The 72,089-nt window shown below is 43.7% G+C and overlaps 1 protein-coding gene across 1 annotated transcript; it reads left to right on the plus strand.

Annotated features, from left to right (window-relative positions):
• The first annotated feature begins 9,009 nt into the window (after positions 1 to 9,009).
• On the plus strand, positions 9,010 to 55,901 carry VDAC2 (voltage dependent anion channel 2). Its single transcript, XM_068255393.1, has 9 exons — positions 9,010 to 9,125; positions 28,515 to 28,586; positions 31,519 to 31,568; positions 44,028 to 44,180; positions 46,099 to 46,151; positions 46,307 to 46,534; positions 49,664 to 49,814; positions 53,304 to 53,361; positions 55,294 to 55,901. Exons 2-9 carry the CDS (start codon positions 28,520 to 28,522, stop codon positions 55,383 to 55,385), a joined length of 852 nt encoding a protein of 283 aa, XP_068111494.1. The 5' UTR covers positions 9,010 to 9,125; positions 28,515 to 28,519; the 3' UTR covers positions 55,386 to 55,901.
• The last annotated feature ends 16,188 nt before the right edge of the window (positions 55,902 to 72,089 follow it).

The following is a 72,089-nucleotide window of genomic DNA, read 5'->3' on the forward strand; positions in this document are numbered from 1 at the left end:
TGGAGTGCTGCCAGACTGACTGTGGCACATCAACTGATTAAAGAGGAGTGCTTCATGGCAATTTATTAATATTTATTAATAGCATAACTCGTGGTACACAGTGCCAGTACTAAAGGTAATATTGCAGTGCGATGTCTGTGGAAAACCAGTATTACCGCACATTTGGGCATCAACTCCATAGTGTGAAAGAAACCTAAACCGACTTTCAATTTATCAGGGATTGTTTGCCCAGCAAGATGAGTGATTTATTTCTGTTTACGTTTCAGGAGGGCAGGGTTGATTTTAACATCATCTTTTTCAGAAGATGTATGGAGAGATCGACCAAGAGACAGATCTATCAGCTGCCCATACACCACAGGCCAATTCCTGATCGATTTCAGGTAAAGTACTATGGTAAAGTATACTGCACCAAGAACCGAGGGGAATAGCATGCGCGTCACATTTTAAATTATTTCCCCTTTTCTCTAGCCTCAATTTTTAGTTGTCGCCACTGCGGTGCTTAACAACCGCGTGACGCTGCTCTTTCGCATATGACTACCAGCCACGCATGATGTAGGGACGCCACTCTCTCTCTTCTGGCACTGACCTTGAGGAGAGGCTGTGCCTACGCCGAACGATCAAGCTCGCTAGCAGTTACACTGTGGATCATCCCAGCCAGCGGTCCGAGAGCCCAGCCTGCCTGCAGCCCCCAATGGATACTGCACCAATGTCTTGGTTAGATCGAGAGCCCGGTCCATGGCCGTAAAAGGGACGAATGCTGAGAGAGGCTGCCTTTGACAGCCTCTTTTAACCAGGTGAGACCTGTCTGGGACAGGGTGACGTCTTTATATATTTTACTGACACTTGGAGCGCTCTCTCCTTTGAGTGTTTTTACCCCCAAAACACACACACACTAACCCACACAAGAAAATATAAAACTTGTGCATAATACAGGGAGTCCCTGAGATACAAACAACCCACCAATCCTCTTGCATTTTGTTGCACACCCCCTTCCTGCACTCCCCCATCCCAATGTGTAAATACAGAGTATAGCGCAGCAGAAGCTGTGCTCTCACCTCTCCACTGGAGTCCAGTGCTGTGCTTCCACCTGTCCACTCACCACTTGCCCTAGTGCCCAGCATCTCCTACCACATGAGGGAGCAGAAAACAGAAAGGATGGTCGCACAGCAGCAGAGGGAAGCATAAAGGGGGGACAGAAGGAGGCACAGTGAGACAGAGGGAGAGACGGATCATCCACAAAGCAACTTAGGCAGGTGCCCAGGGCCTGGAGAGAGTCTTGGGGTTCAGTTTATGCTTTCCTTCAACAATGCTTGCCTACGCCACCATTTAACCTTAATCCATCTCTGGACGCACAGGGGACAGAAGGAGGCACAGGGTGACATAGGGAAACACAGGGAGCAAAGGTGGACTGAAGGTGGCGCAAGGAGAGAACAGGAGGCATAAGGGGACAGAAAGAGACACAAACACCCATGGGGACATGGCTTCATTTGGGAGGTGTAGTTTAGTTCTGGAGTGGGGCTTAGTTTGGGGGCAGAGCTTAACCACTTAAGGACCACGGGCTTAAACCCCCTAGTGACCAGGCCACTGCAGCTTTAAGGCCTCGCACACAAGTGATCCAACCCCCCCTTTCTGCCCACCAACAGATATTTCTGTCGGTGAGCTCTGATTGCTGCTGGGGTGTTTGTTTATTGTTTTATAAATCTTTGTTTTATAAATAAATTTTGCTATTTTTTTTACATTTTCTATCCCTTCCTCACCCCGCCAGCCAATTACAGCGATCGGCTGTCATAGGCTTCAGCTTATGAGAGCCGATCGCTCTCCTGCCTCCCAGGGGGACAGTCGTGTCACACGGCTGTCCCCAGTACAGCACTGCCATGGATCGCAGCACTGTACCATGTAAATAGACAGCGGTTTCCCTGTCTAATAGTCTCCTATCGGCAATCGCCGCTGGGAGACTGATGGCAGAGCGGAGCTCCGTCATTAAAGCGGAGATGCGCACGATCTCCTGCAAGACCTTGCCCTAGGACTTAACGCCAATTGGCGTTGAGCGGTCCTGGGGCTGCCGCCGCATCCACGACAACTGGCGTGGAGCGGTCATAAACTAGTTAAAACTAGCTTGGAATGCTTGTGCCTAAAAACGCCCCTGGTCCACTGTTTCTCATCCGATCCGATTATAAAAAATTGGATGGTCGTTTTGACCGACCATTTAAAAAACAAAAAATCCAGGCTCCTCACTTTGAGCTAGGACATTTAAACAGTTTCAGATTTAGTGGAGAGGTGCTAGAAGGGGAGGTGCTAGAAGGGGTGAGGCAAGCAAAACAGCAAATTCAAAATGAACTTCCGCACACTCCTGCAAATCCTCATCTGAATCCATTCATAAAACTCATGCAGCAATCAATGCTGTCCCTACAGCTGGGATCTTCGTTACAAGAATAAAGTCTCTTGCGTAGTCACATACCCTGCGTAGAGGTAGCCCAGTGTCGTATGTGTCCTTACTCTGGCTCTGTAACATGCATAGCACAAACATGCACGCATTCAGCGCATCAAAATCTATCTAAGGAATAGATATCCTTACCGTCCTCCCTGGGCCTGATAGTGCATCTAACTAATCCTGCTAGGGAGATGCTAGTACCTACATATGTGCCATGCGAACACACCAGCAAGCTGTGTGTGTGTTAAAATCACTAATAGGGGAAGAGACAGAGCACTAGATAAAATCCTAGCTTTTCCCCTATTAGTGATCTTAACACACACAGCTTGCTGGTGTGTTCGCATGGTATATATGTAGGTCTGACGAAGAAACAGTTGTTTCGAAATGCATGAGACCAGCGCAGGCAGCCGGCGGATCATTTGTGTGCTTAGAGTGGGTAAGAGGACTTGTTTATCTTATCAGCCATTGCTCTCCGGTACTGCACTTGCCTCTTTGCCTCCACTACCTGTCACTTTTTATTGCTATATTTTGTATACTCGGGGCTTGCTATGGAGTCATTGATTAACTTTTCAATGCATTTGACACTAAGCGCTTATACAGTGTACCACTTAGATATCATAGTATAGTATTAATTTGGTATCCTGTTGGCTACCTCTTGCTTTTTAATTGTTTTTAATTGTTTTGGGATAAGTCCCTAATAAAACTGTGATTTGTTTGGACAATAAGTATATTGTTTGGATTATTAATTGATACCTATGGATACTTTTTCTTATAGTTTGTGATTCAATTCAGTACTTCCATGGCTTAAAGGACCACTGTTGCAAAAATCTTAAAATGTTAAACATATGTAAACATATACAGATAAGAAGTATGTTTCTTCCAAAGTAAAACGAGCCATAAATTACAATTCTCCTATGTTGCTGTCACATACAGCAGGTAGTAGAAAATCTTACAGAACCGACAGGTTTTGGACTAGCCCATCTCCTCATGGGGGGTTCTCTGGGTTTTCTTTATTTTCAAAAGCCCTTACTTAATGGCAATTGCTCCTTTCAACTGCCATAAAAGTGTATATCATTTTTTTTTACAGGGAGTGTCTTTATAAAGAATAAAGGTCATGCTGAGAATCCCCAGTGGAGAGATGGACTAGCCCAAAACCTGTCGGTAATGTCAGATTTCTACTAGGTGTAAAACAGAGCAGGGCAGTCCATTCCCTGGCTCCCCCACCCAAATGAGTTGTAACTCACGTGGCCGCTGCAGATATGAGCCAACTGTTCTCGCTCATATTATGCACGGCCCCGGCCAATAGTAGGAAAGAAGAGCAAGAGTGCCTTTTCCTTCTCTTGCTCCTGTCCTGTACTTCCATATGCGCACAGTTTCCTGCCACATCGGTGGATGTTTGCCATTGAGGCAAAGGAGGGCAGAAGCGTTCCATTCTGGCAGAGCGAAGTGAAAACAAATGTATTTACATGGCTCTGCTAGAATGGAACACTTCCACCCTCCTTTGCCTCAACGGCAAACATCCACCGGTGCAGAAACTATCATGGATACTGTTCATCTATAGGGAATAAGTAACAGTTTTATTTGGATGAAGTCGCCCATACGCGCCCCTGCCGTGCATGCTGCGTGTCATCATGCGCAGCCGGTGGAAGACTCCTGTGCGTGTGTGGTTCAGACTTAAAGCAGCAGCGCGCACGGTCGACTTTAGCTGAAGTCGCCGGATTACAGGAGCCAAGACCAGGACCATGTAAGGGAGCAGGAGGACGCTGAGGGACCTCGTGGGAAACGGGGGGGGTTGGAGGAAGCCTCAGGTAACTCCAAATTAAATTTTTAATCACAGCTCAGGGTCCCTTTAAAACGCTAAATAAACAAACATTCTGCAGAGATCACCTGCCAGTACTAAATAATTTTATTAAACAGTTTAAACATTTTTTTCGTAGCTGCTGATGCTATTTTGCTTGGTAGCATTAATACTTTTTTTTCTCATTACTGCCTCATTACTGCAGGATTAAGCCCTTTGCAAAATGTATTTTCTGTAATGGAATTACTGTACATTATACCAACAATGGATATCAATATAGCAACCATGTGTTATCCCATGGTAAGTGCCATAGAAACTACTGGTAGGTTCTCAACATGTGGTACACTTACCCCAGAGGTACTTCTAATGGGTCCAGGTGGTACTTGGGCTCAATATTGTTAATTAAGTATAACAAAACTGAGAGTTTTATAAAATGATAAACTCTATATATACAACACCAGCAAATAATTACAAGCAATAGCAAACACTTAAAAAAAAATATTTAGACACAATTACCATGTACTATTATTAATGTGTACCTGAGACGGAGTAAAGTGAAGAATCAATACTTATCTGGGGCTTCCTCCAGCCCCATGAACTCTGTTGCCTCCTTCGCCATCCTCCACGGTGGCTCCGTTCCTTTGTAAGGGCCAATTCAAACCTGCTTAAAATAACGTACCCGTTAGGGAATTTTTTTAAGCTATGCTTAAACGCAGGAAGCAGATCCTAGGTTAAAAATAGGATCCGCTTCCACTTGTTAAAAAACACGGATCAGTTTGCGACAGAGAGCGAGGCGAAATGCAGAGTCCCAACCTGGCACATTTTCCAGGACTGGATGGGAAAATGTGTCCAAATGAAAGCCTATGAGAATGGACACTGTCCATTCTCACTAGGCTAGTCACCACATCTGTCACGGAACAGCCGTGAGAAACGCAGGTGAATCTAGAGAATTCAGTCGATTTCCTGATCGCTCCCTGTCGGATCTGTGTAGTCGTGCAAGCGATCAGAAAACGACTTCTTTGTGTTTTTTAAAACCAGAGATCTGTTCCCCTGTGAGCAAAGCATTCTCCTCAGGAATGCCTCCCCCCATCCCCAGGAATGTCACACCTGGCAGATTCCCTGCAGGGACCAGCTCATTCTCCCTACAGCAAATGGCTCCATGAAAAGGGCTAGGAAGCTGGCTCCCAAGGGGGGCCCTGAGGAAGCCAGACTGTCTGGCACCGACCAGGGCAGACCTGAAGTTATGTGATGTATGGTTTCTTGTTGATAATATGGCGACTGTACATCGCACAGCTATAAAATTCATATAGTCTTATTCGGTAAAATCTGGCCATCGTGCTGACATGAAATTCATCGCGATAACCCGTCTGGTTATTGAGGTATGACCCTTCTCAAGAACGGAGTCAGCTGTATTGGCCATGTCTGATGTCATATTAATCTTTATTTTCCGACAAGTATGAATCTGTTATTCCCCTAAATATGACGTGTATCGTTTGTGAGTTACGGCAGTTTGTAAGTTTAAAACCTAAAATCTCTCAGAGGAAATGAACTGTCATTGGTTAGTAATTCAGAGGGGGCCGGCATTGCCACACCCCCAAACCAGCTTCATCAAAAGTATCTGCGAGGGGCCCTTGCCTCATTCCTCCATTTTCCACCTTCATGAACGCACGGCCACCGTGAGGAACAAGTGGTGGCAATTTTGCTTGGACTTGAAATTGAGCTAAACAAAGGACTTTATGATTCTTCCCACAAAAGGACATTTTCCATGAGACTAAGTATTTTTTCTCCCTTTCTTTTATTTTTCATACTGGCCATTAATGTTTCAATAATTGTTGATTTTAATAATTGTCTGTATATATTAATTATTTATATTGCCCGTGAATAAAGACTTTATCAAAGTCATTCACTGTTCCGCTATCCTGCTTCTCAGCCGCACAAACTGAACCAGACTTCTGAAGAGACGCTACTGTTGTTACTAGCCAGACAGAATAGAGTGTGTTTAACCGTTTTTATTTGCAGGTCGAGAAATAGTCAGTCAGTCGGGTCCACTGGCCCATACCAGTGGTGGTGGCAGATACCCTGAGATAGGGTGTAAGTTGTAACTACCGTAACCTCACAGGCTCCCTTCTGGTCGGGCTGCTGCGCAAATTTCTGTCGGTTCTGCACAGAGATAGCGACCGCAGCTTGCATGGTCTGTGTGCTGAAACCGATTGGAAGGCAATTTGCGGTCTGACCACTAGGGCTCCTGTGACAACATCCATGTCGCTTGTTTCGATTGCCGCCATGACGTGATACATTTCCCGCCGCCCATCGCCAATGCTCGGTCCCTTCTAAACAGCCCGGTGGCCAGTATTAACATGGGAATTGCCATTGGGCTGCAAAAGACCAATGGGAATTATCAGCCACAGGGATAATTCTCACTGGTTCATGATGGACCAATAAAAATTCTCCCTCTTGGTAGGGAGAATTGGCCTCCTGCGGCCTATGCTTCTGCTGGCCTCTGGGCTGTTTAGAGTGGGCCTAGCGGCGGTGGAACAGGTGAGCGGTGATGCATGAACAACACAGGAGTGGACGTGCGGATGGGGTACAGACGAGTTTAATTGTTGCATGCAGATGCAAAACGGATGGAACACATTCACCTCGTGGATGTGTTTACCGTTTCCATTCTGCATCTGCTCAAGTGTGAACCGGTCCTAATTGCCCAAGGTAATAGGGCTCCAGTTGTGCCATTCTGCTCATGTGTGGCATGGCTGCATGCCCCTGTCGTCGGAAGCGTTCTGTGCCTTCGGTGAGGGAAGCAACAGCGTTCATGGGGCTGGAGGAAACCCCAGGTAAGTATCGATTTTTTTTTTTAACTTTACTTCGTTTCAGGTACACTTTAATTTGTACATCCATGCCCTGGGAGCAATTTAGCCTAGGAACTTCCTTGGTAAGTGTACAGCATGTATAAGTCTACAATATTAACTACAATCAGAGAAAGAACATGTGTGCATCAACCAAGTGAACCTGACAAATCTGGCTTTGCAAATTTGGCCTATTGGCTAATCACGAGACATTGCTCATGCAAATAAGCATTTGCTTTCGCATGCCTAAATATGCAGGGTCAAAACCAAAAACCGCAAAACAATCGCCCTGCGGGAATTAGTTCATGCTATACAGCACTATCCAGGGGCGCCACGAGGAGGCTTCATTATTATAGTTATAAGTCTACAATATACAGGTAAATTTACAGTGCATGCGTTGCACTGTTTGATGGAGTGGAACGCTAAGGGACACCGATCGACTGCCATTCCTGCCTCACCGTGAACAACTCAAATCTTCCATCCTGTCAATAATCAGTCTGACTTTTTATGACATAAATTCCCAGCAAATTCGATTCTGGATAGTTTCCCCAACTGTTTTAAATGATTGAATTAAATGTATCTGTGTGGCTAGCTAGCATTATTAACTAACTGTATTGCTCGCAGAGCTTTATTGATGACTGACACAATTTATCGCAAACACGGCTATTAATATACTCTGCATTATACTGAAAGAAGTAGCTTCTAAAGCAGACAATGGGCTCTATTCTCAAAGACTTCCCGTATGCGGTAAAGTACATGCGGGAAGTTTGCGACCAAAACACCGTCAAGTTCACATTCTCAAAATGTTGCGCATGTTTTTTTCCGCATGCGGAAAAAGTGCGGTAAAAGTGCTGGATTTATGCGGAAAAATTTCCGCAAAAGTCGGTATTTTCCGCAATAAAAAAAATCAATTCTCAAAACTGTTCATTTTGTCGTTTTTTAACGATTTTTTTTATCACCTACAAGTAGTAGGTGATATATTCCGCATCCCATTGACTATAATGAAGTCTGGAGGCTAAATGCCCATACACACGGGGTACGGCCGTCGCCGCAACCACGTGGCACGCACGTGTTGCGGCGACAGGTCGCCCATGTGTATGACGCGCGCGCCCCGAACCGTCGCCCGTCGGAGCTGTCGCCAGGCGATTGACATGTTCAATTGCCGGCTACAGCTGTTGCCGCAACTTCGCCGGAACTGTCGCTAGTCCCGCGTGAGTACGCGGGCTAGCGACAGGAGACCTACGTGAGTGAATGGAGCATCCGGCCGGGGGATGCTCCATTCAGAAACCGCTTCCTGAGCCCTCTTCCTCTCAGTGCCATTATCTCCTGTTTGCCGTGGACATATCAATAGAGCAATTCAATGTATTTTACCACTGCACTTCCCAGTAGCACTTCTCATTGACTGGTAAATTAAAAAATACGGCAATATATGTATACAGAATAGCAGGTATAACTCTACAAACTAGAGTAGTTCACTACCATCGTAATGACGGTGGTTTAGTATCTCTATAAGGTAAATTTCCATAACACCATTTAAAAGACGTGATATATAAGAAAGTATAAACTAATATTTGCAGTTGCTCTTTAATTTCTATACTATTAAAAAAATATATACTGGCTGGCCGGGGTCTCCTACATGAGAATTATTCTTCTAGAATACTAAAGACATAGCGCCACCTACTGGAGATTTTGCTTTAGTACACTAAGGTCTTTTAGCGCTTGCGCTATCTACATTTCCCGCCCTCGGAAGGACCTCGCTGGTAGAGAGGCCACGCAGGGTTCTGCCAGACGAAAAGCTCTATTTGCCAACCTTGCAGGCTGTAGTGACCGCTGCGACACATGAGGATCTCACACTGCAGAAGGACCTGAAACTGCAGGACACGACATCTTGCGGGATGGACGCAGTTTCCTTGCGTTCAGGCGTGCCAGGGACAGCCGGGGGCGGAATTGGGCGGGGCTCTGTAGGCGGGACTGGCTAGTGACAGGCTCTGTGTCTCCTTCACTTCGCCCTCCAGTTGCACGCACCGGCTAGGCCGCACAGCCCTGTACAGAGGTGAGCGGGGAGATGGGATATCGGCTCTCAGGCACCGGCCTAGGGGTGGCAGGAGACAGCAGGGAAGCGGGTGGCGGGCATTAGTGCCAGCAATAGCGGCTGGCAGTGTATGAGGACAGGAAATAAGGTGGAGGCCTATGCTGCTGGCAGGGCTGCACCTGAGCTGATAAAGGGCTATTGCTCTGCCTGTTTATAGTAACCACATTTACAGCCATGACCTTATCTTTTCATTGCAGTGCACAGACTCCAGAGTTTCCACACGCAGTACATATAGAACATATGCTAACTGCTTTCTCCTTGTAAAAGATCTTCCTGTTTTACTTGTGCAGTATTTTAGCATTCTCTGATCTTATAAGTAGTGCATTTTATCATATTTGAATTTAAGGTGCCAGAGGATGGTAGACGTATGTAGTATTTTAGCAGCAGCCTCCAGTTGATAAAAGCTTCTGTACTGTAAAATACTCCATCGCTTTTCTCTTACGTCTATACTTCTAGGTTCCTAGTGTCAAAGTGTAAACATTCCCACTGGTAGGAAGACATTAGAATGAACCGGTTTTCTGGTCCTTGTATTGAAATTAATTGCTTGGCTGTTTATATCTCATTTGCCGAGCTATTTGACGTGTTTTAAACATGACTTTTATCTTTTCATTTTACAATAAAAATGAAAATCCAGCCCTGGCTTTGACGTTTTGTGTTAATCCCTGCATGTGTAATCTGCAATTTTGTAGTTTTACAAACCAAAAGATTGGTGCATTTTGTTCTGGCTTAGGACTTCTATGAGGAAGTAGTCTCATTTTTAATGAAAGAGCTGAGCATGAGCATGCTTGCAAGATGGCTGCCCCCTGCTCACTGCTGCGTGTGTAGCAGTTACTATATATAGGATACGTGTGTGACTTGAATTCTATTTTGACCTTAGCTGCTTGTATCTTAGTGTCCCTCTTAACCTTTACTGACTTCCTTTGTCTCCATGTACGTCATGTTTATAGTTTTATGGCTGCCTTTAAATTTCTTCAAAAACCACAGCTACCTGGCGTCACTAGTATTCTATAATTATCTATCAGAACCCTGTTTTCAAACTGTGCAATTAACAAATATAGCATGTTAGTAATCTTCACACTAAAACTGTATCAAATACAGCAGAACACTGTAAATACATGTACTGTATTTTTAAATGTGGCAATGTGCCTCTCATACTTGTCAATTGTGGGAGGAGGAATAAAGTACACCAATCATAGACCTCTGCAATCTAAAATGAAGAGGAAACGAAACATCAGTGCTTACCAGCAGTTTTCAGACCTTTTTAAAATGAGCAGTTCTTGATTTCAAAAGTAATATGCAAATCCTTTTTTTTTTTTTTTTTTTTTAATAGATATTGTTTATATAGCACTTTACAGCCTATGTAGCCATGTCAGCACCTTAATTCCTACCATAGTACAGTATTCTAATGTCTCTGTGATAGCCTAAGGTCAGTATTGGGGTGATGTAAAACAATTATTTGTATGTTTTTAGGGTATGGTCATAAAGCCCACAAAAACACAAGTACATACAGACTTCATGCGGACAGTTGCTTTTTTCCTCCCAATTGTTCCAATTGGTTAATGTGAATATCACAGATCAATTCGAAATTTTTTTTTTTTTTTTTTTGCATACACTATGTGGCTGTGGAAACAGACAATATCTATCACCTTGCAACAGTTCTCCCTTGGATATTAGATTGGATTTCAGCAGAGATCATGGCCATCTGCCGCAGCATGCCTAGTACTGCCACAAAACGTCCCAATAAATGTTAGATTGACAAAACCATCAAACTGATAAAGGCCATTTTTAAAATGTCAGTACAGAATGACTTTAGATGACCGTTGCCATGTGATCCTCTTTTTCAGGATGTACAACACATATGGTGTGAAAGTAGCATTCAAGTTCTAAAGTGCTAGTTTTACTTATCTTAATGCATGTTTAACCTCCCTAGCGGTATTGATGGATATACATGTCAATACAAAACCTGCTGTGAGCAGTATTGCTGTGCATACACGTCAATACTCTCCTGCACTGTATGCTAGACCCTTGCTTGACACATTTTGGCAAGTTACAGGAAAAAAAGGTTATGAAAATTCATTGGATCACTTTTTGCACAGAAATCCTGGCGAAATTGAACACCAGGGAGGTTAATATAACTTAAAGGACAACTGAAATGAGAGATATATGGAGGCTGCCACATTTGTTTCCTTTTAAATATCAGTTGCCTAGCAGCCCTGTTGATCTATTTGGCTGCATTAGTGTTCGAATAACACCAGATACAAGCATGTGTCTAATCTTGTCAGATCTGATGATGTCAGAAACACCTGATCTGCTGCATGCTTGTTCAGGGTCTATGGCTAAAAGTATTAAAGGCAGAGAATCAGCAGGACAGCCAGGCAACTAGTATTGCATAAAAGGAAGTTTAAAGGACAACTGAAGTGAGAGGTATATGGAGACGGTCATGTTAACTTCATTTTAAATAGTGTCTGAAGTGTTATTTTTCTTTTTTTTCTTTCATTAAAGCGGATCCGAGATTAAAAACCTAACTATAACAAGTAACTTATCTATATATCTTATCTAAAGTTTAGATAGTTTACACAGCAAATCTAGCTGCAAACAGCTTTAATAGAATATGATTATTTAATCCTGTGATACAATGACAGCAGCCATGTTGTTTGTAAACATTACACAGAGGCAGGCTTATCTGCATCTTGAGCAAAAAAACCTAATCCCCCTCCCTCCTCCCCTCTGCCTCTGAAATCTCTGGCTAGTAATACCTCCACCTCCTCCTGCCCAGACTGAGCTCTCATGAGCCCTTGCTATTGTCTTCAAGTGCCTTGGCTCTGAAAACCTGTGGGCGTGGCTTGTTTAGTTTATAGGGAATTAGAGTATTAAAACAAAAACAAAAGTATTTGGCTTGAGGAATGCTCTATAAACAATAGGAAAGGAACACAATTATGCAATGTGTAAAAGTTCATCTCGGATCCACTTTAAACAATCATCTTCAGCATTAAGATGCAAGCTGATTCGCCAAATGCCCATGGCAAAACAAGGTATTTATCCCCCTGAAATACCGGGGCAAAATTCCACGACTTTTGAAATCGCAGATTTTGCTGCCCAGGAGAGGCAAAACTGTGTTGCAGTAGCTCTGCCTTATATACAGTCAATCTCCGCTGATCTCTGCCTCTCCCCGCCCCCTCTCAGTGAAAGAAGACTGAGAGGGGCGGGAAGAGGCGGAGATTGACTGGAGAAGAGGCAGAGCTACTGCAAACGGCTCTGCCTCTTTCAGGAAGCAAAATTATACAATTGCATATTTGGGTATTACAGGGGGATAAATGCCTTGTTCTGCCACGCGGATGCGGCGAATCAGCTTATATCTTAAAGAGACTCCGTAACAAAAATTGCATCCTGTTTTTTATCATCCTACAAGTTCCAAAAGCTATTCTAATGTGTTCTGGCTAACTGCAGCAATTTATACTATCTTTGTCTCTGTAATAAATCAATGTATCTTTCCCCTGTCAGACTTGTCGGCCTGTGTCTGGAAGGCTGCCAAGTTCTTCAGTGTTGTGGTTCTGCTATGAACTCACCCCCAGGCCCCTCTCTGCACACTGCCTGTGTATTATTTAGATTAGAGCAGCTTCTCTCTTCTCTCTTATCTTTTACAAGCTGGATAAATCGTCCTCTGAGCTGGCTGGGCTTTCACATACTGAGGAATTACAAACAAGGGCAAAGCTGTTTGCAGAAAGAAAAGAGCAGCCTGAAACTTCAGTGCATGGGGGAAAGAAACACACAAATGATCTCTTGAGATTCAAAAGGAATGCTGTATACAGCCTGCTTGTGTATGGATGTATTTTTCTATGTGTGGACATACTGTACATCAACCTACTTCCTGTTTTGGTGGCCATTTTGTTTGTTTACAAACAAACTTTTTAAAACTGTTTTTAACCACTTTTAATGCGGCGAGGAGCGGCGAAATTGTGACAGAGGGTAATAGGAGATATCCCCTAACGCACTGGTATGTTTACTTTTGAGTGATTTTAACAATACAGATTCTCTTTAAAGGGAACCTTAACTCTAAAAAAAAAAAAAAACATGAGTGTTACTTACCTGGGGCATCTACCAGCCCCCTGCAGCCATCCTGTGCCCTCGCAGTCACTCATGGCTCCTCTGGTACCCCGTTGCCATGCGTAAGTTTTTACGCATTCCTGCTGGTGCTATTGCAGACACCAACAAGTACATTTTTACGCCTTACGGGTGTAATGCATACAATTTTACGCATTACACAGGTAACGCGTAAAAATGTACTTGATGTCTGCAATAGCTTCCTGCATCAGCAGGAATGCGTAAAAACTTTCACATGGCCGGCCAACTCCTAGTCAGCAAAAACGAAACTAGCTGGCAGTGGGGGACTAGAGGAGCCATGAGTGACTACGAGGGCACAGGATGGCTGCAGGGGGCTGGTAGATGCCCCAGGTAAGTAACTCGTTTTTTGTTGTTGCTGAAGATGACTGCTTAAAGAGACTCCGTAACAAAAATTGCATCCTGTTTTTTATCATCCTACAAGTTCCAAAAGCTATTCTAATGTGTTCTGGCTTACTGCAACACTTTCTGCTATCAGTCTCTGTAATAAATCAACTAATCTCTCACTTGTCAGACTTGTCAGCCTGTGTCTGGAAGGCTGCCAAGTTCTTCAGTGTTGTGGTTCTGTGATGCATCTCCCCCCTCCTGGCCCCTCTCTGCACACTGCTGTGTGTTATTTAGATTAGAGCAGCTTCTCTCTTCTCTCTTATCTTTTACAAGCTGGATAAATCGTCCTCTGAGCTGGGTGGGCTTTCACATAGTGAGGAATTACAGACAAGGGCAAAGCTGTTTGCAGGAAGAAAAGAGCAGCCTGAAACTTCAGTGCATGAGAGATGCAGGGGGAAAGAAACACACAAATGATCTCTTGAGATTCAAAAGGAATGCTGTATACAGCCTGCTTGTGTATGGTTGTATTTTCTATGTGTGGACATACTGTACATCAACCTACTTCCTGTTTTGGTGGCCATTTTGTTTGTTTATAAACAAACTTTTTAAAACTGTTTTTAACCACTTTAAATGCGGCGGGGAGCGGCGAAATTGTGACAGAGGGTAATAGATGTCCCCTAACGCACTGGTATGTTTACTTTTGTGTGATTTTAACAATACAGATTCTCTTTAATAAAAAAAGAGGAAAAATAACCCTTCAGACACTCTTTAACCTCCTTGCCGGTCTAAAAAATCCGGCAAGGAGGCAGCGCCGCACTTTTTTTTTTTATTTATTTTTTTAAATCATGTAGCGAGCCCAGGGCTTGCTACATGATAGCCGCTGAGCGGCGGCATCCCCCCACCCACTCCGATCACCTTTGGCGATCAGAGTATGCAGGAAATCCCGTTGAGAACGGGATTTCCTGCAGGGCTTCCCCGGTCGCCATGGCGACGGGGCGGGATAACGTCATGGGCGTCGGGACGTCACAGGGAATCCCGAACCGCCCCTCAGCGCTGCCTGGCACTGATTGGCCGGGCTGCGCAGGGGTCTGGGGCGGGGGAGGGGCAACGCGGCGGGTAGCGGTGAGCGGCGGCGAGCGCATACTACACGCAGCTAGCAAAGTGCTAGCTGCGTGTAGGAAAAAAAATTATGCAAATCGACCCAGCGGGGCCTGAGAAATCCTCCTGCGCAGGTTACCCTGAGCTGAGCTCGGGATAACCGGCAAGGAGGTTAAAGGGGAACTGAAGAGGTATACGGAGGCTGCCATATTTATTTCTTTTTAATCAATACCAGTTGCCTGGCAGCCCTGCTGGTCTATTTCTCTGCAGTAGTATCTGAATAACACCAGAAACAAGCATGCAGCTAGTCTTGTCAGATCTGACTTTAAAGTCTGAAACACCTGATCTGCTGCATGCTTGTTCAGGGGCTATGGCTAATAGTATTAGAGGCAGAGGATCAGCAGGGCTGCCAGGCACCTGGTATTGAGTAAAAGGAAATAAATATGGCAGCCTCCGTATACCTCTTACTTCAGTTCCCCTTTAAGCAATACCAGTTGTCGCGTTATCCTGCTGATCCTGTCTCTAATCCTTTTAGCCATAGACCCTGAACAAGCATGCAGCAGATCAGGTGGTTTTTGACTTTTTTTTTTTTTTTTTAAAGAAATCTGACAATATTTACTGCATGCTTGTTTTTGGTGTGATGCAAACACTTCTGAAACCAAATAGACCAGCAGGGCTGCCAAGGAACTGATTTTGCTTAAAGGATAACCGAACTGACATGTGACATGATGAGATAGACATTTGTATGTACAGTGCCTTGCACACAAATAACTATGCTTTGTTCCTTTTTTTTCTTTCTCTGCCTGAAAGAGTTAAATATCAGGTATGTAAGTGGCTGACTCAGTCCTGACTCAGACAGAAAGTGACTACAGTGTGACCGAGTCAGGAACTTACATACCTGATATTTAACTCTTTCAGACAGAGAAAGGAAAAAAGGAACACAGCATAGCTATTTGTGAGCCTGGTGCTGTACATACCCATGTCTATCTCATCATGTCACATGTCACTTTGGGTATCCTTTAAAAGGAAATATGGCTGCCTCCATATACCTCTCACTTCAGTTGTTTTTTAAAGTAAAGCAAGCACCTATTTTACCCAAAATATAGAAGTACCAACCTCACCCTAAGGGCCCGTTTCCACTTTGGCAGATTCACGTGCGTTAGCCGCACGCAAATGTCGTCGTCCCCCACACCCTGCAGGCAACAAAAACAAAACAGTAACTCTTAACAATTTTCCGCATAGTTTCACAGGTTTTTTTTTACGTGTCTTCACATGCAAGTTTTTGTGAGTTTTCGCATGCGTATGTCAATAGTGACGGGGCTGGGGGGGGGGGATAATTTGCTTACGCATGCGAATTTACATGCTAAAACGTCCACAAAAATGCAAATTTGCATGCTTGTAGTGGAATGAGCCCTAAGGGAGGTTTGTAAATAGGGAAGGGGGAGACAGGCATTTCTTTCCTTTGGAGATTTCTTATCTTTGTGTCTGAATGCGTACCTACTAGAACACTTCTAAAATTTACTTGTGCTGCTCTGAGATACTGTTGGGGAACAGCCTCAAATATGTCTTGTGATTGCTTATGTAGAGACTAATAATTAGGGCATAAGTCACAAAAGGAGATGTGTAATGAACGTTCATTTCAAGCATCCATTGAAACATGGAGGTTTGTTTTGTATCTCGCCTCTTCCTCCAGAGTATGAGAACAAGGATTACCTAGGCAGTAAAAGCGTGATGTCAATATATAATTTCCCCAAGCGTTGAACCTAGATTTAGTCAGTTTGAGGGAAGTGCATTTGGGCCAATTCCAAGCTGCCTGCAATTTGACCATTTCTTGTTCCTGGTAAGACTGTTGCCTATGTTGTGTGATTTAAAGGACTTACGAGGCGAAACGCCGAAAAAAAGTTAATCACTTGCCTCATCTGTTAAGGCACAGAGGACGCTGTCCGCGCCCTCCGTGCCGATCCGCCGGGTCCCCCCGCTTATTAGCCCCCCGGGCCGGCTGCCGACCCCACGGCCCGGGTCGGGCTCTCTCGCCTCTCCCAAGATGGCCGCATCCTTTGCCCGCGGCTGCGCAGTCCGCATAGCCGCGAGTGCGGCTGCGCAGCTCTTGGGCCAACCCCTCCGTTCCACGCTACGTAGCGTAGATCGGAGGGGTTGGCCCTAGAGCTGCGCAGCCGCACTCGCGGCTATGCGGACTGCGCAGCCGCGGGCAAAGGATGCGGCCATCTTGGGAGAGGCGAGAGAGCTCGACCCGGGCCGTGGGGTCGGCAGCCGGCCTGGGGGGCTAATAAGCGGGGGGACCCGGCGGATCGGCACGGAGGGCGCGGACGGCGTCTTCCGTGCCTTAACAGATGAGGCAAGTGATTAACTTTTTTCCGGCGTTTCGCCTCGTAAGTCCTTTAAGTCTTTAACCGAATTGCGGCTCAAGCAGTGGGTAAAACAGTAGGGAGTCTTTGGGCAAGGCTCCCTAATGATTCTGGTCACCTGTGGAGCATGCCCAAAGTGGCTGCAGCTCTGGCACTTTAAGTCCGCCAGAAGAAAAGCATGATCTAAATGTTCTGTGTCTTGACCTATTCAGAAATGGGCACAGACTATCTGCATAGAAGCAGTCCTGATGAGGGTTCACGGATTTCCACTTGGTTGCCGTAAAATACTTGGGTTTGGAAGAGTGCCCTGTCTCAAGGCAGATGGGCACTTTATAGTGATGGCAGGTGGCAACATGGGTGGGTAAGCTTTATTCTCTTATGTAGGGACATAGTGAGAGGTGACATTTCCTGGAAATATCACTTTAAACTTAGCTAGTCCCTATTGCACATCTCCTTTTGCCTCAATTTCTCCTTCGTCATGGAAGATACTATTAGGGTTTGGTTTATGCTGACCAGTGCATAGAGAACTGGATCTATAGCTGAGGAGTTCTCCAGAAAACCAGTCAAAATCTTGGTTTCACATATGTGATGAACCCACATTTAATGTTTTTGTCTTCTGTTCTGCTGTTAGTTCCTCTGTATCTGTGATAATTGCCACCATTTTCTAGTTGCTGGTAGTGGTGGAGTTTGTTACTGTCACCTTTGAGTCATCAATATGGAATGCATTCTTTTGCCTACTTCTGCTGTTACTGGGTGTTGCATCAGTGTTGGGCTGAAAGAGCATTCTCAATCTAACATTTATAATATTTAGATGAGCGGCACCTATTCTACAGTATGCGGAAGAGCCTTTTAAAACTGGCTGAAATAAACTTGTGTGGAATATCTTTAACTTTTTTCTGTACACCAGAAACTTGTGGAAGAAAATATGTAATTAGCCATAACGGTCATTCTTAAAGTGAACCTAAGGTGGAAATAAACTGATGAGATAAACTATTTTATTTATCCTCCTCCTAAAGATAAATCCCAGGGTTTCTTTTATATTTAAACATTTACAAAATTAGGTTGAATGGTTTACTGTCTCTAATCAGTGGCAGCCTATTAAGTTTCCCAGCGTTTGAAAAAGGTTCAATAGTTCATGTTATCTCTCCCTGCCCTCAGTTGTATTCTGACAGGAAAACTTTTATAGCTGTAAAGGGGGCCATACATTAGAACGATTATGGGCAGATTCGACCAAAAGACAAATTTTATCTCTAATCGAATTTGATTAGAGATAAATTTGTCTCTAGTTGAATCTGGCCATACACTACAGGCCGATTCCTGTCCGCTTTCAGCATGAAATCATCAGGGAATCGGCTGAGCCGCCGCGTCCGCCCCGCCACTGCCACCAAAATGTATAAATGTATGTAGTGCATTTAGACATTACCTGTCCTGTAGCAGCATCCCCACGGTGTCTGTCCATCTCGCCGGGTAACAGCCTCATACACGCTAGCGACGCATAGCGTCAGACGCTATGTGCCGCCGGAGTGTATGCGGAACCCGGCGAGATGGACTGAAACCACATGGAGGTTGACACCCGACAGGTAATGTATAAATACACTACATACATTTATACATTGTGGTGGCGGGGGTTTTGTGGTCTCGTCGCTCGTTTGCAATTTGGCCGCAGTACCGCCGCGCACATGACCAACCAACTTGGGCCCGACATCTTCCAGCATGCGCGATCGACTGTGCGGCCAATTTCTGTCCCGAAATTGATCGCTTTGTCGGTCGGGAATGCAGTTGGCAGCAATTTTCATCCAATTTGTTTATAATAATTGAATTGGATGGTCGATTGGTTGGTTGGCTGGCTAGTGTATGGGCCCTCTTAATTTGCTTTTCAGTGATGTTTACTATATTCCCGACAAACTACTGACAAGACAGAAGCCATTCACTTTCATGACTAGAAATTAACTCTTTCAGGAAGCAAAATAAAATATGAAAAACAGCCTGGTTATTAATGTTTTGTAGTTTACATACACTTCTATCTCATCATGTCACATGTCGTCTTGGGTACATCTTAAATCTCAACTAAAGTGAGAGGGATATGGGGGTTGCCATATTTATTTTTTTAAAGAGACACTGAAGCGAAAAAAAAATATGATATTATGATTTGTATGTGTAGTACAGCTAAGAAAGAAAACATTAAGATCAGACATCAGTCTAATTGTTTTTAGTACAGGAAGAGTTAGGAAACTCCAGTTGTTATCTCTATGCAAAAAAGCCATTAAGCTCTACGACTTTCAAAGTCGTGGAGAGGGCTGTTATCTGACTTTTATTATCTCAACTGTTTTCTTTTTCTCTGCCAGAGGAGAGGTCATTAGTGCACAGACTGCTCTGAAAGAATCATTTTAAATACTGAGTGTTGTGTAATCTGCACATATTAGAGAATGATGCAATGTTAGAAAAAACACTATATACCTGAAAATAAAAATGAGAATATTTTCTTTGCTGCTAATCTTCTAGTAATTATTCATAGTACACAACCAATTCATTAGATCATATTTTTTTTTCGCTTCAGTGTCTCTTTAAGCAATACCAGTTTGCCTGGCTGTTATGCTGATGCTCTGCCTCTAATACTTTTAGCCATCGACCCCCGAACAAGTATGCAGCATATCAGGTGTTTTTGACATTGTCAGGTCTCACAAGTTCGGCTGGACGCTTGTTCCTGACGTTCCGACACTACTGCAGCAAAATAGATCAGCTGGGCTGCCAAGCAATCTGGTATACAAGCGACACCCATGCTAACCTAGAAATAAAAAACACATATATAAGTAGATAAATACTACTTCTGCTTACATAACTGATGTATTGTGCTATCCATGTAATGATTCGTGTGAATTTTATAAAGGAAAAGCAGAAAATCCTATTCTAGGCAGTGGCCAGTTTGCCAAGCTAATGCTGACATCATATCCTCCCTGACTCTTGTCCTCCCCCCTCCCCCCCCCTTTCTCTTGCTTATTGTGTGTTCTTTAGCTGCCCTTCTCCCGGAGTCTTCAGACACTCCCACTGGGGTGTATACTAGGAACTGCACTCTTTTTTTTTTTTTTTTTTTTCAATCGCCAAGTCACCTCAGCCTTGCTTGTAAACACAAGTGATCAGCGGGTGTTTCTGATAAGCAGCTAGGCAGGGAAATAAATGGAAGAGGAGGAATATATTATAGATAAAAAGTCCCAGCATTCAACTGTTTAGGAGCACTGGCCTTTTAGTAGTCAGTGCCAAAGTATGTGATAACTCTAAACCATAACAGAAAACGTTTTGAAAGCAGGATTAGCATCTTTATCACTTAATACACTCAGACTAGTTGCTGTTGAAATTTGATTTTTATGGTGACAATACCGCTTTAAAAGGAAATGCATATGGCAGGCTCCCTATTCTTCTCACTTCAGTTGCCCTTTAAGACTACCTGCCTGGCACCTCCTGTCATTCTGATTTCTTGGCTTCAATGCTTTGTGTTGGGGACTTGAGGCAAATTATCAGGTACTGTAACTTGCAGGTTTACATCTTCCAGTATTGTTTTCTTTAGGTGATGTTTACCTTTATCAATTCAAGTTCTGAGCTTTTCAAACAAATCCTATTTAAAGGGTACCTAAAGCAAAAAATATATGGAGGCTGCTGTATACATTTGTTTAAACAATACCATTTGCCTGGCAGTCAAACACCTCTGCATAGGTGCACCTAACCTGTGGTCTACTGGGTTACCAGCTAACCTGCTAGAACTTGACCCAAGCTTTGGGTTACCAACACAATGCGAGTGGGCATTGCAAACAGACACTAATATTTTGTGAAAGGTCACTCCAGTACCTAAATGCAAATTCACAGCACACACCAGTGTTCTCCCCAGAATTCTTTCCCTGCCGGGTGGCAGGAAAAAAATATCCGGGTAGCGTGAAAAAGTAGCCGGGATTGGTCGTCCAGGACGAGCAGCATTAATTAAAATGTTTTCAATGGGCAGACTCCTGTATCTGTTGCAGACTCTGCCGTTGCTTCTCAAACACAAAGATATTCAAGCCCTAAACTCGGCCTTTAATAAATTTCTTTGGAACAAGAAAAAGCCGCGGATTTCTCTGTCCAAATTGTTTCTATCTAGAGGCCTGGGAGGTCTCAAAATTCCAGACATTAGAAGCTATAACTTAGCCACAATATTGAGGCACATTCCAGATTGGATACTAGGGACAAGCAGATTTTCTAATTCTGAACTGGAGGCAGAAGTAGCACAGCCATGGTCATTATTGGGGTTATTACTAGGGATGCTCGCTGAATTCCGCAGAATTCTTAATTTCGCAATTCCGGCCGGAATTAGGTAAATTCCGATTCCGGCGGTCGGAACGGAATTGCTAAACCTAATAAATGGAAAGCCACGGAATTTTCCGGAATTGAGAAAAATTCTCTCCTCCTCTTTTTCCCCGGCGGAATTTCGTACGAATACGGCGGAACGGTATTGGTGGTTCCTATCATCCCTAGTTATTACATTCTAAATTAAACTACCATTAAGGCTTAAAAGCAATGTTATTTTCAGGGACACTATTGCCACATGGAAGGCTGTAATGCTGCATACACACTTGAGATAAGTCTCTGGAAAAGGCAAGATCACAGACCAATTTTACCCCATTCCATGTAGTATGAGAGCCATACTCTACACAGTCTTTTCTATGGAGCTGCACTCCCCATCAGATAAAATCTTTGCAAGATGCTGCACACAAAGATGCCCTTACACATTCAACAGATCATTATCTACAAAAGATCTCTTCCTGCAATAGATCCATTCCTTCAAAATGCATTCACAGTCTATGAGATCTGCAGATCCTCATACACACCTTGTTTAACAGACTTCATCTGCATATCTGGCAATCATCTGCAGATCTGAAAATCCATCCTGGTGGATCTGATCTGCAGATGATTGCCTGCTAAACAAGGTGTGTATGATGATCTGCAGATCTCATAGACTATGAATGCATTTTGAAGGAATGGATCTATTGCAGGAAGAGATCTTTTGCAGATACTGATCTTTTGAATGTGTACAGGCATCTTTGTGTGCAGCATCTTGCAAAGATTTTATCTGATGGGGAGTGCAGCTCCATAGAATAGACTGTGTAGAGTATGGCTCTCATACTACATGGAATGGGGTATAATTGGTCTGTGATCTTGCCTTTTCCAGAGACTTTTATCTCAAGTGTGTATGCAGCATAAGGAAAAAATTGGGATTGCCAACACTAATCTCCAAGTATATGCCTATATAGGGCAACCCAAATTTTACACCAAGTGTTCAACAGAAAAGTTTTGCAGACTGGGAGGAAAAGAGTGTGGTAAAATTGGGGAATCTGTTTGATTTGCACGCAGGAACCTGGCTCCCTTTTACAGAAGTACGTAAACAATATCATCTCGCGCCCACAGATTACTTTCCCTGTTTGCAAATTGATTTTTTTTTGTTGGGGCGACATTACGAGACATCACAAAGATAGCCATGCCTACAAAATTTGACAGCTTGGTTAGGCCTAGAAACCCTGTGAGATCTCTGTCTGAAATCTATAATACATTAACCAGTTCACCCCCAAGGGTTTTTATCCTAACGGACCAGAGCAATTTTCACCTGTCAGTGCTCCTCCCTTTTATTCCCTAATAACTTTATTACTAATCACAAGAAAATGATCTATACCTCATTTTTTTTTCGCCACCAATTAGGCTTTCTGTGGGTAGTACATTTTGCTAAATTTTTTTATTCTAAATGCGTTTTAATGGGAAAAATACAAAAATAATGGAAAAAAAATCATTTCTTAGTTTTCAGCCATTGTAGTTTAAAATTAAGCCTTCTCCTTTGGATAAAACCAACACATTTTATTTACCCAGTTGTCTCGATTATTTTTTTTGTTCTGGCCATAATTACAAGACCCTATGTAATAAATTAAAATTAATTTTCCCTAATAAAATATAGATTAAAAAAGCGGAGTCCCTAAGGCAACTATTTATTGATTTATTTTAAGCTTATTTTTTTTAAAGTGTTTTTTTTTTTTTTTTTTTTTTTTTTTTTTTTTGGGTGGGGGGCGTGGAGGGTTGGAAGTGTAATTTTATTATTTTTTTTTTTAATGTGTATGTACCTGTATATGTATGTGTTTGTGTGTGTAATATACTTTTTGGCCACAAGATGGCGCTAGTGAACACTCCGGTTATAGGAAGTGATCACTTTTTTTTTTTTTTAATTTTTACACTTGTGAATGGAGGTGTCCGCTGTTCGCGGTCACATCCATTCATTCACTCCAGGCATTGCGATTGGGTAGAGGACCGCTCGGTCCTCTTTCCCAATCACTAAACACGGGATCCCGACGCAAACGGCGGTGGTAGCGGCGCGCACACGAGCGGAGCAGCGGCGGGATCGCGCGACGTATTAAAAGTAAAACGATAGAATGTTTATCATGCATACAACTATGTACATAGCTACCGGTTTTCCACCTGTTTCTGCAATCTTTCAATAGTTCTCTCAACTGGTAATGCTTATTTCACTTTTGAATTAATAAAAAACAGTGTTACAAAAAAACAAAAGTAAAACTCTTATTGCTAAACCATGGCAAAAACACAGAACAGACGAAAACCTGCACACCAAAATATGTGAAGGAATTCAACTATTTAATGGTGTTACACGATCTGAGGCGTGGCGGGCATCTCATTTGTTATTTGCGCACAAGGCTAAATATGCTTTCAATATAAAATTTAAACACCCCCCAGAACACTATGTCCCCGAGTGTCCGAAGTGCCAATTACCGAATGCTCACTTAAGCTGGCCATACACTGGCCCGATTTGCCGCCGTTCAACAGCAGATTCGATCACTGCGAACGAATCTGCTGCCAATCGTTAGCGCTAAACGCACCCGCCGACCCGATCTCCCGAAATCGGATCGGTCCGTTAATCGCGCCGTGCGGGAAATTACCGTCGATCGCCCGCGGGTAGGGAGCGCGTCGCTAGCGCCGGCCAATCCGATACAGGTATAAATTACCTGACGCTGGCTCCCGGGCGTCTTCTCCGCGCTGCACCGCTCTGTTCCTGCTCCATCCCAGCGTACATTAACTTCCTGTGTCACTCCAGTGACCAGAGGGCGCTCTATTTGAACTTCCTGGTCACGGAGTGACACAGTGTACGCTGGGGTGCATTGTGGGATGCGGTGCAGCGCGGAGAAGAGGACCCAGCTTCAGGTACTGTATACGGGGGGACAGGCGGCAGGAGCAGCTCAACAGATTGTGATCGGTTTCAGGCTGAAATCGATTAACAATCTGTTTGCAGTAAAGGTGGCCATACGATCCCTCTCTGATCAAATTCGATCAGATAGGGATCTGTCAGTTGGTCGATCTGATGGCAAATCGACCAGTGTATGGCTACCTTTATTCCATTGTGCTTGGCAGTATCCAAGAATTGAGCTTTTTTGGGACAGGGTATTAGAATTGGCAAATGAGATGTGTCACAAAAGGGTGGTTAAAGATAGGGACCTATGTTTTTTTTTTTTTTTTTTAACTATTCCAAGCTTAATGAGTCAGACCCAAAGATGAGGCCCTCACTGCTTTTTCATGTTATCATTCTTGCACGTAAAACTTTATTTGGATGGTGGTTAAAGTCGAGCCCACCAAAAATGTCTGACATCCAAAATGAAATGTTTAAATTGTTTGCCATAGAGAAATATTTGGTTCTTCAAGAGAAGGAAAAACGAGCAAAGAAAAATTCTTTAAACGTTGGAGGAACTTTATTGCCATCTATTTCTCGCAGGAGGAAATAAATCTTCTTATGGAACATTTCAAATGCACAACATGGTACTGTACTGGGATCTTTGGGTAGACTAAAAATAATGAACCAGGAGTGAGGACATTGTTTTGCTATGGAAGAGTTTTATAATCGTCTATGCTGAATTTTTGAGGCTTTCCTTGCAGAGCGAGAGGGAGGTGGGTGGGAGGGAAAGAGGAGGGAAAGGGAGATAAAAACGGGGGGGGGGGGGGGGTTTGAATGATGATTGTTCCAATACTTATCTTGTTTTGTTAAGTTGTCTTGAGAATTTGTACTGGTTCAGGGCAACTGTCCATACTATCAGCTTGTGTACAACCTGTGTGTCTGCTTATGCAGTTTTATTGTTGTACCTTGCTGCACATGGAACAAATAAAATGTTTATAAAAAAAAAAAAAAAAAAGTAGCCGGGTGGGGCAAGATGAGAAAATGCAGGTCCGGTGCTTTTTTGCACAACTCTTCTTACAACAGAGGAGTCTGGGGAGAACACTGCACACCACTTTTCCTGACAAAGCAAACTCTGCTAATGCCTATGGGGACTGATGCTGCCATATTCGTTTGTTCACTTTCTTCTGCTGTTCTGTCCCCATAATCTTCTGCCTTCTTCTGTATCCCTGCTGCTAGACAGAACAGACACCTGATTTAAATATTTAAACACAGATTAGCATTGAAAGAGGGAAACGAAACCCATGGGTTGGGTTGTTAATGTAGGGGGGTGTATTTTTGTATGGATCAGTGCAGTGAGAATATATCCCTTGCAATGTAAGCTGAGGATATTACCATTCATTTGTATCACCTTCCACTGTTTTATCACCAAACTAGTATGTGTTAGCGCTACTACGTTTTTATCTTTGATCTTTCATTGAAAGTTTTATTTATTTTTATTTTTCCTCTTTCAAGGCTAATCTGTGTTTAAATCCCTGCTGCTAGAGACAGATGCTGCTACACTACGGCGATCCCTTGCAAAATCATATAGCTGGGGCTACCAAACAGGACTGAGTCGTTACAAAAATCATCAGACTCCTCAGTTTATGAAGCCTCCAGACTCCACAGCCCTATCAGGGCTACGGAATCTGGACTAAAATCATGCGACTCCAGCTCAGACTCCTTACTTTATGAAATCGACTCCAGGTACCCAAACATTACTCCAGATTCCAGAGCCCTGCTCCAAACTCGGTTGAAACTGACTGGTGGAAATCCTCCTTCCCCAGGGAGGATTTTCATTGGTCTACCATTCAGTGGAACACTGAAAATCCTAAGAAGCCCCAGCAGTTAAGATTTTTTTTTTAACAGTGGACCTGAGTGGATGCTCAAGGTTGCATAGTGTGAACAAGGCGACGGGCATAGCATATCCGCACCATTGTACAACTGGCATAGTGTGAATTGATAAACTGATGGGTTTTAACTTTCCATAGCAATGCATTGTGAGAAAGCTTTCAGTTAAAATGTGTGGATTAGGGGACATGATCTGCGCATGGAGGAAAAAGTTTTAGCCATTTATTTAGGAAAGGGTTCTTTAGGGTTCTACAGTAAGAGTGATTAAAGGACTTAAGAGGTGAAAAGTAAAAAAAAAAAAAAAAAAAAAAAATTATAGTACTTGCGTCTATTTTAAATCCACAGAGGATGCCATCTGCACCCTCTGTTTAATTCCGCTGGGTCCCTGCTCTGTTACCGGCCCTCGGTTGGCTCCCGACCCCACAGCCCAGGTCGGGCTCTCATTCCTCAAGTAAAATGGCCACCGTAGCTTGCCGTATAGACGCGAGTGCGCAGCTCTAGGGCTCCTCCCACCACGTCCTCGATACAGGCTGTCTCCTGTGCGTGAATCGGGGGAGGCCCTAGAGCTGCGCAGCCACACTCGTGTCTATGCAGACTGCACAACAGCGGAAAGCTCCAGGGCCATTTTACTTGAGGAATGAGAGCCTGACCTGGGCTGTGGGGTCGGGAGCTGACCTGGGACCGGTAACAGAGTGGGGACCCAGCGGAAGTAAACAGAAGGCGCGGATGGCGTCCTCCGTGGATTCAGAATAGACGCAGGTGCTGAACTTTAACTTTTCACCTCGTAAGTCCTTTAAAATGTGGAATGTATTGCCACAAGAAGTAGTTATGGCCAATTCTATGTCTGCGTTTAAGGGGGGGGGGGGGGGTTAGATGCTTTCCTTGTGTTGAAAGACGACCATGCTATAATTACTAGGTAATTCTGGTCGTGCTGTTCCAGGGATTTTATTTGATTGCCATCTGGAGTCAGGAAGTGTTTTTTTTTTTTTTTTTTTTTTTTTTTTTTTTTTCCCCTTAACCACTTCGCATCCAGACCTTGTTTTCAACTTGACCAGAGCAGTTTTGACAGTTTAGCTATGTCCCTATTTAATCAGAAATAACTTTATCCCTACTTATCACACAGAAATGAAATGTATATTGTTTTTTTTTCAAGACAAACTAGGCTTTCATTGTATGCCATTTTTTCCCTCAAACAATTTTGTTTTCTATGAATTTTAATGGGAAAACAAAGAAAAAAATAGAAAACACATGTATTTCTCAGTTTTACTAATTCCAGTTTAAAAATAAAAAGTGCTACTGTCGATAAAAAACACACATTTTGTTTGGCTATTCTTACTGCTTATCACAACACTTCGATTATGTTCCGGTCACAATTTATGGTGAAGATATTTGATTCTGAAATAGTGCTACAAAGTGTGTTTTTCACTATGAAATGAGAAAATAAAGTACCTTTTAATAGTAAAAATCAATCTCATTAGCTCAGGAAACTTATATTCCCATTCACCAATTAGTCCTGCATCAGATAGTGCCAGAGATGTGCACAGGAGCAAGCCCAATCCTGCACAGCACTGCTTCTGCTACAAGACGTATATCTACTGACCTGTGGCTTAGATGAAGTCCCAGAGGACGTATATCTACTGACCTGTGGATGAAGTGGTTAACAAGCACGCAGTTTAGATGTTTAGACTGAAGTTTGACTTCATTTGACGCATGTTTGTTTCAGGTGATTGAGACACTACTGATGCATTAAAGATCATTAGGATAGCCAGGCAGCTGGTATTCTTTAAAAGGAAATAAATATGGCAACCTCCATATGCCTCTCACTTTAGATGTCCTTTAAGTTATATTAAACATGCATAAGGATAAGTTCACTTTACAGGAAACTTGAAGACTACTTTCACACCACATAAGTTGTGCATCCTGGAAAGAGGATCACATGGCAACGGTCCTCTAAAGTCTTATCGTAACCTACCGCTGTGATTCTACCTGCACAGTGGGCCAATTTAAATATAATTGCATTGTGGTTTTATTGTCTGTTGCACTCCGGTACAATGGATGTAGTGTGAACGGAGCTGAAGAGAAAGCAAAATAGGAGGTAGCACTGCTTTTTCTATAACAAAAATGCAAATGTGCTAATCCTCTGCTTATGGTACTTCCTAAAACGCTGATCTGAACTAGTTTGCGCATCAGGTGTTTTGACTTGGCTGGTGCCATAGGACTTGCTGGTGAAGCGAAAGACCTTAAAAACGGCAAGTCAAATATTGTTTTAAAATGAGAAAGCTACATAGCAGCATGAAAATGTGTAAACTATTTGTTGCCTCTGTTTTTCCACAATCTTAAGTTTCTTTTTTTGTTCTCTACTTGCAGTTAAAATGGCTGTTCCTCCAGCGTATGCTGACCTTGGCAAATCTGCTAGGGATATTTTCAACAAAGGATACGGTAAGTCAGTAATGAGTAATGTTACACGAATGGCCCTAATTTTATATTAATATTTGATGTTTCAGGAACAATGAAGATTCTCTACCTCTTAAAGTTCTGTTCCGGATCATTCGGAACAAGGTTCTGTTTCGGGAATGCTCATCCCTAGTAGCTATATGTGCTGAAGCACGCTGCGCCATGCACTCTGCACCCACCTGACACACTCCAATAATGAAAATCACAAGAACCATTTCACACTATTGTGATCTGATTGTGTTCCAGCTTTTGCCTGATCACAAACATCCTGCATGCTGCATTTGTTCTTCTTGTATTCGTAGCATCCAGAGAAAATTGCAAAACCCAATCATTGCAAATCGTATTGTTTGCAATTTGTTTTGTGATTTACAGTATAAAATGTTCTCAGATACACTATACGCGCTTTTCTGTCATTGGAGCTTTGAGGTGTATTTTTTTTTTTTTTTTTTTTTTTTTAAATCCTCCCATTGATAAAATCGTGAGTACTGTAAAATTGCACTATTTTACAGCAATTTTAATGTAAGTCAATGGGAGCGTTTTTAAAAAGTGCTTCTAGTGTGTCTGAGCCCTTAAAGAGACTCTGAAGTCTCTTTAATAATCCTTTTTTCATAACAAAACATTGTTTAGCATATTAGCCCTAACTAAACCACTGCATCCCCGCCGCTGTATGCTAACTAAATCACTCCCCCCCCCACTCCCCGGTGTGCAATCCGTGCAGCACTTCCATGTGAGGCAGAGCTATGAGCTGCAGCCCTGCCTCACACGCGTCTGTCAGGCCGGATCGCCGCCTCTCCCCTGCCCCTCTGTCTACCTTTGCTGAGAGGGGCGGGTTAGAGGCGGAGTTCCGCCGCTGACAGTCGCGTGTGAGGCAGGGCTGCAGCTCATAGCCCTGCCTCACATGAAAGTCTAGAGGGCAGCAAAATACACGACCAAGAAAGTCGTGGATTTTGCAGGGGAGAGGGAGGGCGAGTTTGGTGGGATTTAGTGTACAGCGGTGGTTTAGATAGGGCTAATATGGTAAACAATATTTTGTCATTAAAAAAAGGATTTTTAAGACTTCAGTGCCTCTTTAAGGCAGGGAACACGCTTAACAGAATCTAATGCGGTTTCCACAATGTGCTATGGGTAATTGGGTTGCTGCTGTAATCATACCATGCACAATTTCGTTTTACCGGTTTTTGGGGGAGAGGCGACATAGTGGCTGGGATGCGACGCAATGAGCCCACAAACAGCGGCGGGGATAAGTAAATAGTATTTACTTGCTGGCAACCTGCCCTTCACGCCGTACTGACTTCATTCTACTTCCTGTTCTTTCCTCACATTTCCCTGAAACCGCGCCCCCGGTACGACGATATTATACAATTATTTGGACAGGCTTGTGGCTTGGCTTCCTATTGGAGGAAGGTAACAGAGGCGGGGAGCGGAGGGGGAGCCTGGAATTGAGTGGGAGATGCTACGACGCTGACTGACAGCCTCACATAAATAAAGCAGGCTAGCGACAAGCAGATTGTCGCTAGCTTGCTGATCTTTTGAGGGACAGCAGAGCGCAGGGGGGTGGGCTGGAAGCGGCGGTACAATGACCTAAAGGCATGTCCTTGTGCACATGACATGCCTCTGGGTCCTGTTAGGATAACAATATGCCACATCGGGTTCTCTTTAAGGCCCCTTTCACACTGGTGCATTGCGTTACGTTTTTTTTGACAGGTATCGTTACGCCAGTGAAAGTCTATGGGGCATTTAATACCTGGTACGATGCGATCCGCCGGAAGTGAAGGGTTTACCGTGAGAGCAACAGTGTCGGGCTACATGCGTAGCGACGTGCTGTGAGCCAAAGTCATGTAAGTCTATGGCGGCGCAGTTTCTTAGAAAAATTCTGCATTGCAACGCGGAAGTGTATTTCTTTCAATACACTTCTACGCAATTCAAATTTTGGCAACTGGAAGTGAGGGCTAGAGAGCCTCAATTCCTACTTGGCTTGCAGCGAGAAGGAAGATTACCGCGCATTGCCGTGGTAATCCCCGAAGGCTATTTTTAGCAGTGCGCTGCGTTCTCCGTAACGCTCTTATACAGCCATCTGCCAGTCTGAAACCAGCCTAATACCGGGCATACACGGCACGTTTGTCGGATCGGTCCCCGCGGGGTCCCCTTATCAGCCGCTCCATTCCCCGCTATTGTCCGCCCGCGAGGATCGAGCGGGAAATCTATCCGGCAGGTCATCGGACCTGTCGGATATTATCAATCGAGCCATCAGCGGCTCAATTGATAAGTCTGCGGTCGAGCCGTGTATGCCTAGCATTAGGCTTTTATACTGCAATTTTTAACAATTGAGTTTTGTGACTCTCTGGCTGATAGGAAGACAAAAGAAATGCAGCATACAGTACCTTTGTGTTCAGGCAGAATAGAATCACAGTAGTATAAAAGATTCCCACAATTTTCTTTTCTTTAAAGCTGGCCTTGCATTTTGTGATTTTCATGCAATTCGAAACTGATCGCAAAACATGGCAAATCTTGTGTAGTATAAAACTGCTCCAAAAGAATAGGATCTTCACTGGACATGATTGATTGAAGTAGACAGTTAAAACATTACTGGCCCCCACTGCATTAATCCCTTAAATAACGCAGTTACCCCTCCCCCTCTTTCATTCAGCTGAATTAGTTAATGTGCCTTTTGCAATCAGATTTAAGGGATTTGTGTTCTTGGGCCATAGGCCCTGTTGATTTGTGCCCAGGCAAATGACACTTGTGAGGAAAACATTTAGTTGATGGGTGCTGTCTAGAACATTATATGGAAATTTGCTCCAGAGTATTAAAAAAAAAAAAAAAACTTTGGATTTTTTTGTTGTTGTTACTGTTTATGGTTCTGTTTAATTTTTTGTTTCAGTATGCACAAGTTTAATTCTTTCCATTATATTTACAGGTTTTGGGCTGGTGAAACTTGATGTAAAGACCAAGTCTGCAAGTGGCGTGGTGAGTGAAAATCTACTGTATGTTACTGCCTGTAGAAAGATGGCAGAAGTGATAGCTTTAGGATCCTTTCATGGGGGGTTTGTTGCTTTCCAATGCAATGGATAACGTCACCCTATATGCTTGTCACATTAAGTGCAGTGAGGCAGGTTCCAACGGAGTAATGCACAGAATGTTGTGCATTTACAGTAGCAGTGAAGCATACTTTCACTACACTGCTTCACTGTATAGTCACACAGTGACACTTTGGCACTGTTGCAGTATTATAGCGATGTGCGAAAGGACCCGCATTCTTCAGTGGAGAGATCATCTGAGATTTTTCCAACTTGCAATACCATTTCAACGCTGCTGAAAGTTGCACGGTGTGACTTTTTGTTAGCATTGAGATGGTATCGCGACACAACCTGCATATTGTAAAATGTATATAATGGTAAAACCGGTGCAAAGAAGAATACTATACACTAAAAACAGTTTAAAATGGGAGGTAATGGTGGATTTGCCTCCCAATTGATGACTTGAATTGTCTGATTTGAGTTATAAACTTTATTGTAAACTCCACTCGACACTGGAGTGTACAATAAAGTTTAGTTTTTTTATTTAACTTGAATCAGACAATCTGAGTAATTGGGAGGTAAGTCATCCACTACCTCCCATTTCTTTACTGTTTTTAGTGTATATTCTTTTTAGGGCCTCTGTTTTTACCATTATCTACATTGTTTGTCCATGCTTAGTGGAGGGGTGTTGCCCGTTTCTTATCTACAGATTGAGTGGGGTCGAGTTGAAGCTCCCCACCTGCATGTACAATGGCTGCCTTCGCAGAAAGCACCCTATGTGTATTATTTCACACAACACAAATCAGAATAAACTATGCTATTGTGGGCTCGCATTATGCCCATATGCATTTTGTGAAATGGCTCTCATTGAATGCCGAGTGTAGTGGTGATCAATTTTTTTATTTATTTTTTTCAAACTTGGATGCAAATTGAAATTGAGTTAAGTGCTGCTGATTCCAGTCCATTTGTAATTTGCAAGTTTGAGAAATCTCATTAATCATCCCCACCAGAGTGGGGTACTTCAATTTATACGAAAAGTCACATTGTACATTAGTTGTGTGGTGCTACTATACAGTTCAATAAAAGCACGCATCACTGCCACTGTTTACTCATGTTTCCCGCTTAAAGAGCAGCTGTTAGCCATACTATCTCAGGAAGAAAAACCTATATTAGTAGATAAATACTTGCTCTGCTTACATAACATGTATTGCACTGATCACATTTTGATTTCAATGAGTTTTATATAGTAAATAAAAATCTGTTACTGTCATTTTTGGAATACCTGTGTCTAAAGCCAATCCTGATGTCATAAGTTTCCTCTCCTCTTTCTAAGTATGCATGCCCCTCCTCCTTCCTGGAAATATTGGCCAATCAGAGAGGAAAAGAGGTTTGGGAGGAGAAAATGGGAGTGGAAGAAACATCAGCCTATCAGGCTGCATTAGTTATGTCTAAAGGGGGAAAAAGGGAGGAAAGTAAAGAAAAAAAATGCACTGCAACTTCTTTTGTGGCAGATGTACCAAATAAAAGCAAGGAGACCTGGTGAATAATCTATTGAAGAAAATTGAGTGATTTTTAACTTTTGGATTGCCTGGTAAGCATCCTTATTTGTTTAGCATATAAATATAGAGAATTGATTTTACAGTGGGATGCAAAAGTTTGGGCAACTTTGTTAATATTCATGATTTTCCTGTATAAATTGTTTTGTTCCGATAAAAAATGTCAGTTAAATATATCATATAGGGGACACGCACAGTGATATTTGAAAAGTGAAATTATTGGATTTACAGAGTGCACAATAATTGTTTTTATAAAATTAGGAAGGTGCATACATTTGGGCACTGCTGTCATTTTATTGATTCTAAAACCTTTAGAACTAATTATTGGAACTCAAATTGGCTTGGTAAGCTCAGTGACCCCTGACCTACATACACAGATGAATCCGATCATGAGTATTTGAGGAGGGGGGGAGGGGGGGTGGCAAATGTAAGTTTCCATTTTCTTTTAATTTTCTCTGAAGAGTAGTAACATGGGGGGGGGGGGGGTCTCAAAACAACTTTCAAATGACCTGAAGACAAAGATTGTTCATCAATATGGTTTAGGGGATGGATACAGAAAGCTGTGTGTGTATTCTCTGAATAGAAGTGAAAATCTGTGGCGTGAGTTTGAACCTCCAGACTAAAAATCGACTCAGCAGCACTGAAAAGGCCTGGTGTTTCTTTAACAGTTTCACAGCATCAGAACTTTGTTTCTCTTATACAAACCTAATTTTTAGCTACGCAGAAGAAAACTGCCCAGGCATTTTTCCCCTGCTGCTGTGCAAAGCATGATGGGATTTCTGATGATCTCGTTCTGCTGTTTTGGTGCAATTTTTTTTTTTTTTTTTTTTTTTTTTTTTTGAACTTGACATTTGAAGTTTAGCACATGCAGCTGGGAGGGGTTATCAGGACAAAGGACAGTTGGAACTGTCTTATGCTCCTTGTCACCTCCTTTCAACCAAAAAGATGGCTGCCCCATGAATCACAAACATTTGCCTGTTCTTTTAAAACAGGGTGGGTAAAAAATTATATTTCCTATCCTAATTAACATAACTAATGTAACTTAATGACAGTATGTTTGTTTAGGCTGAAGTTCCCCTTTAAGGAGAGCTGTCCATGCTTGGAAGCCATCAAACCTGAATGAACTAGATGTTTTGTAAAGAGGAATGGACCAAAATGCCTTCAACCAGAATCCAGACTGTCATTGGAACCTATAGGAAGTGTTGAGAGGCTGTCATTTATGCAAAAGGATCACCTACTAAATATTGATTTCACACAAGCACAAGACACACTTAACCAATATTTAGTCAATAAAGCAAACCATAAACGCTTCTTCCAAAAACAAGCCTTCTTTGAACAAGGAGACCAAACCGGACATCTCCTATCTGTGATCACTAAGACACAATCCCCACTAAGCTATATACCGGCCTTGGCAACCCCATCGGGTGAATTAGTAACGGGCTTCTACTCCACTTTATACTCCTCTAGAGTTACATACTCAAAAGCAGAACTGACTCACTATTTGGAATCCATTCCTCTATTGCAGCTAAGTGATAATAACAGAGCCATACTAGAAGCACCTATTATGTTAGATGAGATTGAAATGGCAGTAGCCTCGTTTCCAAACGGCAAAGCCCCAGGAGGTGATGGTCTTCCTATAGAAATTTACAAAAGATTCCCTGAATCTCTCCTGCCTAAACTACTTCAGGTATTTAATGCCAGCTATGACAAAGAATACCTCCCCCCATCAATGTCAGAGGCAACTATCATACTAATACCAAAGCCCGGAAAGGATACACTCCTAGCGGAATCCTATAGACCCATTTCGCTTTTAACGTCAGATATAAAAATATTAGCAAAAGTCGTGGCAATGCGACTAGCAAAAGTAATCACTAGTATTATTAAACCGGATCAATCAGGTTTTATACCATCAAAATCAACCGCGATTAATATCCGACGGGTGTTTTTAAATATGCAATTACCAGCTGACAATATAGGTGATAGAGCAATTCTTTCGCTGGATATTGCCAAGGCTTTTGACAGCGTGGAATGGCAATATCTATACGCAGTCCTTGAGAAGATGCATTTTGGCCCTTGCTTCTTAAGATGGGTGCAAATCTTATATAAAGCCCCCCTTGCACGCTTGAGAACTAATGATGCTATTTCCCCCAGATTCCAGCTGGAAAGAGGTACCAGACAGGGCTGTCCCCTGTCACCATTGCTATTCGCAATCAGGGCTGTGGAGTCGGTCCAAAAATCCTCCGACTCCTCAGTTTAGGATTCCACCGACTCCGACTCCTCGACTCCGACTCCTCTAATTTGCATATTACAATTTTGTTGATTAAAAGTATGTAACATGAAATTCGTCTCTTAACTGCCAACGCTTAGGAATTTTACAAGACAATTGAAGTGAGAAGGATATGTAGACTACTATATTTATTCCCTTTAGACTAAAACTAGTCCTTGGTAAGAGTACTTGTAAAAGGTACAAACCGGAACAAAGAACATCTATCAGGCCCTAGGCAATGTAAGTGTGGGTACATGTAAGAATGATGTGCAGGTACTCTGCAGGGGAATGAGGAGATTGTAAACAGACAACACCTCTGTGTTCAATGTGCACAGCATTCTCATTGGATTCCCTGCAGCTCTGTGGGGAGTACATATGTAGAGTATAGTACTACTGTGTAACAAAGTAAACCTGAGACAGATGAAATTAAAGTTTTATACATACCTGCGGCTTCCTCCAGCCACCTTCAGGATAATCAGTCCCTCGTTGTCCTCCTCCACCACCTGGATCTTCTGCTATGAGTCCAGGTACTTGAGCCAGTCGGGCGTAGTGCGCATGCACACACTCCGCCGCCAGGAGCATACTACACCTGTGCAGCACTATTGCGCAGGTGCAGAATGTTCCTGGCTGTGGGAGCGGCATGCGGCCGGACAGCGCTGACTGGCTGAATTACCAGGACACATAGCAGAAGATCCGGGTGGTGGAGGACAGCGAGGGACTGATTAGCCTGAAGGGGGCTGGAGGAAGCCCCAGGTATGTATAAAACTTTACTTTTCATCCGTCTCAGTTACCCTTTAATTTGTAGTCACCAAACCAAATTTTAACAACATATCAAATTATTTGATTTCATCAGCAAACGGAGTGCATACATTTGCATAAATCAGCATCAATGCAGAATTATTTCCATCTCATTGACCATCTCTATTAGTGACACGGCTACACATCAGGCTTTATTCTTACAGCATAGATGTGATTTAGTATATATAAGAGATTCCTGTGTACACATCATATATACAGTCACAATCAGATATGTATATCTGACCTTAAAAATACGGGGACTGCTTTATTGAAGCAGCACAAGTAACTAATTTTGATTGGTTTATTTCATTTTTGTGGACTAAGCACAGCTATTACTGTATATATACTGTATATATACATTATTTTTAATGACTATTATCTGAGAAATAGAACATTTTATCATATTTTCTATTTTAATTAGTTACAAATTCATTAGGAGTCGGTGCATTTTTTCCCGACTCCGACTCCAGGCAACCAAAATTGCCCGACTCCACGACTCCGACTCCACAGCCCTGTTCGCAATAGCCATAGAACCATTAGCGGAATTAATAAGGAGCAATGAAAACATACGGGGATTTAGATATGGTGACCTGGAGGAAAAGATTGCCTTGTACGCAGATGACACCCTATTGTTCCTACAAGATACGAATGACTCCCTGAGGAACACTATGGACGCCCTGTTGACCTTTGGGAAGTATTCAGGCCTGACGGTCAATTGGGACAAATCCTGCATTCTCCCAGTTGACCGTCAGCAGGTGTCCCTGCCGGAGGGCTGTACAGAAATCCAGCTTGTCACCTCATTTAAATACCTAGGTATATACATCTCCCCAGACCTAAACTTATTTGAAACCCTTAATGTAACACCACTTTTAAATAAAATACGTCAAAAGCTGAAAACATGGTCTAAAATGCTTCTCTCACCAGTGGCCAGAATAAATCTCCTAAAAATGGTGACAATGCCACAACTTTTATATATATTACACAATGCCCCTGTCTGGCTTCATCTTAAGCTGTTCAAGACCATTGACAAAATATTTAGAGATTTAATTTGGGGACAGGGTAGGGTAAAGATAAAATTACAATATTTACAATACCCAAAGGACGAAGGAGGACTAGCAGTCCCAAATGCATGGGTATACTATCTGGCCTCCCAAACTCAACATATAGTGGGCTGGGGGTCGGAAGACATGAAAGACTCCACAAGATGTTTAATAGATGCACTATTGGGACATGGCTCGGTTTACGCTGCTTTAGAGGCAGGGATACCAAGGAGTTTAGGTTTGCAGGCTCCTACACTGATGCTGATGCAGAAAACATGGGATAGAATTAGAATTATGCAGGGGGTAAACGGAATTACTGCTTACTCACCGATTGAAGGGAACTCCCGCCTACCGGAGCTTCAGGGACTCATATTCTTAAAATTATGGGCTAAAAAGGGACTGGTGCTCTTGACACAGGCGCTTGATAGATCCTCTCTCCGCGCTCCACAGGACATAGCATCCCAAATGGGGGTGAGCTGCTCCCCATTATTCAATTTTCAATATATGCAACTTAAACATGCAATACTAAAACAGCAGCAATCACAGTTGTTGGATGTTAGTCCGGTGCCAATTTTTAACATGATCAGTCAGGCTAACAGCAGAAGTACCTTTATCTCTTCTTGTTATGCCTTAATTCTCAAATTATTTTTAGAAAAATTTCCCCTCAAAAGCTTTGAAAGTTGGGTAAAAGATCTTGAAGATCTAACAGTAGAGCAATGGTCAGACATCCTACAAAATATACCTCTCATGTCAACAAATGCTTCTCAAAAAATGTCCCAATTAAACATAATATATAGAACTTTACTAACACCTGCCAGACTACAGAAAATGCATCTTAAAGAAACTCCCACATGTACAAGATGTTGTAGAGACCACGGTGATTTACTGCACATGCTATGGCATTGCCCTAAACTACATAGATACTGGGGGGCCACACTAGATACGGTGGACATAGTTGTCGGCCAGAAGATTCCACGTACAATTCAAGTATGTATCCTGGGTCTAATGACAGATATACCATTGGCCGGGCATGTGCAGACTTTAGTGCAACGCCTCCTATTCCAGGCAAGAAAACTTATACTAACACTGTGGATCAGTCCCACTATCCCTAAGGCAGAGATGTGGATATCTCAGGTTAACTCATATCTTAAATTAGAAAAATTGATATATTTGCATAGAGGGGCACCTCAAAAATTCAAAAAGATATGGGCACCCTGGTTAGATACCCCAGGTCTACCAGACTTAGATCTAGTAAGATCTCGACTGTTTGCACAGCCTATAGATTCCTAATCGGGTGTTTCTATAATATTGTGATACTCTACCGTTGCTTATTCCCCTCTTATAACTATTACTATAACTGTAATGGAATGATTGGATGTAGGTACTTTCCTAACTCTAGCTCTATTTGGACCCTGAAGGGTCTATGCTTGTATCTGATGTTCACAGGATAGTAGTCATGTAAGTCTGTCTTAATGCCCTATACTGCTGTACTGAAACCTTTGAATAGTTTTTGTTAAAATGTTGACTGACTATTTTTTTTTTTATGTTTAATAAAGGCTGTTTTAAAAAAAAAAATGTGGTGCCCAAATTTATGCACCTGTCTAATTTTCTTTACAAACAAACAGAACATTTATATCGCGCTTTTCTCCTGGTGGACTCAGTGTTTAACCACTTCTCCCCCAAGGGTTTTTACCCTAATGGACCAGAGCAATTTTCACCTGACAATGTTCTTTCCTTTCATTTGCCAATAACTTTTTCAATACTTATCACAACAAAATGATCTATACCTTGGTTTTTTTCCCTCACATATTAGGCTTTTTGGGGGTGATATTTGTTTTCAGTAATTACTTTCTATGCATTTTAAAGGGAAAAACGAGGAAAAAAATAGTTTCTCAAATTCCATCCCCTATAGTTTTAAAATAAACAATGCTACCATACATAAAACCCACACATTTTGCCTGCCTATTTGTTCTGGTTATCACAAGGTTTGAATTATGTCCCCAGTACACAGTATAGTGACAATATATTACTTGGAAATAAAGGTGTCCTTTTTTTTTTTTTTTCTATGTTGTGTGGTTTTCGTTTTCTCATTGCTCACTACTGATTACAAGCCATTATTAGCAAAAAATAAGAGTAATACACCCTCATGGCATAGATATTTAAAAAAAAAGAGGCTTTAAAGTAACTTTATGCATTCTCTCTTCAATTCTGTCACTTTTCTTTTACAAGTGTTTTATTTTGGTACAGAGTATATGAAAATAATTTTCTTTTGCTTGTCACAATTAAAATGATACCCTATATACATAATCAGATAGCTTTTTGGCCACACAACACACACTTAATCATAAGCAGCACCAATTGATTTTTTAGGACCCTTTTTTTGCACCAAAAGAAATAGTCATTCATTCTTAGAAAAGCCCATGGAGTGTCTGAACAGTCAAGAAATGCTATAAATGTCACCATTCTGAAAACTAGAGACACGGGCCTACTCAAATATACATATTTTGTATCATTTGTACTTATGCGGTTTTGCTAAAATTGTACCATAACTTTGAATTTTATTTTTTTTTACAGTTTTCAGTTTGGCACACACAAAAAAAATCCGAATGACTTAGGCCTCAGCTCTCAAACTCCCCAAATTTTATTCTCTCGCTTGTCACGATTAAAATGATACCCTATGTACACAATCAGATAGCTTTTTGGCCACACAATACACTGTTAACCATGAGCAGCACCAATTGATTTTTCAAGGCCCTTTTTTTGCACTAAAAGTAATTCCATCATTCTTTCTTAGCCCATGGATTGTCTGAACAGTCAAGAAAAACCATAAATGTCACCATTCTGAAAACTAGAGACCCAGGCCTACTCGGATATACATATTATTTAACATTTGTACTTATGTGGTTTTGCTACAATTTTACCATAACTTTTTTTTTTTGTTTTTTTCCACATTGGCACAAAAATAAATTACATAGGCCTCATCTCTCAAACACCCCAAATTCTATTCTCTCCCTTGTTGGGGCTAAAATCATAACTTATATACATAATCAGTTAGGTTTTTGGGCACATGAGACTGTAAACTACCAGTAGCGCTAAAGGCTTTTTTTTTTTTTTTTCACCAAAAGTAACAATGTAATTCTTTTTTTTATTAAAGGCCCTGGAGTGACAGAACATTTTATACATGTCATTAATGTTACCATTCTGAAAACTGAAAAAGAATGGGATCACCCCGGGAGCATCCTGCGTATGCGCAGTATATTTTCTCCTACTGCGCAAGCGCAATACACTCACGGAGGTGGGAGCATGATTGAGGACGCATGCAACCAGGGTCGTGCAGGCGAGTGGCTTTGTCACCAGAATTGAAACTAAGCCACTGTGGGGACCAGAGGATCGATCCAGGACGTTGCAGGTACAGGGTGGCTGCACACGCACCTGCTTCAGCACATGCAAGCTCCCGCATGTGCTCTTTAAGGCAGGGAACACACTTGTGGGGCGGTTTGTCCCTGCGATTCCCAGGGCTCTGTCATTAATGTTTAACGCAAATGGTTTTCCGTGAACATTTCCGCATTTGTGGCGTCATGTACTTTATGCAGATGTGTGCATCATGCAGAAAAAAGCAGAAACCTGTGCAATTTAAAAACACGCAGAGGTTAAAGTTCTCTTTAGATAGGAAACACACTAGACTCATTTGTGCCCATTTTCTCATGGACGGCAAAAAAACACATGATTCTACAGGCTATTGCAGTCAATAGTCTCGTGCGGGAAATGTGTGTCGCAAATGTTTGCTCACATTTTGCAATTTTCTACGCATTGTTAAATTGCACAACTTTCTTTCTGCTTTTTTTTTTTTTTCTGCACAACGTGCACATTCACCTAATGTACAGGGGAAAACTGCCCTGCAAATGTGTACCCTGCCTTAAATAACAGGTGCGAGGTGAAAAAAAGATCCATCTACCTTGGGCTTCCTCCAACCCCTGGCAACCTATCTGTCCCTCTCCGCAGTTCTGCCTCTGTTTCAGATGCTGACCTCGTCAGGTCGGTATCCGTTGAGTGCTTAGCTGCGAGCGCTTGGCCATGACGCACGTGATCATGCTCACGTGGCCTGGAGCATATAATCCCCAGGCACAGGAGTTCTGCGCCTGCGCAGAACGCTCCAGGCCACACGAGCGAGCGTGATTGCAAGCAGCATGTTGTGCAGGCACAGAAGATGCTGCCCTGACAAGGTCGGCATCTGCTGCAGCAGAGGGGATCCCAGGATGCTAGAGCTGCAGCAAGGGACAGATGGGCTGAAAGAAGCCCCAGGTTATCACTTTTAAAGTGAATATTAGTTTGTGCAGGCAGTGTTGCTCGGATGCCCCCAATCACGATTTCGAGTAAATCCGGTTATGGCAGAATCAAAATCCAGATATGCCATGATCGTGATCCGGATTTGAATCGGAGCTTCGGATTCGACTCAGATTTCAGCTGTGATTACGTGTAGAATCTGTGATCATGGCCGTGATTACGGATTTGACTTTAACGTTAATAGCATGGATTATAAAGGTGATCAGTGGCTACAACTTAAATATTTTTTTTTTTTTTTTTTTTTGACCTAATAGTTTTTTGAGAAAATAGATTTTAAAATCTCAAATAAAGTATTCGTGATTAAAAACCACCAAATGTAGCGGTTAATAGCAAAGCCTGCTTACATGATATAAACACCAAATATTCAGGATATGTTAAGTAGAACAGTGAGAACGAGGGGCAAAAACGATTTTTCAAAAAGACGTTACAGTTTTTGAGAAAATCTATTTTAAAATCTCGTATGATAAAAGTATTCGTGGTTAAATGCACGCCAGCAAAGCCCGCTTACTTGATATAAACACCAAATTTTCAGGATATGTTGAGTAGAAAAGTGAGAACAAAGGGCAGGAACAATTTTTCAAAAAGACCTCACAGTTTTTGAGAAAATTGATTTTAAAATCTTAGACACTGAAACGAGACTAAATCTCGCTTCAGCTCTCATATATAGCAGGGGCATGTGTGCCCCTGCTAAAACGCCGCTATCCCGCGGCTGCACGAGGGTCCCTGACCCCCCCCCCCCCCCCCCCCCGCAAACCTTGGTCGCAAGTTGGTCGTAGATTTTTGCTTCCTGGAGGCAAGGGCTAACTGCTGCCTGCGCATCGCCGCCTCTCCCCCGCCCCTCTCAGTGAAGGAAGACTGAGAGGGGCGGGGGAGAGGCGGAGATACGCGTGGGGCAGGGCTGCGGCGGTTAGCCCTGCCCCAATGCGGAAGCGCTCCCCCGCATTACGGAGGGGATTTGGGGGGACAGGGACCCCCATTCAGCCGCGGGATAGCGGCGTTTTAGCAGGGGCACACGTGCCCCTGCTATATATGAGGTCTGAAGCGAGATCTATTCTCGCTTCAGACTCTCTTTAAGTGATAAAAGTATTTGTGATTAAAAAAAAAGCCGACTTTAGCGGTTAATAGCAAAGCCGCTTAACATATCCTGAAAACGTGGTGTTTATATCATGTAAGGGGACTTTGTTATTAACCACTAAATTTAGCGTTTTTATTTTCAGGATAGGTTTAGAAAACGCTGAATTTAGCGGTTAATAACAAAGCCCCCTTACATGATATAAACACCACGTTTTCAGGATATGTTAAGTTGAACAATAACGGGCAAACATTTTTTTTTTTTCAAAAAGACCTTATAGTTTTTGAGAAAATCGATTTTAAACACTGGACGTTTTAAAACGTCCATTAACTGGGAAAAATTGGATGTTTTAATACTACTGGTGGTCCAGTAGTGGTTAAACAATTAATTGCAAACTTTCTGTAAATCCAATAAACTTCATTTTACTTCTCAAATATCACTGTGTGTGTCTCCTACATGATATATTTAACTGACATTTTTTATACTCTGAGCGTTTGCGTGAAAAAAATACATTTGCCTATGGAGAGGGAAGGCACTGGGTCCTATAGAGCCTTCCTGTTTCTATCCTGTCTCTCCCCCCACACCATTCCAGCATTGTACCCCCTCTAGCAGTATTTGAGACTGCTCTCTTCCACCGCTGAAGACTTTGGAAGTCTTCGGGAGACAAGCGGCTCTGTACTGCGAACAATATAAAACCACAGAAAGAGGCACTCCACAGGCTGGAATTTATCATTTTACATTGCCTTTAAAAGGTGAGTGCAGACAGTGTTGGCAGTTCTAAGTTCTCTAGTCCGGTGTAGTCCTGTTTGATTTCAAGATTTCCGCCATAGTGACGATTTACAGGTATTTTCATACCCTCAAACATTTTCAATTTTTTGAGGAGCCTCCTACAATAGACAGCATTGTGTAGGGCTTTAGAATCTGATTATTTTTATTTTTTTTTCTTGAAAGGGAGTTTGTCTGCAACAGATGAGTTTCAACCACTGCCTTCTGTGGAAAACTGAGTTTAAGGTGCAGGTTAAATTTTTGCGTTGCAGCTACCTCTAAGGACCTGTTGCAGACAGACAAATGTGAACAGATCATATTAATAGGATCCTCGTGTGACCTGCTTTACTGATATTTGCACATTCTCACCCACTTCAAATAATGCAGGTTGCCAGGTAGTCACAGCATTGTTGCCCTATATCAGTACCTTTTTGTGTTGGCTAAGTGATGACCACTAATGCATTTCACATTGAGGCAGTAAAATGTGTTTTTATGATGATTAGTATGTAATGTCACACTGTTGTTAACGGTGTTGTCACTTCTTAACCTATATTTTTTTTCCCCTCAGGAATTCACAACCTCAGGATCCTCAAACACAGACTCTGGCAAAGTAAACGGCAGCTTAGAGACCAAATATAAGTGGGGAGAGTATGGACTAACCTTCACAGAAAAATGGAACACTGACAATACTTTGGGGACTGAAATTGCCATAGAAGACCAGGTATGTGTTCATATGACCTCAAAGTTAAATTCTGATGTAGAGGTAGAAGTGTTAGTGTGGTGGTATAGCTTAGAAGTAGAGGTTAACTCTTCCTCCTTCATAGCTGGAAGTATGTGGTATTGGAGTATATAGAGGGGCGTGGATCGCTATGACCAGAGGTGGTGACCAGGGTGATCTAATCCCCCTCAGCTGTGCCCCACATCTACAAATGCTCAGTTCCTGTTCCGATTGCAGAATGCATTTTCAAATTCAAAAGCTTGTCCCTATTAAGAACTAAAAAATATTCCTAGATTTTAAATCTGTTAAGACTAGTATGAAGGTCAGACTGCCTTAGGCCTTTTCTGAAAAAGCCATAATATTTTTTTATTTTGGACAGGTTGAATTTTTGTGGGGGGGGGTGGGAGCAAATGCTTGTCCCAATACTTTAAAGGACACCTGAACTGACCCCATACAGTAGATGGGACCAGGCAAAGTAGAACTATATTAGAAGTAAACTATAGTACTGGATCTTGGTCAAAAATTGTAATTTTTTTTCTTTACAATGCTTCTCCAAGAGCGCATAGACAGCGTCTAAGCTAGATCAAAATGCGCAGTGCTCCATATGTAGGGACTTGCATGCAATCAAGCAACAGCTTGCACAGGAAGCATAAGTCTCACCAGTTAATACAGGTACCAGTACTTATAGTGTGCACCTCTGTTTACATTTATTAGCAGCCTAGATGATACTGTAGTGTTGCAGCCATGCACAAGCAAGTCACAGATGATAGGCAGTCCCCTTCATAATCGGTCAGCAGCTTACACAGGAAGCAAAGGTCTCACCAGTTAATGCAGGTATATTACTTAGTGTGCTCCTCTGTTTACATCTATGTGCAGCTTGGCTGATTCTGTAGGGTTGTCGCTATACACAAGCAAGTCACAGATGACAAGCAATAGCCTAAGTAATCAGACGGCAGCTTATACAGGAAGCGTAGGTCTCACCGGCTGGTGCTTTTGAGGTAATCCACACAGGCCCAGAGTAGCATGCAGATAACGAGCAGGCTACAAGTTGCTGCCAGCCCTCCCACCGACCACTGGTCTCCAACTGATGTACTGTATGACGCATGTGCCCACCTACTTTCCACTATAGCCAGATACAGAATACCGAAGGGGCCAAAAAATGTTTACTATACGAAGTGTTACGCCCATATACTTATAACGGGGCTTGGCCGGAACCTGGACACTTAGTTCACTATATTTATTTATTAATTGTATTTATAAAGCGCCAACATATTACGCAGCGCTGACAAAATGTTTACTACTTTTACAGGTTACAGAAACATTACTTTATTTTCTTCAGTGTCTTCATTTTTGTTTAAAGGACTTCCGAGGCCAAAATTAAGAAAATCACACTGTACCTTTTTTTTATTAGCAGAATCCACAGAGGACGTCCTGCCCATCCTCCGCTCCGTTCCGCCATCAATGCAGGTCTTTCCGTTCCCCTATGGCTTGGCTCGACCCCACCGAACGGGGTCGTATCGATTCCACCTCTAAGATGGCCGCCGCCATGCTCCGCGGCCGCTCAGTACGCTTTGCACTTGGGGAGCATGCCGGGACCTAATACGAGGCGGGCAATAGGCTGCGCAGCCGCGCTAGCGGAAAAGCGTACTGCGCAGCCGCGGAGCATGGTGGCGGCCATCTTAGAGGTGGAATCGATGCAACCCGTTCGGTGGGGTCGGGCCAAGCCATAGGGGAATGGAAAGACCTGCATTGATGGCGGAACGGAGCGGAGGACGGGCAGGACGTCCTCCGTGGATTTTGCTAATACAAAGGTACAGTGTGATTTTCTTAATTTTGGCCTCGCAAGTCCTTTAAGTATAAATGTATTAAGAATACATTAATCAATTAAATATTTTACATGAGAGAATATGTTCTTCTACAGATCGCTAAAGGCTTAAAGCTGACGTTTGATACAACCTTTTCACCAAACACAGGGTAAGTATATTTTATTTTTCACCCCTCACTACTCTTTGCTTGCTCAGTTTGTATCCAAACTTACCAGACTCTGGAAAATATTGATTTCGACCCCCCCCCTTCCCTTTTTTTTTTTTTTCTTTTTTTTGCTAAATGTATTTTATTTTTATCACTAGAAAGAAGAGCGGTAAGGTTAAAGCTGCCTACAAACGGGAATTCGTAAATCTTGGCTGTGATGTGGACTTTGATTTTGCCGGCCCTGCCATCCATGGCTCAGCTGTTGTGGGATACGAGGGTTGGCTAGCTGGTTATCAGATGACTTTTGATAGTGCCAAATCTAAACTGACCAAGAACAATTTTGCAGTTGGGTACAAGACAGGAGATTTCCAACTCCATACCAGTGTGTAAGTATATATTAGTTCTTGTGCTAATGCCATAAACCAGTTGCTCAAGATATAATCTTATTTTTGATTTGCCATTTATCATGTTGTTCCTAATAATGTGTTGCTACGCCATCAAGCTAAACTAAAGCTACGAAAATGCATTCTGCATTTAAAGTGAATGGGAACCCAAATCTAAATAAAGTCCGATACTCGCCTAAGGAGAGGGAGGCGCTGGCTCCCATAGAGCATTCCCTCGCCTCTCCCGGTCCCCACTGTTGCGCTGGCTCCCCCGTATCAGTATTTGACCGTTTTGGTCAAATACGACTGTTTCCCCGCTGAAGGGAGGCTTTGGAAATGCTTCGGGAGATCAAGTCCTCCCGAAGACGGTCCGCTCTACACTGCACACGTGCGAGCGCCCTCTATGACGCACTTGCACGTGCGCAGTTTGGAGCCGTCTGTCTTTGTGAGGACTCTGCTCCCAAAGACTCCCGAAGTCCCCGCGGTGGGTGATATGAACGGGGGAGCCAGCGCAGCACCGAGGGCACTGGGAGAGGAGAGGGAAGGCTCATTAGGACCCGAGCCTTCCCTCTCCTTAGGTGAGTATCTGACTTATTTAGGTTTGGATTCCCATTAGCTTGAACTGCTTCATTTATGTATAAGGAGTCCAAAATATGCAGCTAAATATATTAGAGATCAGTGACTGTTCTTGTTGTCAGAGTAGCCATCACTCTCCTCTACCCCTCACCCCTCTGTACAATGATTATTCCCAATAATGTGTTGGCACTCCATTACTTGTCGTACCATCCCCCAGAGCTGCTGTGACTTGTTTCACATAAACATTCAGCCCATCTTCTGCCACCATTCTTACATTGCAGAAATAATCTTACTCCAAATAGAATATTTTGTTGGATTTATTTATTCCCAGTAAGTTAACTTTTTCTATACTTCAACTTTTTCTGACTCCTTAAAGTGGACCTGAATTTAGAACTTCTTCTGATCTAAAACATAAGCAACAGCATAATGACCTTTTTAAAGAAAAACATTTTTGTTACAGCTGATACAACTCCTCCAGTAAATATGCAATGTCTACGTCTTGCTTTCATGGAAGCAGACATATGGTTAACATCCTATGTTTACAAATTAGCTGCTCTGCCTAGGAATTATCCAATCAAATTATTTATAGGTCCCCAGACCTTGTCAAAGTGATGGGTTTCGTCTTCATGTCTCGCATAAATGTTTATATAGGTACTAGTGGCCTAAGCCCGTTTGAAAATGGGCTCTAGGTCTGTCATCACTGTGCGCCCCCGCCCGCCATGTGCCCCCCCCCCCCCCCTTGCTTTACGTCCTGTCCCAACAGCTGTCAGTGCTTGACATGTGTAGTAGCGCAAAAGCACTGACACACGGACAGGACGCAGGGACACTTGCCAATTATTAGGTAGGATTTCCTGTTAATGTTTCAAAGGATTTATTAAACATTGAAGGCGGCTCACCCTGCTGCAGGCAAACTTTTGGGTGGTGTTAAAGGAGCAGTATTACCCAAAAAATGTAAAATACGTGTAAATGCATACAAATAAGTATGTTTCTTCCAAAGTAAAATGAGCTATTGATTACTTTTCACCTTTCTTTTCACTTCTCACTTACAGTAGTTAGTAGAAATCTGAGAGGTTTTTGACTAGTCCATCTCTTCATGGGGGGTTCCCAGTATTTCATTTTTTTCACTCCCTGTAAAAGGATCTATACAAAGATGGTGGCCAGCCAGCCTACTCCCTTACACACTATTCTTGCAGATGGACTGAGCAACTGTCGTTTACATAAGTGCTTTTGAAAATAAAGAAAACTGAATCCTCCATAAGGAGATGGGCTAGTCCATAACCTGTCAGTTCTCTCAGATTTCTACTACCTACTGTGAGTAACAGCAACATAGAAGAGAAGTAATTTATAGCACATTTCACTCTCGTAAAAATCGATTTTATTTGTGTGTTCATGTATTTAAAATTTTTGCGCAATTTTCCTTTTTAATGCTATTCCCCCATTTATCTAATTTAGGTACTCGGCTATTGCCAGCGGCCGAATTATTTCTTCTCCACCCCAATTTCAGCTTTGGCTGTCGCTGGCACCTAAACTAGTCACGGAGTGCCGCCATGGCCGTAACTCTTTTCACGGGCTATGGCAGCGCTCCAAAGCATTGCTCCAAAATTAGCTGATTTGGTCCTGTGAGCTTTCTTTTGGATAGCGTTTCACAACATTAAGCCCATTTTTCAGAAGTCAGGAGCGAGTTTCTTTTCTGTTCCATTTCAACATGTATAGAAATTTCCTATCAGTTGGAGACCGATTTTTAACTGAGTATAACAGGATAACCCTTCCTTTGCTTAGGACATTGTGTAGGCAGATCCGCTCACACTCATAGTGGAGATGCTGCTGAATCAGATGAAATAGATTTAATAAAGTGGCAGATTTAATAAGATCCCAACTTTAAAATCTTGTTTTCTGATGGGACCTTCTTAATCACTAGACAATGGCCCCAATTCATAACGTATTTCCGCATGCGGTAATGCAGAAAACAGCTAAAGTTACCAAACCTTTTGTATAATGTAAATTCATAGTCTGTTACCACATGGCAAGCTGTAATTGCTGACCAGTGAGGTAAATTTCTGACCTGTGCAGTAAATACCTCAACATATGTCAGTAAATGTCAATTCACAAAGATGACAGCATGTGGTAAGGCCAAGTAACATGACAGACTGAAGCAGAGAGCCAGTAGGAAGAGGCCCCCCCCCCCCTCCTCCTACACTCTATTGGTTTCCCCCCCTCCCCCCAGCAGCAGAGAGTAGATGCAGCACAACAGAGATTTACCTTGCGGACCGTAACCTTTTAGGCTCCCAATTGAAGAATACCGAATGTAGTATTTTAACTACCTGATTTTTTTTTTTTTTTTTTTTTTTTTTTTGTCCTTTTATTAATTGAAGCAAACATCCTCTTATAATGGTGCAGCAATGGTGACAGAGTACACGCTCAAACCATTTCTTCTGCAATTTGAAAAACACAGTTAATAGTATGTTAGTCACCTCCTCCCTTCAAGTGCGGTGCAGGTGGTTTGTCTGCATGTATGGCAAAGTGTTAATTTTTTCCTGTATTCTTGTTTCTCTTCAGCAATGATGGATCAGAGTTTTCAGGCTCCATCTACCAGAAAGTCAGTGACAAACTTGAAACCGCAGTTAACCTAGCATGGACAGCTGGCAACAACAGCACCCGTTTTGGCATAGCTACCAAATATCAGCTGGACTCTCATGCATCTATATCCGTAAGATTTATATTTCCAATGTATATCCAAAAGCAATGTTTGTACTGGTGGGATGAGAAATGGGCAGGAAATGGATGGTGACACTAGAAACCAACCAATGTAATATTTTGTCTGTTATTGAAATGTCTTTTTAGATGCAGAATTTGCTTTGAGATGGAATTTGCCCTCCGACTTTTCCATCCATTAAACATGGGCAGGAACACAGCTATTGCTGTTATAACTTAATGAACGTTTACATTTTTTATTTTTTTTAAAGCTAACCTAAATTCAGAACTTCCTGTCTGCTTTAAAAGATAAGCAACAGCATAATTACCTTTAAGCCCCTTTTAAACCTTGTGTGTTACTGCAAGCACCACACTTAAAACATGATGCTTGCGATGATGGTAGTCTATGGGCCACATGCATAATGTCAGCAACGGAGCATGGTGCTTGCACATGTGTGGACTGACTGGAATCCCTGTGATGTACTCCATTCTGGGCAGGAAGTGCATCACTGAACAGGGGGCAGTGCTATACATATGACCCTGTCGGCGCCCTTTGCTTCAGGATCAAATGTTTGTAATTCGTTGCGGTGGAATACAGCAGTGGCTTCACATCCCCACCACAACGCAAAAAATACATATGAAAACAGAGATCCTGTAGTGTTTACTTACTGCTTTCATGGGAGCACAGAAAGGGCTAGCCTCCTGTGTTTACATGTTGGCACAGAAGTCTGCACAGTTCACACAGCTGATAGCCCTTCGTTTACACATGCTGAGTTCTTGCAGATAAGGGAGAATTCCAGGCTGTACTCCAGAATTTCTCAGTGTTTTCCTTGTCTCCTGTGCAGGAGTTTAGGTACAATTTAAGTAATTTGATTTCCACCAGGCGTATTTACGAATGAAAGTTTAAGTACTAGTGTTCTTAGTGAGTAATTACATATCACATACTAGATCATAAACCCTAAAAATCTAGGTGAATGAGAACTTGACAGGGCAAACCTTTCCAAAGTCCGACAAAAGAAACATGAAATAATTTGGTGTGGCCACCCTTTGTATTTAAAATAACATGAATTCTCCTGGGTATGCTTTCACAGTTTATCTGTTTCTCACAAATTTATCTGCCAAGTACCTTTAGAGCAGTGGTCCTCAAACTAAGGCCCGCAGGCCGAATGTGGCCCCCTGAGGCTTTTTTTACCGGCCCCCACACAGAAAATGTATTACTTATAGATGCGGTCAGCTACATCTTTAAATATTAGTGGTCCACATATAGAATAGCAGTGCTGGCACCACCCATCCACATGGAAGACAGAAAGCAGTAATTTCGCTGGTTTCCAATCAAATTCCACATCAGGTGACTGCTGTCCAATTGGACTGCAGGTTGTTACCTGGGTATGCTTCACAGTCTGGCCCGCAAAGACTCCTACATAATCTTATGAATACTCCGGCCCCCCAGTAGTCTGAAGTATGTAGACCCGGCCCTCGACCCAGAGGGACCGAAGCCGAAAGATGGAAGCTGTAGTTGATCCATGGGGAATATAGTGAACCCCATATGGACAGGTGGCTAGTAATGCTCATCACTCAGTGTTAGCAGTTGACACAGTGGGGTTGCACGGCAGAAGGAATTTGCTTCATGACACGTTTGGTGCAGGCACTGTAGAGCTTAGATGTGCTTGTATAGGAAGGACACCTCCATACTACCCATAGCAAGCCCTCCTTGCAGGTCTACATGTACAGCTTACAGGCAGTAGAGGCACTCGGTGCATATCTTTGCCTTTGAAACAGCATCCCAATAGGACAATTTTTCAGGAAGGGTGGTCACACCAAATTGTTTTTATGTTGATGCATTTTAATAAAAACTACTTTTTGCATTATTTTTTTTAAAACCTAAGATTCTGATGACATTATCTACATCCCTGAGACTTAGATTATTCTGTTCTGGTTGAGGACTAGGACTTTTTTTTTTTTTTTTTTTTCCTGTATCTCGTTTTCAAAAATATGAATGCGCCCAGTACAATCTGGGGCTTTTGCATGATCCTAAATTAATCGTGTGTAAAATCAACTTTTTTAATTACAAGTAAGCCTCATTTAGTATGGTGAACAGACAAATTTGTACATCAATAAATGGTGTCAAGTGTAATGTCCTTGCTTCCTGCTCACATACCACGCAGAAGCATTGTGACAAGTCAGTGTTTACAGAGACTGAACTTTAAAGAGAATCTGAAGCGAGTATAAAACTCGCTTCTTCTCTTATATTCTGCAGGGGCATGTGTGCCCCTGCTAAACCGCCGCTATCGCGCCGCACAACGGGGGGTCCCTTACCCCCCCAAATCCCCTCCGTCCTCGCCAGGGATATCTTCTGCATTGAGGCAGGGCTAACGGCTATAGCCCTGCCTCACGCGCGTCTGTCAGTGTGTATCTCCGCCTGTCCCTAGGCCCCTCTGTCTTCCTTCACTGAGAGGGGCGGGGGAGAGGCGGCGATGCGCCGCTGATAGACACGCTGTGAGGCAGGGCTGCAGCCGTTAGCCCTGCCTCTAGGAGCAGCAAAATCTACGACCAATTTGGTTGTTGATTTTGCAGGGGGGGAATTGGGGGGGTAAGGGACCCCCGTTGTGCGGCGGGATAGCGGCGGTTTAGCAGGGGCACACATGCCCCTGCTGAATATAAGAGAAGAAGCGAGTTTTTTACTCGCTTCAGTGTCTCTTTAAGGTGATTACAGACCACAATAGGGTAAAGGGGTGCCCAGGGTATGATAAAACTATGTTTAAAAACAAATAAAAGGAAAAAGTGAGGTGGCTTACCTCAATGAAGACAATTTGTGTCGAGAAACAGCGAGTTGTATTATGCGCTGGCAACGCGTTTTGCGGGTCTAAGCCTACTTCCTCAGGCCAAATAAAGTGCCAGAATAGTAATTGAGCTATGATAAAGGCACCTCTATGGTACTTCTCTGGCATTTTCTGGGGGCCTAAGGAAGTGGACTTAGACCCACAAAACGAGTTGTCAGTGCATAATATGTGGGGTTTCTCTACACGAATTGTCTTCATTGAGGTAATCCATTTTCCCCTTTATTTTTAACATACTTTTATCATACCCTTGGGCGCCTCTTTACCCCATTGAGTTACCCACACTTCTTTGGAGGGTTGTGCCAGTCGGCCCCTTGAGGTTTGACCACGCTGGAACCTTCACTGGTTCTTTTCAAGAGCACGACCTGCGGCCAATGTGGCTGGACACCCAAGTGAAGTTGGTTTGTGTACTCAACCTGCCTGCTTATGGTTGGTTGCCCGGCTGCAACCTTCCTTTGAGTATTCAATCGCTAAATAATTTACATCACCCATTATTGTGACATACTGCACCATTGAGGCTCACGTTGTGTCTGTGTTTTTTTCGTTGTAGGGTGCTCTCAGATCACCCTCCACTTTTGCATGATTTCAAGCCGTTCAGAGTGCTGTATTGCTATATAATTATATAGCCTAATAATCTGACCACAAATGTTGAAAATTGTGTCTTTCAGGCAAAGGTCAACAATGCCAGCCTTATTGGTGTGGGCTACACCCAGACTCTCAGGCCAGGTGAGTGCTTAATATATGACTCATTGGCCCTTATTTATTTCACTTTATTTCTGTTTTCTCCAAGGTGATTTTCTTTTATCCCCCCCCCCCTCCCCATACCTTATAAAAAAAAATGCCACTGACAAGCAAGAAAACATTAAGAAAAAGACCGTTCTTTTTTTACTTACATTTTGATGCTTTTTCATTTGTAGTGTGCTGATAATTTTGTGATCTTCTGTTTAAAATAACGTCTCTCCTAGCAGAAAAAGTGAATTGAATATGGGCCTTTAAATACCTGAACACCTGCTGGATTGATGTCGCCCGACAGGAATTGGGATTGATCCCTCAGCCAACATAGCTGGGCCAATACTGTACAGATGCAGAGTCAGCTGTACAGCTGTCCACGCGTTCTTTTGTAATTTGGGGAAGCAGAGGGCCGACAGAGCAGCACAGACATGACTTCATGCAGTGAGAACAGAGTTATTGGACGTTACACAAGCCGAGTTGATCCAACTGACTGATCAATGGTTGGGGGCTTCTGTACGGTTGTGGAGTTGGAACAAATGTCATCCAACTCACGATTCCTCAGTTTGATCCTCTGTCCTAGACTCAGACTACTCTAATTAGTCAATGACAATCTTATCGATTTGAAAGTATGTAACATATGCAACATGTAGCATCCATAGGCCTTCCCTCTACAGACGTAAGTATGTTTTGTTTTTTAAATGTCAGGTTTACGTTAGGTTCCTTCAAGAGGACTTAAACTAAACATCCGATAAATGAGAATTAATAATTACTGTCCATTGTAATAAATTATACATAAGAAAGCTAAAATAATAGTCTTCTACCTTCCCCTTCTGCTATTAGCTATGTGAATACTCAGGTGTAGAGTACCTCCGTTTTCTGGTTTACCTGGCAACAAGCTCTGTATTTGGTCTCTCCCCTTTCACAATCTTTCTGTGGAGTGGTTTTATCCACGCAGATATCATATGGATGTGCTCATGATCTGGCTTCTTATGCACATTGATACGCAGCCAAAGTGGAAGTTTATCCAATCCCCTCCCTCTCTCGTGCTTATTGCCCTCTAAAACAATTTTGTGTGGCTTATCTGTTGCTGAGACTGTTTTTTTACACAGCCCTGAACAGCACATACAATCCTTTGACGTGACAGTGTGTCCAGAGTGATGAATTCGCCTCAGCAGTAACAGTGAAACTGTTTCCCAGAATGCTTTGTGGCTGGGGAAGGTTGTGCTGGGTTGAGAGGGAACCGTAGCGGCGGGGCTTAGTTAAAAATGTTGTGCTAAATTTGAAAGGGTTTACCTTTCTCCCAAATTTTTTTTATTTCCTCTATAAGTGCTGCTGGGTACAATCTCTAAAGTTTGGGGTTTTTTTTTGTCAACCAAAGGTTTTTTTTGAGAAAAGATAAAGCAGTACATTACAGCAAATCTATAGGAACATAATAAAGGGGATTACAGACTTATTGCAATATCACAAATGAATGCGAATAACAGTATATATGAACAGAGTTGAGTGACATAATTATAAGCATAGGAATAGAGGGATAATAATAGATAAGAGGCATAATAGTAACAAGTAGTAGTGATAGCATTTACAAGGTGTTTAAATTAAAGTTTAGATACCCAACGATCCCATACTTTAGCATATTTGCCAGGACAATTTCTGTGTTGTGTTCAATCTAAAGTTTAGGTCCGCTTTAAGCAAGATGCAAATTTGTCTTGTGCCCATTTTTTTTTAAAGGAAGGCAGTCTGTGTAGAGGTCATCCCTTTCTACATATGCTTGTGAGCCGGTGGTTTCTTAATATTTAGAGTTTGAGAATGTGTGCATATATTTTACTTTTTAATTGTTTTACTGTATCTCACAAACATGAGTACACTTCTCACATTGTAAATATTTTATTACATCTTTCTGCTTTGATTTGTTTCTCTTCTTAGGGGTTAAATTGACACTGTCTGCACTGGTAGATGGAAAGAACATTCACTCTGGTGGTCACAAAGTTGGCCTTGGCTTGGATCTGGAGGCTTAAGCATTCCTACCTACTGTCTGCAAGCAACACCAAGGGATATCCAGGAATTTGGCCTTACCTACGTATTTGTTTTCAGTACCATAACCAGCAGAGCTTATATTTTGCCTCCCTCTCTGTCCCCAAATCACTTCAGACTTAGGACAGGAGCTGTATCAGGGTAGAAGTTGATATCTGGATGAGCCTAGTCACGTTTGCCTGATAATCTTCCTTACTGGGATCCTACCAGGAAGAACTCCTCTACATGTTACATCAATGTGTATTTAACCATTTTGTAGTGCTTCCCACCATAACTGATCCAGATCTGACTGAGGGAAACACAAAATGTACATGTGTATGCATGTCTGTTTTTATGTTCCTTTTTAAAGTTTGATAACGCTAAGTTCTCAGCAGTATCGGAGTCACAGATAAGAACACCAAGAGGGACAGCAGTTTTGAGTAAATCACCTTTATTTTGTGAGGATTTTTGATATCCCATACTGTAAGAATTATGAATAAAAAGAAAACTTACATGTATAAGTTGTACAAGTGTCTTTAATACACCATGTCTATATGTGCACATTCAAAATGTTGCTGCACTTGTAGAAATCTCCTCGTAAACAGCCTTTAAGTGTACCTGAGATGGTACACTGGCCCACTAGTTCTATTTACCTTGGGCTTCCTCCAGCCCCATGAGCACTGGGGCTTCCCTTGCCTTCCTTCTTGGCTCCCCCATTCTGGCACTATGACTCCCGGTAATCCAGTCAGTTCTGGCCCTATGACTACCGGTAATCAGGTCAGTCGCCGCCAGCCATTGCCTTCTGTGCAAGCTCGGCTGTGCGCATGCTCTTGCCGCAATGCCGTCCTCTGGATGCGTTTCAGGGGACGGAAGCGCGATGGGGTACGCACAAGGCTGAGCTGCGCATGTGCAGAAGGCCACGACTGTCCGGATTGCCAGGAGTTGTAGCGGCAGAACGGGGGACCTGAGGAAGCCGTTGAGGGAGGCCCCAGTGCTCATGGGGCTGGAGGAAGCCCCAGGTAAGTATAAATAAAAGCTAGGAAACTATCTGTTTTTTTGTTTTTCCCTTGGTATACACAGATCCAATTTTGATTGGTCAGCTTTACTACCTTCCATGTAGCATGAGGGTTAACAGATTTTGAGTACTATGAAGAGATTGTGTAGGTAAGCGCTCATGCTACACGGAAGTAGGAAAAATCGCCGCTCAAAATGGGATGTGTGTACCAGGCTTTGTTGGAAAATAATTTGAGTATACAGTTCTTGCACCCATTTCCAGAAATGTTCCCCAAAGCCAATTCTGTCAGACTGCGGATAGATAGGGCCACTCGACAGTGTCAACGGCTTTCGCCGTATCGAGTAAAGAAATGAACCTGCTACCGCTATTTTGATGTTGGCACTGAATATTCAGCATCTAATGGAAAATCTTCAAAGTGTTATTTTGGCCTGAAATAAATCCAGTTTGATCTTGGAGGAGAATCGCACTAAGACCATTGGCAAAAATTTTAGCAAGAAACTTAACATCTGTAGTTAAATCAAAGAGTTGCATTTCGGCAGCACAACAATCGGGGTCTCACGCAGTGAACTAGGGAGTATCCCTGTTTTTTGTTTTTTTTCCCCTTCTCTTTTTAAAAAAAATAGAATAAATTATTGAATAACCATTGGTCAAAGACCTTTTACATAAAAATTGTCACAAGGTAATGGTTACATCCACAATAGAATACCATACAGTCATCTATGAGTAGTGTGTAAAAATGTCAGGCCATTGCTGCCGGGGAGTTTTACCTGTCTTTGTATGGGACAGGTCCATACAAGATGGAATTGTTTAACCACTGCAGGGCCACAGGCTTGACCCCCCCCCCCCCTAAAGACCAGGCCATTTTTTTTTTGTCAAATGGGCCACTGCAGATTTAAGGGCAAGCTGCAGGGCCACACAGCACCCAAAAAGAGACCCCACCAACAGAGCTTCAGCCTATGACAGCGGCTCACTGCCGAGTCTCTGGAGGGGACAGCTGAGTCACATGGCTGTCCCCAGTGCAGCGCTGCTGTAGATGGCAGCGCTGTACACCCTAATTAGACGGTGGTTTTGCCATCTCAGTCTCCGAGCGGCTGGGAGACTGAAGGCGGAGTTTCATTCGGCCTACCGAGCAGGAGATGGTGCCCCATCGCCTCCCTACGCAGTTCTGTGCACTAGCTGCACACGTACGCCAGGGGTCATGAGACCCCTGGTGCACGTGCGTGGCTAGTGCACAGAACTGCGTGTATGTAGGCGGCGGCCGAGCGAACCCCGGCGGTGTTTGAAGATGGCCCAACGGACCTTGGCGGCTCTGCACAGTGTTAGGGCAGCCGGTGTCCCTGCCTACCGCTGCCACTTAAGAGCGCGCTGCGGGACCCACGAGGAAAGGAGGATGCTGAAGAGGATCGCTGACGGCCAAGGGGAGGATCACGGCTGCAGGATCTGGTAATGTATTGTGGCGGTTCAGCTTCCCTGCACACTCTGCATTCATTTTTCTGTAGCTTTAGAATATAAGATTTGGGGGAGAAAAAGTGCGTCTTAGATTCCGAAAAATACGGTAGTTTGTTCCATGGTCAAAAAATACAAAGGTACATGAACCTCTGGAATTGCCAGCACACATGCAACAGATTTCCAATATTACCTACAGATAGTCTTTTATCTGGTGTGGTAGGGTGTCTTGGGCCCCCTGCAGAAAAGGACACAGAACACAACCACAGAAGACCAAATAGCATACTATGTTGTGTATATACTGTAAGTTGGTGAATGAAAAAAAAACAGCGCTACACACAAAGGTAGGTTGCAGGGGGGCAACCAACCACTTGAAGCAGGTGGAGACTATGAACCAGACTCCACTCGGTGTGTCCAGCTGGACTGGTTGTGGTCACTCTCTTGGTCGTACAAGGCTGGCTGATGCAATTATTTACACCATGCAGGGTCTGATAAAACCCCTCTCATAGCTTGTGTGAGGGGATGATACTCAGTACAATTGGGAATAAGAGGTGCCCAGGAGTGAATAAAACTAAATTAAAAATAAGTGAGGTAGCTTAACTCAGACCGTCTCTTTAGACAAAAAGCATTTATTAAAGCACAGGCAATGCATTTCATGGGTCCAAGTCTGCTTCCTTAGGCCAATAACTGCCAGTGAATCAGAGCCAGTTAATATCGAGTGCCTCTCCTATTCTGCTGCCAGCAAAGCAGATCTTTATACCCAAAACAAAACATGCATACAAAGACAAAAATCAACCCTATCTGGGTTAAACATACTGCTGGGGAAACTAGGAACCCAGCACATGAGAAATGACATAACTTAAAAGTGCAATGAAGGAGAATTCACATAATCCAGAGCAAAGTGTATATGTCCTTACAAACCCGCATTTAAAGTAAAACTTCACCTTTTCGGGACCACGTGCATTAGATTCTACGCCGCACTTGTGGCTGTTCTAGCCTGATGCGGCGTAGAATCTACGCCGGCCCGCAATTTCCGCTCCCGACGCGATCGTGCGCACCCGGAGGGGGAGATAAAGCTGGCATATGACAGCCGACATCTCCCCCGGGTGATCAGCAGCCATCGCGTATGGCTGCTGATCACGTGATCACTACGATCGCCGTCGGATCGTAGTGATCAGTTTGACAGCTGCGGTGGCAGGGGGGGGGGGGGGGGGAAGAAGAGGATCCACTTACCTCCCTGCCGTTCCCGCGACGATCGGCGCCCCCTCTGCTCTGGCCGGCATCTCCGCTCCATCTGACGTCAGCGGCAGGTCCCGGCTTGATGACGTCATCAAGCCGCGACCCGGAACTGATCGTCAGACAGAACGGAGATGCCAGGCTGGAGCCTGGAAGGTAAGTGAAGGCTGCTGGCAGAAGGGGGGGGGGCACAGGCCACCATGGGGGGGACATCAATCCAGCCAGCCACACACGGGATCCGGCCGCCTGACCCCCCCCAAACGCGCGCACCCCCCCTCCCATGCAAAATGCCTTGGTCCTTAACCACTTGAGGACCCACCCTTTACCCCCCCTTAAGGACCAGCGCTGGTTTGATTGATCTGTGCTGGGTGGGCTCTGCAGCCCCCAGCACAGATCAGGGTGCAGGCAGGGAGATCAGATTGCCCCCCTTTTTTCCCCCCTATGGGGATGATGTGCTGGGGGGGTCTGATCTCTCCTGCCTGCTGTGGGTGGCGGGGGGGGGCACCTCAAAGCCCCCCTCCGCGGCGACATTCTCCCCCCTCCCTCTCCTACCTGCTCCCCCGGGAGATCTGGGCTGCACAGGACGCTATCCGTCCTGTGCAGCCAGTGACAGGACGTCCCCTGTCACATGGCGGCGATCCCCGGCCGCTGATTGGCCGGGGATCGCCGATCTGCCTTACGGCGCTGCTGCACAGCAGCGCCGTACAAATGTAAACAAAGCGGATTATTTCCGCTTGTGTTTACATCTAGCCTGCGAGCCGCCATCGGCGGCCCGCAGGCTATTCACGGAGCCCCCCGCCGTGATTTGACAGGAAGCAGCCGCTCGTACGAGCGGCTGCTTCCTGATTAATTAGGCTGCAGCTGGCGACGCAGTACTGCGTCGCTGGTCCTGCAGCTGCCACTTTGCCGACGCACGTTATGAGTGTGCGGTCGGCAAGTGGTTAAGGAGGGGTAGGCGGCCGGTCCCGAAAAGATTAAAGGACAACTGGAGGCTGCCATATTTATTTCCTTTAAATAAATCCCAGTTGCCTGGCAGCCCTGCTGATCGATTTGGCTGCAGTAGTGCCTCAATCCCACCAGAAACGAGCATGGAGCTTGTCAGATCTGCACACCTGATCTGCTGCATTCTTGTTCAGGGTCTATTGCTAGCAACTGGTATTGCTTAAAAGGAAATAAATATGGCAGCCTCCATATTCTTCTCACTACAGTTGTCCTATAAGTGAAAACAGTGATGAGGTAACCAATTGTATCTATCCTACTGCTTCTATGTATAACTTTTAGATAACCCACATTTTCATATAATGTTTAAATACTTAAAGTGACACTGAAGCGAAAACAAAAATGATATAATGAATTTTATGTGTAGTACGGATGATTAATAGAACATTAGTAGCAAAGAAAATAGTCTCATTTTTATTTTCAGTTATGCAGTTTTTTGCATCATTCTCTAATATTTGAAATTTACACATTACACTCAGCATTCTAAATGATTTCACAGAGCAGGCTAGTGAAATTTGTCACTATATTTTGTTTTCTGCAAAGTTCAAGACACTTGAGATAATAAGCTTCAGAAGACAGAGCTCCCTGAGACTTTGAAAGTTGGGGAGCTTAGATAAGCTCTTTTGCATAAATAACGAGTTTCTTCACTCTTCCGGTACTGGAAACAATATTAGACTCGCATCTCCGCTGCTAATGATTTTCTTAGATGTACTACACATCCAAATCATATAAGTTTATTTTCACTTCAGATTCCCTTTAAAAAAACCTGCAACCAAAACAACCCCTGTGGAGGATACTTACCTTGTGAAGGGGGAAGCCTCTGGATCCTAACAAGGTTTCCGCCATCATCCTCCGTCCTGGCAATCCAGCACTGTGACTCCTTGAACAGTAGCGAGGTAAATATTTACCTACCATGATCCAGCAAAGGCACAGTAGCAGCTCTTTGTTCAGGCTAAGGCAGAAATAGCTGAGCCCAATCGTATCCACGCTACTGCGCAGGAGCAAAGGACTCGCGCCTGTCTGGCGCAGTAGAGCGGATACGATCGTGCTTTGCTATTTCCACCTTAGCCTGAAGGAAGAGCCACTTCTTTTCCTATGCTGGATCATGGTGGGTAAATATAGCCGCGCCTGCGCAGTTGCTTGTTGGCAATGGTTAAGGAAGTTTCAGTGGAGCCAGCGCAGGATCCCCCTGGCTATAGCAGGGGTCCCCAACCACTGGTCTGTGGGACTGTCCTCTTGACCCCCCTCCCCCTGCGGCGGCGGCTGCTGCTGTTGTTACCTTAGCCAGCGACCACTTCCTCTATATTCCCCTCATGCCAGGTAACTGATTCCCAGCAGTGCATCTCCCGGCTGCTGTGATGAGGCAGGGGAGAGAGCGGTTCCCATAGTAACGGCAATACACATCGCCGCTACGGGAAGCTGCATTCTCTCCTGCTTCCTGCCTCATCACAGCAAGAATCAGTAGGAATCAGTTACACGGCATGGGAGGGGAATAGTCGGCTATATGGAGGCACTACTCCGTACTACCCATACTGGTCACTATACTGGGACATATACTAGGGGCACTACCTACCCATATTGGGCACTATACTAGCTGTACTGGGTTACTACCTACCCATACTGGCCACTATATTAGCTATACTGGGGTAACTATACTAGCCATACTAGGGCAACTATGCTAGCTATGCCGCCGCATCCCCATAACCTGCTGCGCACGACACTGTCCTCCCCCCCATTCCGTGGTCCCTGGAGAAAAATTTGGTCAGGAAGTGGTCCCTGGGCCAGAAAAGGTTGGGGACCCCTGTATATTGGACACATAAATATGCGGTTGCTTTTCTTCTTTCTCTGCCTGAAAGAGTTAATATACTTGTTATGCAACTGACTGGTGTTCTCCAGTTGGGGACCCAGTCTGACTATAGCATCCCTCACTGATAAGGAACTACAGCCATAAAATACTTTGCTTTCAGAAGCCCAGTTATCTAGCAGGAGAGAATAAATAAAAAAAAAAGGTGGTTAGTTCATGTATGAGAACACTCTGAGACACATGGACAGACTGCTTCATTGAGCGGAGTCAAAACCAGAAATTTGCTTTTTAGGACTCGTTCACACCTAGGGCTTGATTCACTAAACCATGATAACTCCTATCACACCTTATCAATGTAGCATATCGAGCACTACAAACCCGCAGGGGCTCAGGGCAGGATGAGTGCCATTGCCAATTAGCAGGCATAAGTTCTAGTGCTTGCTATGCTACTCTGATAAGGCGTTATAAGGTGTGATATGTGAGTTATCACGGTTTAGTGAATAAAGCCCCTAGGGCGGTTTGCAATGAATTCTTATGGGATAGTTCATATCAGTGCGTTTCGTCTGCTTTCCGCTCAGCAAAGTGTTGCATGTAGCATTTTTAGGGCGTTTTTGCTACAGTGGAAGGTCTAGGAAACGGCAAAACGCTCACAAAATCTGACTTGTGTCAGGAAGTGAAAAAATAGAATTGCTTTACAAAAGCGCTTTTAAAAGAGCTGTACACAAAATTGTAGCGCATAGGTAACCACCGGGAGGGGAACCTCACAAAATCGTAAAACGCTGGCGTTTGCAATTTCAATTTTAGATGTGAACAAAGCCTTAGCGAAATGCTAACCTTGGAAGGGGGAAGCCTCAGAGTCCCAATGAGGAAGAAGTATCTCTCAGAGGTTGTTTTGTTTTGTTACAGGGTCTCAAAAAAAAAAATATATTTTGACTCAGCTCAATGAAGCAATCTGTCCATGTGTCTTGGAGTGCTCAAGTATATGAAATATTGACATTTTTAATTTTTTCTCTCCTGGTAGATAACTGGGCTTCTAAAAAGCAAAGTATTTTATGGCTGTAGTTCCTTATTGGTGAGGGATGCTATAGTCACACTGGGTCCCAACTGGACAAAAACTCAGTTGCATAGCTGTATATGAACTCTTTCAGGCAGAGAAAAAAAAGCAACACAGCATGTTTATTTGTGTGCTTGACTCTGTACATACACGCCTATCTTATCTTATGTCACTTAACCACTTGCCGACTGCCCACTACCTATGGGCGTCGGCAAAGTGGCACCCCCGGACAGCCTAACGCCGATCGGTGGCGGCACCTGGGGGACTGATTAGCCGGGGATCGCGTGCATAGATGTGCGCGCATCCGCCGGCATTAGGTTCCGCCCACCTGCAACGTCAACCCTCCTGATCAACCCCCCCACACCTTCAGATCCTCCCCAAACACCTTCCCCACATTCCCGTGTACTGTATACAACTATTCTCCCCTGTAATCGCCCACTGATCACCTGTCAATCACCCCATCACCACCTGTCACTGCCACCCATCAGACCAGACCCTAACCTGCCCCTTGCGGGCACCTGATCACCTGCCCACACCCTCAGATCGCCCACAGACCCACCCTCAGATCACCTCCTAAGTGCATTGTTTACATCTGTTCTCCCCTCTAATCACCCATTGATCACCTGTCAATCACCCCATCACCACCTGTCACTGCTACCCATCAGATCAGACCCTAATCTGCCCCTTACGGGCACCCAATTACCCGCCCACACCCTCAGACCCCCCCCCTCTGATTACCTCCCCAGTGCATTGCTTGGATCTATTTTCCCCTCTAATCACACCCTGAGACACCCATCAATCACCTCCTGTCACCCCCTAGCACTCCTATCCAGCAGATCAGGCCGTAATCTGCCCCCTGCGGGCTTCTGATCACCCGGCCAAACCCTCACCCGCCCCACCGCAGTGACAGAATTTTTTTTTCTAATCACTCTCTCTATGACTTAATTGTGGCTGAGACCAACCAATATGCCATGCAATACGCAACCGCCAATCCAAGAAGCTACCATGCCTAGCCTTTTCGGTGGAAACCACTCCAAGTTTTCGAACGTAACATTTTTTGGGGCCTTCTCCTTAACATGGGTCTAGTCAAAAATAATTGCTATTGCGGTCATATTAGTCTATGCACCCGATACAGCACATGCCCATGTTCTCTGCTGCCATGTCCAGGTCACGATTTAAGAACATCCTGCGCTTCCTGCACTTCAGTGCCAATACAACAACCTGTCAGCTAAGAGGCCACCCTGCTTATGACGGTTCCACAAAATTCAGCCCCTCATAGACCACCTGTCATCAAAATTTGCAGATGCTTATACCCCTGAACAGTTATATTGAGGCATTTGGTTTCCAGACTACTCCTCACGGTTTTGGACCCCTAAAATGCCAGGGCAGTATAGGAACCCCATGGTAGAAAGAAGACACCCCAAGGTAATCCGTTAGGTGTATGATGAGCTCATAGAAGATTTTATTTTTTATACTACAATGTTGCGGAAATTGATTTTTATTTTTTTTCCCTCACAGTGTCATTTCCACTAACTTGTAACAAGAAATAAAATCTTCAATGAACTCACCATACTCCTAACGGAATAGAGCTCCGCGGAGCGGAGTAGAGCTTCACCTACCAAGCAGAGATGCGCGCGATCTCCTGCAAAAACCAGCCCCAGGACTGTACTTTGATCGACATTAAGCGGTTCTGGGGGTGCCGCATAATGGTGAGCGTAATGACCTAATTACTATTTCGCGAAATTTCGCGTAATTACTGTAATAACGAATATGGCCGTAACTGCTGCAGCGGTCACGCCCATTGGTGTGACACGGTCCTTAATCCGTTAAAGTACCCCTGACCTGATAGATAGGACCTAAAGCGGCAGGTGAAGGGGGCGGAGTTATGGATGCACAGTGTGGAGGAAGAACTGTCACTTCCTCCCTGCTTATAATTGACGTTCTTCCTCAGTCGAAGGCTATGACTGAGCAGAATGAGGTTTACAGGGGACACAGGAGGGGGGAGGATGGTGCTGTGTGCTAGTACCAGCACCAGTAATAAAACAATGGTAAAAGCTTAAGGGGAGGGTAGAACCAGGTCAGGGGTACCTTAACCTCCCTAGCGTTCTGGCTCGTCCAGAGATGCTAGAGGGAACTGCTCAGGCCCCGCTGGGCCGATTTGAATAACTTCGCCACCGATCCACCGCTACCCGATGCGAAAGAGGGCCCCCCTCCCCCCCCCGCAGACCCCGTGCGCAGCCTGGCCAATCGCCGCCAGGCTGCGCTTTGGGGTGGATCGGGAGTCCCTGTGCCATTATGACGTCGATGACATCACTCCGTTCGTCGCCATGGCGGCAGGGGAAGCCCTCAAGGAAATCCCGTTCAGAACGGGATTTCCTTATGGGCGTGATCACCGGCGGCGATCAGAAGGTTGGGGGGAATGAGCAGGAAGGGGAGAATCATGTAGCTAGCACTAGGCTAGCTACATGATGTAAAAAAAAAAAAAAAAAAAAAAAAATCGAGCGAAAAAACCCTCCCGCGGCTGTACGACCCAGCAGGTTAAGCTTCCTTTTACAGCATGGTCCATATTTGCTTGAGAAAAACTATGACTGCAAGTAGTGGCCAGTAAACTCCAAGAAAGCACCACATTACTGCTGCCTGCTTCCAGCAAAAACCAGCAGTCTACCTTGGTGCAAATAGAAATATGAAATAGATCCTTAGGGCCCTTTTCCACTAGCGTCGTTTGCGATGCTGAATCGCAAAAACGCAAACCGCTAGCGATTTTACAATCGCTACGGTTTGCTTTTTAACATGGGAATCGCGGTAGGTCATTTCCACTACCGCGATTCGTTTTTGCGGGGAACGCGAACGCGCGGCGGAGCGATAATTGCCGCGATTTTGCTATGCAGTGCATAGCATAGCAAAATCGCGGCCGCAAACGTCGGGGGAATCGCCGGTTTTGCGATTCAGCAATCGCTAGCGTTCAGCGTGAACGCTAGCGATTGCAGGTGGAAAAGGGCCCTTAGGGCCCTTTTCCACTAGCAATCGCAATCACAAATCACAAACGCCAGTGATTGCGATTGCGATTTTTCATTAATTCTGTTATGCGATTGCGATTTGCGATTTTCATTTGCATTGCATTATCATTGTAAAAATCGCTCTAGCAAGCGATTGCGATTTGCGATTAGCGATTTCCAAATCGAATCACTGTAGTGGAAAATACTTCTCATGCTTTCTATGATAAAGTAACAACCCTAGCGATTTAAAAATCACTAGCGATTTGCGATTTTGCGATTCAGCAATCACAATCGCTCTAGTGGAAAAGGGCCCTTAAAGAGAACCTGAGGCAGTACCTTGGGGGAGGATGGGACACAGAGGCATGTTCTCTGCCTAATGACATGCCTCTGTGTCCTCCCAATGACGTGCTACAGCCCCCTGAAATTAGTGACAATATTTGTCTTTATCTCGGAAGGCAAATAGTGGAGAGGGATTCCCTACTCAAAACACCCACTAGGGGCGTTTCTGCAGGCTTTCCAAAGCTGCCATTGGGCAGCTTTCTCTCCCTGGCTGCATCCTCTGCTTCCCTGCACGCTGCTGTGAGAGATCTCTCTCCTTCCAGCGTCGTAACTCAGAGGGCATGAAAGTGAAAGTGGGCCAGTGCGGCACACAGGAGCGGCGGAGAGCAGCGGTTTTGTTAATTTTATGGGCCAACCTCAGGCCCTCTTTAAAGCAAATACTATGCCAGGTAAGGTTTTCCCCAAGACTAAAGACAGATCATGATGTAATTTCCTCCCTTAGTTTTCTTCTCCAATCTGCAGCGTCCGCTCTGGCTTGCTTTATAAACACGTGTGAGCACAGGATCAAGTTTCAGTTTAGCCTGTCACACTGAACTCAGCCCAATCACTGAGCAGCACGAATATGGGAGGGGAGATGATAAGCTTCCCTCTCTCACGGTCTTCGGCAATGGCAAGAGAATAGAGCCTGGCTGACTGAGATAAGATAGATACAGCAGAGACATTTCTAAATAGATTGGAAGGCTTGCAACGCAGGGAGAGATTCCAGGCAACATTATAAACATAGTGCAGTGTTTAAATGGAATTTGATTTTGTGGCTGACAATCCATCTTTAAAATAACGCTGCATTAAAGGGAAAGGGAAGAGGGCTAGGTGTGCCCAATGATGAGAAGGCTTGCAAGCAGCGTTGCAGAATGGACTGTCTTGTAACTGGGGAGTTGGATCCAAAGGGTAAAATCAAGGGCTGAAATGTTACAATTAAACTTGCCAGTATATTAAAGTAACGGGAGATCTTTACCATTGAGGTGAAGCCAGGCACATTTTGAAGTACCACAGATTATGTATAACAGTCTAAAGCAGATACATACCAGAGCAGCGCAGATGAGTCAATCGCGATTACGGCAAATGTAATTATTCACAGAGCTGGAGATGGTGGAGAGGAGGGTGGACGTCTGGAGCGGGACTCAATCCATCTGTTGACGTCCTCTGGATCGGTGAAGAAGTGAGTTTTACCATCCATTAAAGTGTACCAGAGCTCCCGAAAACAAAAAGATTTAGGCCCAGTGCACATCAAAAACCTCTAGCAGATCTGCAAAACGCTAGAGGTTTTTAAAGCAGAATTCAGAGCGATTCTAGGCATGTTTTCTAAACATGCCTAGCGTTTTTGTGTAGCAGATTTCATACATTGTTAAAGTAAAGCTGTTACTGAACAGCTTCTGTAACAAAAACACCTGAAAAACCACTCTGATCTAGCTTTTTTCAGAGCGGTTTTCCACTTTTCTATACTTCAACATTGAGGCAGAAACTCCTCAGAAATCTAAAAAATGCTGCAGCCCGAGTTTGCGTTGTGGAAAAAACTAACTGCTCTGGTGTGCACCATCCCATTCACTTTCATTAGCCAAGCGGTTTTCCCCCTGCAAGCATTTTAAAAAACGCTCCAGAACCGCTCCGGTGTGCACCAGCCCTCATACATACCTGGGGCTTCCTCCAGCCCCATCAGCTTGGATCGCTCCCACGCCATCCTCCGATGTCTGCAGCACCGGTACCGGGTCACTGCGCTTCCGTCAGTCGGAGCCAGTCTGACGTAAGGGAAGTGCGCCCTCTACTTATCTCTCCATCAGCTGCTGGAGAGATACGCAAAGAGCACAAGAACCATTTTTTTTTGCCCTGCAGTTTCTCCTGGTTTCTAATAGCTATAGGAGCTGCAATGTTCCCCCTTACCCTTCTAGCTGCCCTTATTTATCCAGAGGGAAGGTGTAAAGATGGCATCTGTGATTTCTCTAAACTCTTTGAAGAACAGAGAACGATCTCCCCACCCCTTGCTGATGAAAGCTTTTGTTTGCTTTCTGCTAATGTGTGCAATAAAATAATTACAGCAGTCCTTATCTGCCTGAAATTTCAGCAGTTGTGCAGGCCCCGCCGTCCTCAAAAGTTGGGTAATAAAAGCCTCTGCTTAACTTTTAAATGTAAAAGAAAAGGTAAAATGGAAGATTTTTTTCTTTTTAACCCCTAGCCGACCGCGCAATGCCAACGGGCGTGGCCGCGGCGGCAGCCCGAGGACCGCCTAACACCAATCGGTGTAAAGTCCTAGGGCTCTGTTTTGCACGACATCGCACGCAGGCTGCGCCTTCAATCTCCGAGCTGCGATCGCTGCTCGGGAGACTGTTAGACGGTGAAACCACCATCTAATAACATTGTACAGCGCTGCAATCTGCAGCAGCACTGTACTGGGGACAGCCGTGTGACACAGCTGTCCCCCTGGGGCACCAGAGAGCAATTGGCTCTCATAGGCTGAAGCCCAGCCGTGATTGGCTGGCGGTGGGTGGGCAGGATAGTGGGGGGAAAACAAACAAACAAAAAATAGATATATTTAATTAAAAAAAAATACACTGCACTGTAAAGGTTAAGAATGCAAGGCTCTGCATGATAACTAATTAGGGTTATAAAAACTCTCTGCAGCTAAGAAAACACTTCAGGGTGCAGGAAAGAGATTACAAACTCCTCAGAAATACAGGATTTGTCTGTATGGAAGCTGAATAACATTACAAGGGTTGTCGTTATGTATTTGAGACAGTCAAAAGGTTAAAGTGTACCTGTAGTAAGAAAAAGCAATACCAGGTTTGGGAGAGGCACACCTTGCCGTTAGAAGTTGGGTGCGTAGCCTAGATGCAAAAGCCACATCGATTCAACATAAAAGTCCAAGGTCGGCTAGCACACCAATATTAGCTTTCAGGCAGTGGCGTAGCTATGGAGCAGTGGGCCCCGATGCAAGTTTTACATGGGGCCCCCCAAGCACTCTATATATAATAATTGATACAGCGCACCAAAACCTGCCAAGGGCAACTACAGTGTCAGAGGTGCAAGAAAAGGATGGGAAACAGTTTGTTAGTGATTACCACTATTCAAAGTATCTATAGAAGTGATTATTATGAGCACAGGACCAATAGAGAGCTAATACTGCAGTCGAGGGAGGGTCCTTCGGGGCCCCTCTGGCCCAAGGGCCCCGATGCGGTCGCTACCTCTGCAACCCCTATTGCTACGCCCCTGCTTTCAGGATGTTTATATTCCTCCGCGGCCTCGAAACAGTTATGTTGTGTTGACACATGCAATAAGGAATACATATCCTTGAAAGCTAATATTGGTGTGCTAGCCGACCTTGGACTTTCTTGTAGTGAGAAAAAGTGCCCTTTGGGGGTACTTACCTTAGGAGGGGGAAGCCTCCTAGATCCCCCTTCCTACTCAGCAGATGGGATCGAGTGCTGGCTCCCCTGAAAAACCCCTTGTCGGCATCTCTGATTGGGCTCCAGCATAAAATAGTGGAACCTGATTGGGTCCACTCTACTGCGCAGGCATGAGCCGCCTCTGCCTGAGCAGCAGAATGGACCCGATCAGCTATTTCCGCCGTAGTCCAAGCAGAGTGTTGCTAGTGCACCTACAGGTCACTGTAAATATTACTGCTGCTGTTGGTTTGGGGACCCAGCATTGGAACAAGCTACCTGAGGAGGATAGGGGAACATCATTAGGATCCAGAGGCTTCCCCCTCCTGAGGTAAGTACCACACTGGGTCACTTTTTTCCTACAGGTTTACTATAAAGGTAGATTTTCCATTTAAATATAACACAAGACTGGAATTCCTGGAAAGTCTTATTTTGGAGCAGGACTACAGATACAATTATTTATCAGTTTATTTTCACTTCAGGTCTGCTTTAAAGAACTTCTGAGGTGACCATTTTAATCTATTTATAATGGAGCAAGCTGATGCCTTGGTGCAGCCGCCATCTGCACACGTTTGTAAATCGTTTCGCTTCTGCGGAACCTATTGTGCCTTGTTCTTTTGAGTATTGTAAGCTATTCTGTTTATAATAATCTGTTATATATTATTGGAGAATTTAACCATTTAATGACACACTAACGTATTAAAACATCATGCTTTACTCTATTAACAGCCACATGATGTTTTAATACGTCGCACGTTCCTGCCGCCGCTACCGCCGTGTCCGCGCCGCTACCGCCGCCGTTTCCGTCGGGATCCCGTGCTGAGTGATTGGGGAAGAGGACCGAACGGTCCTCTACCCAATCGCAGTGCCTGGAGTGAATGGACGTGACCGCAAACAGCGGCTACGGCCATTTACAAAAACAGGAAATTGTTATTTTTCAATAAAGTGTAAAAAAGAAAAAAGTGATCACTTCCTATAACGAAGCGTTCACTAGCTCCATCTTGTGGCCAAAAAGTTTATTATACATACAAAATACATACACATACACATCATTAATAAAATTACACTTCCAACCCCCCCCCCCCCCCCCCCCCAAAAAAAAAGCACTTGTAAAAAAAAATTCAGCTTAAAATAAATAAATAGTTGCCTTAGGGACTCAGCTTTTTTTAATCTATATTTTATGGGGAGAAATTAATTTTAATTTATTACATTGGGGCTGGTAATTATGGCCAGAACAAAAAAAATCAAAACAGAAAAATAACACCTATTTCAAAATAATATATTGTCGCCATACATTGTGATAGGGACATAATTTAAATGGTTTAATAATCGGGACAACTGGGTAAATAAAATGTGTTTGTTTTATCCACAGGAGAATGTTTAATTTTAAAACTATTATGGCTAAAAACTGAGAAATAATGATTTTTTTTATTTTTTTTCTCATTAAAACGCATTTAGAATAAAAAAATTCCTAGCAAAATGTACTACCCACAGAAAGCCTAATTGGTGGCGGAAAAAATGAGGTATAGATCATTTTCTTGTAATAAGTAGTAATAAAGTTATTAGGGAATAAAAGGGAGGAGCACTGACAAGTGAACATTGCTCTGGTCCATTAGAGTAAAAACCCTTGGGAGTGAACTGGTTAATAAAAACGTTTCGGGGAAAAAAAAATAGATTAACATGGTCGTCTTGGAAAAGGATACCTTAGCATTAAATTTAAATTCACTAGGGCGCCTTGTGACCATGCTCCTGCATGGTCTTGGCCTTGTGGCGCAATATGATGTCAGCGTGGTTGCAAGGCACCCTAGTGGACATACTGCGCAGACGCAGCATGTCCAGGTCGAAGGTCACCGACCAGGAAGAGGAATAATTGAATTATTACTGGAGAAAGGAGGGAGACGCCGGGGCACATGCGATAAGGATCCGCACATCTCCCCATACACACATTAGGAGTCCTTTTTCAATTTAATTTAGTGCTAAGGTATCCTTTAAGCCTGCTTTAATAAACTTTCAGGATCCTTATTACTGAGAACAGATATTCCACAGTAATGAATATATAAAGTCAGCGCAGGTCTATAGTAATACAGCTTTCGTCAGTTTCTGGTATACAGGATCTTCGAACAAAAAGGTAAAGAAGCAAGGCTTACCAGATTCCAACAACCCACATTATAAGGTTGTAAACGAGTTTGATAGATGGTCCGCAGAACTTTCAAATGGTGTCGTTTCACCAGCGATGTTGCACACCACAGATTCCTCCGGAATATAGTAGATATCCTGAGGTCGCAGAGACTCGCCAAAGAGGAGTCCAGTAGGATAGTGACATGAAAGAGATGTACGGCACATCTAAGTGTAAACCGTCTTTATTACATAACAAGTAAAACAATTTAAAAGCAAGGATAAAAGAAACTCACATACGGGGCCCGTGCACTGGGAACCCCGAAAAAGT

Source organism: Hyperolius riggenbachi, chromosome 10 (genome assembly GCF_040937935.1).
Source record: "Hyperolius riggenbachi isolate aHypRig1 chromosome 10, aHypRig1.pri, whole genome shotgun sequence".
NCBI classification, from domain to species: Eukaryota; Metazoa; Chordata; class Amphibia; order Anura; family Hyperoliidae; genus Hyperolius; species Hyperolius riggenbachi.

Bases quoted from the DNA above. Each gene is read 5' to 3' on its own strand.
- VDAC2 (XM_068255393.1), top strand. From the start codon at position 28,520: ATGGCTGTTCCTCCAGCGTATGCTGACCTTGGCAAATCTGCTAGGGAT. The intron at 49,815-53,303 runs GTAAGATTTATA...TGTGTCTTTCAG, and splicing joins ACTCTCATGCATCTATATCC to GCAAAGGTCAACAATGCCAG. The intron at 53,362-55,293 runs GTGAGTGCTTAA...TTCTCTTCTTAG, and splicing joins CACCCAGACTCTCAGGCCAG to GGGTTAAATTGACACTGTCT.